Below are 72,089 nucleotides of genomic sequence, written 5' to 3'. Positions count from 1 at the left end.
TAGATGCAGGATTCTACAGTAAGCTTCCTTGGAAGAACATGGAATGCAAGCAAGGAAACAGGGAGGAAGGCAAGGGGTTGGACTGAGGTGATTCAGTGATTTAGAAATAGTGATTGAAGACAGCATGAAGCCCATAGCATGGTGGAATCCCAAGGTCATAGGTTGGGGCTGTCATCCTCAGCTCAAAGTAAAATTTGTGAGAAGCTTTTAGTTTGGACAATTTTCCAAACAAAGGAAACTCCATTGGTGACAGGCTTTAAAGGTGGAAAAGGTATAGTTTGTAGTAGTGGAGGTTGGGTTGTAGGAAACAGCTATATGAAATATATGAAAGATACCAGTTGCTGTGCTTGAACTTGCCCTCCATGTAAGAGGTCAGATATGAGTATGAGTCACTCTTAGACTTGTTTCTGAAGAAGTTTATGATGTATCAGTGGCATGGTCAAATGGAAGAGGATGCTACTCCTGGCTCATAACTGAAGATAGACAAAAAGGGTCCTATGTCAGAATTCCTTAGGAGAAACTCATCCCCAAAAGCTTTGATATCTTTATCTTTGGTTATTTATGCCACAACATCTACCAGATTGGGGTGTCAGAAGTTCTAAGAAAACAAAAATCGATGAAGACATGCTTGAGATCCTTTAGAAGAATGGCTAATAACAATTCCTGAAACTTTGAAAACTCAATTAAAGAAGGCAAGGATGAAACAAGGTGCAAAATCAGCGTGAAGCAGAGTTATTCTTCTCTGGTCCTTATGGTTAAGAGTTTGGCATAGTTGTGATGAATTCTTCAATGAAGTCTGAACTTGGGAAAATCCCACCTTCTCTTCCAATGTAAAAATTCCCTTTTTAATACTACTTCTCCAAATTGTGTGAGCATTTCCAGTATTTTGAGTTCATTATTTAGACATGTTCTGTTGGTAAGAAGATAATAGGTTACAAGGCCACCTCTTCTTCTTAACAGGTTCTGAATTTACTGTCACCCAGTACCCTACAGTCAATTTCCCTAAACTCCAAAGCTTGTTTTTTTCTAAAGATGTCTGCCTTATATGGAGATTTTACTTAATAGTCCTATTTCAATCCTGCAGAGATATTCCTTTAAGAAAGAAAGGTCTCTATTCTTTTCCAGTTCTATAGTTTTCCCGTTTTTTTTTTCACATCACATGTAGCTTCCAGTTTTTCAAATACCTTGAAATTGGGTATCTGAACCTAGAACTAGATACAGTTGTCCAAATGTGGGTTGGTGGCATTCAGTGGAACCATTGCCCACTTTGAACCAAACACAATGGTACTACCAACAGAGTTGTTTTTTTTTTTTTTGTAAGCCTAGAAAGGTGGTCACATAGCTCTCTAATGTAACAGTCTTTGATCTTTGAGAGTTTATATTTTCACACGTATGGCTAGGAAGTGGGGATTCCCTATTTTATGCTTTAAAATAAATTACCATTCAAACATAAATGCAGATTAAAATTTTACCTTGCTGTACTAGGCCCTTCATTCGATCCCGGTGAGAGCTCTCTGGATCTTGATCACATTGAGCAATACATCTGTCTTTTCAACTTTGTGTCATGTGCAAAAAGACTACTCCAGTTCTTGACAAATACATTAAATAAAGAAGAATAAAGGAAGGGCCCAGAAAAATGCCAACAGAGAACTTTCTTCTTGCTCACAAGTTTATGTATTGACATTTTATGGGACAATTTTCCAAACAGTGATAAATCTCTTACTTCCTTGGTACTCAGTTCCTCATTGTATTCATGATAATATTATGAGAAAAACTGCCAAATCCCTTGGTGAAACTGGTGTGCATTCTCTGGCTTACAATCCTTCAAAGTTTCCCTATTGCTCTCACAAGAAAGTCCGAACTCCTTACCATGGCTTTCAAAGCTGACCTTTGCCTGTTCTTCCACTTTTCTCCCCTCATTCCTCCACCCCTGCTTTGAAGTCTATGCTCCGGTCTTCCTGAATCACCTGAAGCTCCTGGCATCCCTTTGCTCTTGTCAACCAGGAGACCTTCACCTCTCTTCTTCTCTGTCTGTCATGTTCCCCGAACCCAGACACTCACTCTTTTGGCCCAGCTTATTTCTCTTTGCCCTCCAGGCACTCACTGAGATGCCAGTCTCCTAGAATATTTGCCCTCATTGAAGAGCTTCCTTTCATTCCTCTGTATTATACTGACATTTAATCCCACGAGCACTGACCTTGTGTTCTTTTCTCTCTCCCACTAGACTTAAATCCCCTTGAAGGCAATCATCACCTTGGTGGGCATTTTATCCCCAAGGCCTCTTATGGTACACATGGCAAGGGCACAACACGTTGTTTAATTTTCAATTTTTTGGAAGTTAATCCTGACTGGTATTTGAATGAAATAAATCTACCAGTGATATTATTTCTGTTTACTCTCCTTCTAATATAATCACTATATAAAACAGTTTGTCATTATTTTTGGAGACCTCATGTTAGCCTCTGGTAAGCTCCTCTTTCCCTTCTGAGTGCCTTCAAATAATCAAGTTAAAGATACATTTTAGAATGTTGTTAGGTATGAAAGGCAAACTCATTTGGCTTTAAATTACAAAATCCCCCTTTCTACTATCTGAGGCATTTGCTTAGCTCTGATCTTCTGGCAATTTTCCCATTCCCTCTGATTTTTTTTTCCCAGGACATGAGCAGCTGCAATAACAGCTGCAAATTGTTTTAATTGTCTTAGATGTAATGCATCTGGACTTGAACACATTTTAAAGCTGCTAGACACTCTCTCACTATCTCCTCTACTAAGATTTGTGTTCTACCTTTTGCAGACTTAATACCGTCCCCCTTCAAGGAGGAGATATGGAAACAAACCAGAAAGTGAATTGTTCTTTTTTTTTTTTCCTTTCTTTTACCATCATTGTCAAGGAGTTAACTCTTCTACTCCTTTGTCTTATTACTAAAAGCACAGCTTCAAAACACAATGGCATTGTTAATTTGGTTTCATATCATCTGAGGTCTGGAAGTTTTACTAGCAAAGTTGGTGGAGTAGAAAGAATCTAACTGAATAGACATGAAACAACCACCACCATAGTTATTCCAGACCTGCTTGGTTTCAGGTACTGTAATAGATAGGGATGTTGTTATATATATGATTTATTTCTAAACTCATGGTCAAATAGAGAGTGTTAAAAGCTATAGTAGTAGATTTCAGTTAGCTGAGTTTACCTTGGCTTAAACAACTTAATAAAGCGGTATTGATAAAAACAACTGTTTATTTTGTATGATTTAGTTTTATTTTCCTCCCTCTATCCATCCTTGCATAAATATTTGAAGTCATGATTCTTAACCACAATTATATATTGAAATTACCCAGAGATTCTGAACTGGTAGCAATGAGGTAATTACTTTTATATTTATTTTTTCCCCTGGCATTAAGTCAAGTTCTTTACTTCCCAGAAGTGATGGCTAAGGGGAGGGAGAGGAAGGTTAGAAGAGGAAGAGAGACAGCCAGAGAGAGCAAGGAGGCAGGAAGAAAGGGGACAGAGGTAGTTACTTTTATGACACAATATAGTGAGAACCAAACTCAACCAGAATCTCTGCGAGGTGAGACATGGGTGGCAATATTTGCTAAAAGATCCTCTATATTCAGAGATTTGAGCACCACTGTCTTTAGCAACTACTATGTGTCTGAGGAAGATATGTACTATCTTCTGCAAGAAAGTCTTTTGCTCTCCAAGAGGTTCCTATCCTTGAATAGACAAGCATGCACATAGAGAGAGCAAAGCAAAATTTATAGGGTAGCATATTGTATGACTCAGAGCCAAAGTGAGAGGTGGAAGCAATCTATACCCTGGAAGTTAGAGTTGGACTTTGAAGAACATATAGGGTTAGGTAGATGGGATAGGAACACACAGTGCTAACAGGGAGACCATAAGGAAGCAAAATCCTCATGTCAGAAATGAGTTTGGAATACTCTGGGCATTTTATTCGACTCGATCAGCCAAAATTGATTAGAAATTTTATTTTGGAGGGAAGATTAAAATTATAAGAGTCAAATATGGGAAATTTGTATGTTACTTTGAAATATGTTTTACTTGAACGTATAGGTAATGATTTTGCTTTAAACATAACGGCAATCCTTAAACATTCTCAAACCCTTTACAAATGAGTAAATACTTGAGGTCATTGAGAAACTTCAGCTTTGCTGATAGGAATGCAGGATCTGGAATATAAACTTGGAAAAGGCAAGAGGAAGCTAACCTCATGGTCAAATGGAGACACTCACCAGTGCTCAGTTTCACTCATGTCACCCGTGTGCTGTAAATGTATAAGAATAAGCTCTCTAGGAGGAGAATGAAGCTGATTTATAGTGTTTGTCCATTTCCATGGTGTAAATACTACCACCATGACTAATTCCAAACCCACCAAGGGTTTAGAAATCATTTTGCAAAAGTTCTGAAAATTTGACACTGACTCTTGCAAACCACACCACTCCTTTCTTCTGCCATAATAATGGTTTGTTCGGAGAAGACTGGCATTAGGTATGGAAGATGTGTCTTTGAAGATGAATATTCACTTTCATCTAAAATGATGCAATTCATAAAATAATCGAGGCCAAGAAAATCCTAATACTTTCCTGTAGAAAAACTGAAAGAACATTTAGACATCCATGTCTTAGCAATGGCTGTTCCAGAAGTGTCGTCCTCTGAGACAGGTCCCTGGAGAGCTCTGTGGCTGCCTTCCTTTGATGATGGTGTTTCCAGCCGGGCTGTCAAGGGTTTTAAAAGGGGAAGCTGTAAGAGGAGGAGTAGAATAAATCAGATTTCCATTCAAGGGTGCTCCGTACAACCTGAAGAACTCTTAGGCAACCTTATTCCCAAAGCTCAGCTCCTGCAGTCCTGGACCCTCTGGCTTTGGCGGCTGAGCCCAAGCCCTTGGGTTCCCTGATACAGCCGCACCTGCTTTGCTGTGCAAACTCTCTCCAAGCCTTTAAACTCCATCAGACCTGTTCTGATTGCTGTTGCCTCTCCACAGCCCCCAATCCCTCACACTGCCAATTAGCTCGGGCCTCCAGCTCGCGGTCCGCGCTGCGCAGGAGCGCATGAGGCCATTTCAGCGCCCAGACGCCACCTGAGTCCCTCCTGGCTAATGCAGCTTCCAAGGGCGACGCCACCACGGAAGCCTTCCGCTCCGTCCGCATTTCCCTTTTCTTTCCCCCAGCTTCAAGAACAACTGATGTGAGGGTAGGAAGGCCATTTAGTCTAAAATAAAGACTAAAATGTTTTTTCCTTCTGATAATGTGCCGGTTCCGTCCCTCGGTATTATGCTCCATAATGTGCCGCGTGCAGCCATTTTGTCATCGCTTTGGGTCATCCTTGCTCACAATTGGTTATTTACTCAGGGGCTTTTGAAATTATTGAGTTGACACATCTGTCAGACGGCAAAAGCAGAAATGCTAAAAGGTCACTTGGAGAGAAAGCAGCTGCTCCAGACAAACCTTTCTGCCTCCAAATAGCACAATCATTACAGCCTGACAGATGGGGCCTGCGCTTTCGTTTCAGGCGCTCCCCTAGCCTTCAGGTATTTAGCTACACTACCTCATTGCCAGGTCAGCCAGGCCTCCTTGTAATTACCCACACAATAGGCATCTCTCTGCTTAAGAATAACAGCTCCATTTTCTCTAAATAGGAAACCAGTTTCCTCGCAGATATGAGCTCTGGAACGCAGGCCACAAACTTTCCTGTTAACAGATTAGTGTTGACAGTGGTAAGTACGTTTCTATTACTTCTGCAGCCTTCATTACGCCCTGCAACGCGAGGCTCTGTCTGAGTCACGGTTTGGAGGGCTTTCAAGGGGTTTCTGAGGGTGTCTGAGTAGATGGCCTGAGGGCAGTAGGGCTGCCATTCCCTTTCCCCTCCTCCTAAGACTTCCTCCTCCCCTGGCAAACCTCTCTCTGTGCCTGAGGATGTGTTGGGAGGGACAGGACCTGTTTGTGCTGCTCTGTGGGAGGGTCTCATTCAGATGGCTATTCAGTTAGCCCGGCTTTCACCGGTGCAGGTGCATAGGACAGTGGAAATAAAAAATGAACACTCAAAACAAGCTGAGGTTGAGCCTCAACCATATAGGGAGCTAAGGGAGAGTCCTCTCTCAATGGATCCTGCCAGTCTGCTATAGGGAACAATTAATATAGCAGCAGCTGTAATGGCAGCTGCTTTTAAAAAATTTGTTCTTTTTAGTTACACATGACAGTAAAATGCATTTTGACATATCATATACACATGGAGTATAACTTCCCATTCTTGTAGTAGTACATGATGTGGAGTTACAATGGTCGTGTATTCATATATGAACATAGAAAGTTTTGTCTTATTCATTCTACTGTCTTTCCCATTCCCATCCTCCCTCCCTTCCCCCCATTCCCCCCTGTTCAATTTGGTGAACATCCCCACCCCCCCCTCCATTGTGAGTTAGCATCCTCATATCAGAGAGGATGCTAACTCACATTCAGCCTTTCGTGTTTGGGGATTGGCTAATTTCAGGTAGCATGATAGTCTCTAGTTTCATTCATTTACTGGCATAATTTCCTTCTTCTTTTCCTTCTTCTGGCTGAGTAGTATTCTGTTGTACATATGTACCACATTTTCTTTATTTATTCAGCTGTTGAAGGAAACCTAGATTGGTTCCATAGCTTAGCTATTGTGAATTGAGCTGCTATGAACATTGATGTGGCCGCATCTTTATAGTATGCTGACTTTAAGTCCTTTGGATATATGCCAAGGAGTGGGATAACTGGGTCAAATGGTGGTTCCATTCCAAGTTTTCTGAGAAATCTCCATACTGCTTTCCAGAGTGGTTGCACCAATTTGTAGTGCCACCAGCAAAGTATGAGTGTACCTTTCCCCCCACATCCTTGCCAACATTTATTGTTACTTGTATTCTTGATAATTGCCATTCTGACTGGAGTGAGATAAAATCTCAGTGTAGTTTTGATTTGCATTTCTCTAATTGCTAGAGATGTTAAACATTTTTTCATATATTTGTTGACCATTCATATTTTTTTATTCCATGAAGTGTCTGTTCAGTTCCTTTGCCCATTTATTTATTGGGTTATTTGTTTTTTGCTATTAATTTTTTTGAGTTCTATATATATTTTGGAGATTAATGCACTATCTGAGGTACACATGGCAAAGATTTTCTCCCATTCTGTAGGCTCTGTCTTCATGTCCTTGATTGTTTCCTTTGCTGTGAAGCTTTTTAGTTTGATAAAATCCCATTTATTTCTTGTGCTTTAGGAGTCTTGTTGAGGAATTTGGTTCCTAAGCCAATGTGATAGAGATTTGGGTCTACTTTTCCTTCTAGGAGGTGCAGGGTCTCTGGTCTAATGCCTAGGTCCTTTGAGTTTTGTGCAAGGTGAGAGACAGAGGTCTAATTTCATATGAATTTCCAGTTTTCCCAGCACCATTTGTTGAAAAGGCTATCTTTTCTCCAATGTATGTTCATGACACCTTTGTCTAGGAAGAGATGTGGATTTGTCTCCGTGTCTTCTATTTTGTGCCATTGGTCCTCATGTCTGATTTTGTGCTAATACCATGCCATTTTGTTACTGTTGCTCTGTAGTATAGGTTAAGTTCTGATATTGTGAGGCCTCCTGCTTCACTTTGCTTCATGAGGATTACTTTGGCTATTCTGGGCCTCTTATTTTTCCAAATGAATTTCATGACTTGATAGGAGCTTCTTAATCTTTCAGAGTAATAACAAATAAACTGATTCTCATAAAACTGTGTCTCTCAAACTTGAGTGACAGTGTGGGTGGTTTTCAGAAACCTGAGTTAAAATGTGGCTCTTTTCTCTGAAGGAGTAACATTACCAGTAGTAAAGGGAAAGTTTGCTCTCTGTTAATAGGGATGCTTCAGTGTGGAAATTTAAAAAGCATTACATTGACTACATGCAGGAGGCTCAGAATGCAAGGAGGTGTGGAATGACCTGATAATTACAGTTCTAAAATTTTCACACGTGCAATAAGTGAGACAATCTTAATATCCCCTTTCAGGTTGTTAGTACTTTACATATAAATGAATGGGAACCTTGAGACTTCACTACACTAGCAAAGAACTTCAAACACCAAAGCCATAACAAAACCCTGAACAATCCAAAACTATGATGGCCATGGAACTGAGATCTCTTTTTAGATCCTCCTTGATCTACTCCCTTGCCCCTTGGTATTCAGTTCTTTCCCTTGCATTCTCTTCATTCTTTTATTCTGGGGGTTCAGAAGTGATTTGCAGTTGGTCCAGAACTCCAAGTGTAACTGCTATTACCAGCAAAAAAAAAAAAAGACTCTGCATTGTATCTCCATTACCCTATAGTAATTAATAAGGTCTTCTTATTCACCATAACTTGAGCTTAACTGTGAATCAGGAAGTTGTCAGAAATTGAGAACTGAGACAACCTAAACAACTGTGTCAACATGACGTGTTATTTCTAAGAAATTCCTGAATAAAACTATGAACCAGTAAATAACTTTATTGTTTGCTTCAGGAAATTCTTCCAAATTAATTTTTTTGGGGTTTGATCAATGGGTAAACAGTTATATCAGGAAGTTAGATTCTCATTTAGGCAGTACTTTACTTATCAGACAATAGTTTACTTACTTCGCTCCAAGACATGAGTGTTGCTGTATTCACCAACCCGTAAACTATTCCATGGCAAGCTTTGTCTACTCTCAGTTGGTTATCTACCTTGAAAGATGCCCCATGAAGCCAGAGCCTAGAAACCTCTAACCTTGTCGTCTGCCTCCTCTGAGACATTACTATACCTCTGTCATGGTGATATTCTTTTCTGCAATAAGTCTAACAAAGTTAGTCCCCCCCCCCAATCAATGGGCTTTTCTAGTGGTGTTTTTTTTTTTTGGGGGGGGGGGGAGGTTGAGAATCAACAAAATGCACTGGTGTCTAGTAGGTACAGGAAGAGAGAACACCTTGAAGAGACTAAAGGAATGTTCTGATGTCACAGATTTCAGAACATGGGTTGATGAGGGGGAAGTTGCAGGATATATTTTGAAGCATGAGAGTATTCCACAGGGGTTTACAGAAATTATGTATAGAGGAAACCTGATAGAAAAATAGAGTTCTGGTGATCCAAGAGATCCAAGAGTTCAGTCATTATAATTTCAAGATTAAAGAATAAATTGTCTTTAATAATAATTAAAGATTATTAGTGGAAATTCATATATAATTAAATGAAATTAGACCTATATCTCTCACCTTGCACAAAACTCAAAGGACCTAGGCATTAGACCAGAGACCCTGCACCTCCTAGAAGGAAAAGTAGACCCAAATCTCTATCACATTGGCTTAGGAACCAAATTCCTCAAGCTGTTGAAACCTGGGGCATATTCTGGAACTTTGAAGGAGAGGGAGGACTTTGCAAGAAGTGGAATGGGTCAGGAAAGCATTTATGCAGGAGGTAGGGAGCATTTGGGGTGGGCCTTGAAGAATGGATTGAGCTTCTATGTGTGTGTGTGTGTGTGTGTGTGTGTGTGTGTTTATGTAATTAAGGGAATGACATATGACTCAGAGGCCTGGATTTGAAGCCTAATCCTACTACCACTTAATGTAGTATAGGTAACCACAGCCTAGAAGCTTAGCTTCTCTAAATCTCATTTATAAAAAGGGGATATGGCACCTACCTTATTGTTATTAGGGTAAAATGAGACAACGTATGTAAAGTGACTAGAAAATTATGTGGATATAGTGAACTCATACATAGTGGTTATTATTATCATAGGCTAACACAAAAGAGAATGAAAAGAATGCTCATGGCATATTCTGAAAAAGTCTGATACGTGAGCTATGTATAAAAGTATGTTACTGGAGTCATAGGCCAGAGGTCCAACTCTGGGGGTCCAAACAAATCAGGTCCAGCCATTTGGCCTAAAATACAAGTGGGAAAGTAATGGTGAAAGGCGGGAAAGGAACTTTAATCCATATGAGCATACTGGGAAGGCAAGTGAGATCAAGCATCTCGGCTCTGTCTTTGGGATACTGACAGGAGCTTTGATTTTAAATAGAGGAAGGATTGAGGAAGGGGTGAAAAGCAAGCATAAATAAGCACAGGACAATGGAATCTGCCAACAATGGACTAAATATCTGAAATCTTGAGCCAAAACAAACATTTCCTTCTCTAAGTTGTTTTGGTCAGGTATTTTGGTCACTGCAATGAAAAGTTGACTAACACAACATCTGTAGGCCCAAATGAAGAGGCAGCCCTTTCTAAGTTCCTATTATGAGAAGATAACTTGTGGAGAAGTTGAGGCCAATTGTAAAGAACCTTAAATTTACTTCAAGACATTATTCAGTAGGCAGTAGGGAGCCCACACAGATTTTTGGAGCATGGGCATGATATGATCCTCTGATCCTGTGCTGATGATATATAGGATGCATAAGATGGAAGAAAAGACCAAGTTAGACCATTGAAACAGGAGGCTATAGAAAAATCAAGAGAATAAATAAATCAGGATGGCATTTCTAATATTAGGAAGAAAAATCCAAGGAAAACATGAATGTTAGGTTAAAATTTCCTTTTGTCTGTTCAAGTCAGACTAATCTAAAAATATATCAAATGAATTGTAATCAAAACTTTGAATCAAGTGCCTCATTTTTTTTTTTTAAGTTTATGCTTGAACCTTCTCTGCTATCTATCCCCTCAACACTGGAAGTGTGAAATGGGATTGAATTGAAAAAGCAACAACCTAAATATCTGAACTCTTTCTGATTTATAATAAATTGACATTGCCTAAGAAATGACCATGGGTAGTAGCTCCTTTGGGTAGTAGAGTGGGATGCTCAGTTTTACCGTAGTTCCTCAGATTCCAACCCAGTACGACTTTGTATCATGTGGGTAGCTATGTTCAATGTCCTCCCCATCCTTTTGGTTCATAACAATTTGGAAAAGGCACATTAATAAATCCACTAAATGTAGAGTTTTTTTGAATCAATTCTTGCCATGTGTTATCTATTGGCATTCAAATTTATTTAATTAGTAGGCTTTAATTTGCTCTAAATAGAAAAGCCAGGATTCAGAGCAAGCATCAGGTGACACTAATGTTAGTCTAATTGGTCAGATCTGTGTTAATTATCAGGTAACTTGGCTAAATAATACAGCCATTCATAGACAAGGACAAAGTGACTGTGAAAGTCTCTCTTAACAAGGCCTCACTTCTCTAGAGGCACTAAGCAACCCTTAGAGCCACAACGTGTTATTTACTGCCTCTTGTTAGAGATTCTATTTTTAGATGGAGGGTGAGAATTGAAGATCCGGATTTAAGGTTAGAAGACACCAGTCAGCAAGATGCATAAGAGAGGGAGATCAGCTTCAAGGGTTTGGATGATATTTAGGAAGGAAATAACGAACATGATGTACTTTATTCTTGAATAATAAATTAATCTTGTGAAAGGCTGAGAACAATCTAGTTAAAATCCAAATCACTTTCAAGGACAATACCTCTCTTCTCACCACTGTTCTTATTGTGCATAGCTCTTCTGATTTTTTTACCTAACAAACTATATGTGTTTTTTTTCCCCTATGGTATTTATAGTAAAATGTTATTAATCATTCCTCCAAAACTACTTGTCTAACCTTACAATTAAACCCACTAAATCATAGATCACATTTTAACTTTCTTATGTGAGGAGGGAGATGATGATTAGATTGATATTGAGAAGTATCTGCAGGGTCTAAGTGGCTGTGTCAAAGTGCCCCATATAGGATGGAAGGAGGGGCCTCTTTCATAGAAATACACACTGGGAGGGCATGGTATGCATCCATACCAGCATAGCCTCACCGAATTTCTTACTCCAGAGCGGAACTCATTCCGTAACCTAACTTTAGGTTTTTAGGATCATTAAAAGGAAAATATGGCCAGGAGAGTCAATTTGACTCCCTGCTTGCTTTTGTGTAATCTACAAGCTAAGAATGATTAACTTTCAAATGATCAAAAAATATCAAAAAGGGTCTGGGGATAAAGCTCACATGGTAGAGTGTTTGCCTTGCATGCATAAGGCCCCGGGTTTGATACCCAGCACCACAAAAAACCAAACCAAACCAAAACAAAACAAAACAAAAAATATCATCAAAAGAAAAATAATACTTTGTAACACATTAAGATGACATGGAATTCAAATTTCAGTGTTTGTAAATAAAGTTTTATGGGAACCACATACCCATCCACTGACATCTTGTCTATGGCTGCTTTTGTAGTGCGATGGCAGAGGTGACAGTCATTGGGATTGAGACTGTATGGTCTGCAAAGTCTAAATATTTGCTCTCCTGCCCTTCACAGTGAAAGTTTTTCCACGCTTGCTCTAGAGGCGAATTTTCATTCTCATATCCACTTGTCTTCCTGGAATTTTCAAAGGAATTCCAGGCCCTTGGTAACAATTTTCTGACAATACTTCTTTGACTAACAATTGAGTATCTACTTGTTATTGAGCCTGCTGGTTTCAAATAATTAGTCATGACTAATGAATTAACTTTACAAGGCACTTTAAAGCCTTCTGCCTCACTTCTAACTTGTCAGGGGTACATCTTACTTCACAACTAGAATCACTCATTTTATTAGATATTTTACTAAACTCAGAAAGAATTTCATAATATTATGTTATCACAAAATGATATAATTTTAATGACTTTGAAAAGCACCTTGAGAGATCTTGGAGAATGATGAGAACTGAGTTTGTAGTGGGCGAATCTACATTTAAGTCATTTATTTTTTTAAAACATGGACTGAACGATAAATTACCTGGGGATTGTGCTACACCATTGACCTCTGTCTTTCTTTCTTCTTTCTCTGTCTCTTTTCCTGCCTCTCTCTGTGTTTCTCTCTCTCTCTTTTCTCTCTCTCTCTCTCTCTCTCTCTCTCACACACACACACACACACACACACACATATCACACTCAACAGCTAAAATCCAAGCTGGCTAATCTATAGACATTAATAACTGTTATTCATGCAATACAGAATGTTTTTTCATAATATAAATCAGTTGAATTTTTACTCATATGCCAACTCTTGCTTATCTTGATTATTAGTCATTCATTAAATGTGGGGAGAGCAACAATCTCATGTTTAGCATGAAATTAATAACAGCTATCTGTTATCATCATCATCATCATCATCATCATCATCATCCAACTACTAGAACACTGTTTCCTACTCAATGACACAACTGGAGAATCTTTTGGAGATTAGATTTCCAACTGGTATAATGCATTTCTCATAAAATCTTGGTCTCTACAAAACCAAAAAAAAAATGTAAGATGTTTTTCATGGTGCATTTAGAGAAACTGAACTAATAGAGAAATAAAATGTGTTGACATTGAAGTTTTGAGAGAGCATCATTGCAGAGGACATAGATTGATGCTCTGTAGTTGGATTTGGCCAACAGATATTGTTAAGAAATAAATTGGGATGTTTTAGGTAGGGCATGTACTCTCAGGTTTTCTATGGTCTTTACTATGCTCTATTGCTTTAACATTTTTTTCTTATCCTTAAGGCATTTGAATTTGTAAATTTTGTAAATTTTGCTTAGAAAACTCATTTGATAAATCCATTAGAATGGTGTTTGAAGAAGTTTGGTTATGTTTGTGTTTGGGTGTATGTTTGTCCATATACATGAAAATAATAAGCTTTTGATTTGATGCTTGGTTCTAAGTTTCAAAATAGTATTTTTCAAAGACAGCTCAACTAGAAAGAATTTAAAACAATTTCTGTAGTATATTTCTCTGACTAGTAGTTAAAAAAACCCTCTCCCTCCTCCCACCTTTTTTTTTTTTTTTTACTATTTACTATGCTCAAAAATAAAATTTGGGCATTGGCTAACAGAAAGCTGGTATTCTTTTGGAAATGTGTGCCTTCTTAGTCTATTTGGGTTTCTGTAAAAATACTACAGTGTTTACTTTGATGAGGGAGAAACTGGGTAGCTGATAAATAAAAGAAATGTATTTGTCACAATTTGGAGGCTGGGAAATCCAACAGCAGGGTCATAGTTTCTCCTTACTGTGTCCTGAGGGTAGAAGGATTAAGAGATCACTCTCAGCCCTTTCTTCTAAAGACACCCATCCCATTCATGATCACTCCACCCCCATAACCTGATCAACCTCCCAAATGCCCCACCTTGTAATACATCCCATTGGAGGGTAGAATTGCAACATATGAATTTGGGGGAATAGAAGCCTTCAGTCCATAGCATTTGGGTTACATGAATTCACTCTCCTGATCTGAGGGTTTCATAATGCCCTTTAGGAAAGGAGCAGAAAATTTTCCTGTCTAGAGAATTTTGAACACTAGCCAGAGTAAGTGAATGTTTTCTGGGAGAACAATGAGGCTCAGACTTATTATGTAGACATCCCCCTAAATCCCTGTGAGACATAGTCATTTTGTTCCAGAGGCCATGGATAAGTCTGATTTCTTTTCCAATCATCTTTTGTGGGATAGTCTGAGAAAGTGGAAAATCTTTGAGTTTTTAATGATAAAAGAAGAAATGGTTGGATAGTGCCAGATACAGTATTAAGACTGGTAAGAAAAAGTTTAAGAGATTACATAATGGTTTCTGTAGCCAGGAATGATACAATGTAGTATTCAAGAGGGGAAAGAAACTATAAATATAGACCAAGATCATCTTAGGGCAATTCAGCAATACACTTGTCCTCTGTAGGACATGGCCACAAAATCAGATCCAACAATGACAAAGGTATCCCTTAAACAAAGGTCAGTTAGTGCCACTTCCCTCTGAGTAGGGAGCTTGAACTTTTACTTCTAACCTTGACCTCCATGTCTTTGGGTCTCTAGCTTCAGTCTGGGCCTGCTGGGCTCTGGTCTTCTTGATCTTTGGATTACCCAGTCTGGCCCTCTTTCTCCCCATGTGGCATTACAGAGAGCTAACTTTGATCACACACTAGGCAAAGTTCTAAGGTAGATGAAAAGATAGAAACTCCTACTTTTTTGATGTTTACAGCAAAAGAGAGAAAGCTACCTATAAGTACTAAAATAGAGACAAATGCAAGGTATTAGCAGAAAATGAAGGCGAATTCTGTTTTTGATATTTTCACAGCCAAAAGTATTCACAAACATCTCACTTGAATCTTCCCATTTTCCGGAGAAGCAGGCTGTATTTGTTCTTATTGAAAGGTGAAGATATGGAGGCTTACAGGTGAAAGAAGAAACAATGTGTGGAAGAGTAAAAGCGTTAAGTGTAGTGAGATTGGAAGAGAGTGCTAAAGAAAACAGGAAAGATTTCTTTCTATGTTTGGATCAAAAGGCCCACTCTTGCAGGATTTAATGTGAAAATGACAGAAAATAGAAATTACTAAAGCCCTATGTGGCTTCTATATCTTCTTTTAAAAAGAAATAAAAATTCCTTAACTTTCAATTTCCTGAAGACACCAAAAAACATCTCTGACAATGAAAAACAGTAAGGAAGACAATTCTTTCATAAGTAGGAAGATGAAAGTGGTATATTTTTTATTAGGTGTTCTGGTTTGGATCTGGGGTGTCCTCCCAAAGCTCCTGTGTTAATGCAGGAATGTTCAGAGGTGAAATGAGTAGATTATGACAGCCATTACCTAATCAGAACATCCTGATTTGAATGGACTAAGTGGGTGGTAACTATTGGCAAGTGGGAATATGGTAGGAGGAGGTAGGTCACTGGGGGTGCACTTTGGGGGTTTATATTTTGTTTGTGATTCTTCAATTCATTCTCTCTCCTTCCTCACTACCATGAATGAATAGCTTTCTTCCACTATACCCTTCTGCCATGCTGTTGTTTCTCACTTCAGAACAATGAAGCCAGCCTACCCTGGTCTGGACCTCTGAAATTGTGAGTCAAAATAAACTTTTCTTCCTCTTATTGTTCTTTTGGGAATTTTGGTCACAGTGATGAGAAGCTGACTAACACATTAGGTTTTTAGGGGTCTATTCTAAGGCAGGTCTTTAAATATGAATGCCTTACTAGGATTGAACAAAATTTATGACATCATTGTCTGGGATTGATGGCAAGGTGGTTTTGAAAGATAAACAATCATATGATGAGTCTAGTTGGGACATCTATTATAAGAAGGAGGGCTACAGTGTTTACTTTGATGAGGGAGAAATGGATTTTCTCATTGTTAGGAGAAATGGATTTTCAGAAACTTGCTGAAGCAAACAAAAGAAAACACGCAAGTTCATATTCCTGGAAAACTTGTTGGCAGAACTTTCATGGAATAGTCAAATGATATTAGTGCAGACAGGCAAATAGTTAAGTTGTGTTAATATAGATGGTGTTGCAGATGGTTTCCATTCTGAATTCAAGCAGGGAAAGTAAATAATCTCATTAAGAGTAAATATAAATTCAAGATAAATAAGGAAAATAAAATGAAATTACCCACATTTAAAAGGAATTCAATTCTTGACAACCCAAAGAAATTTTAAATGTTTTCTTGTAGACATATAAACTTGAACATGTTTATATCTTGGGATCCAAGATAAATAAAACATGGAGGAAAGCACAAAGTGCTAGAAATGAAAGTTGCCTGTGTTTTCAGAATAATAATCATGTTGCTTCCAAAGGTGCTTTCTCAGAGCAAGAGCCAAAGTCCTGACATTGACCTGAAAGGTTCTAAGTAGAGATCTGAATTGCTGATACCCCATGGATCTCATTTTCTGAAATCTTCTGTTCCATTCCTCCCCTCAGCCCCACTGTTATCCCTTTCCTTCTGTGAATGTCAAACAAGATCCTGCCTCCCTGTGCCTAGAGCATGTTTTCCTCACCCAATGAAGGTGTTTGTTCAAATATTACTTTATAAATGAGTCCTTCTCTAATACTGTAATATACAAGGTGATTTTTATCCTTCTTGTCCTGTGTGTCATGTTATGAAAAGTCTTGTTAATATTTTACTTTGACTTTTCCTCTGAGTTAAATATGGAGCCTTGAAAGATTTTGAGCAGAGGAGTGATGTAATGAACAGATGTTTCAACAGAATTCCTCTGAACTGTAAGGGGTGGAATAAATATAGAAATGGGGGGGGGGGTCCATTGAAAAGACTATTGTAATGATCCATGCCATAGGTAATGGTGACTCAGATCAGGTTGATAGTAGTTAAAAGTTATTGGATTTTAGATATATTTTAAGGAGGAGCCAATAAGATTCTCTGATGGATTAGAAATAGGATATGAGAGAAAGGGGGGAGATAATTTCAAGAATTTTGTCCCCAGTAACTGTAGAAATATGGTATGTACTGAGATGAGGAAGCCTGTGAGTAGAGAAAGTTTTAGGGGGAAGATCAGTTCAGTTTGGACATATTGAGTTTGAGATGTCTATTAGGCTTCCAAATGTCAATGTTGAGTATCAGTTGGATATACAAATCTGGAGTTCTGAAGAGAGGTCTGGATTTTCAACATAAATTTGAATGTCATTGGCATATAGATGGTGTCTTAGCCTGAGTTTCCCAGAGAGCAGAGCTTGATGATAGTAGGAGGTACCAGTACAGAGAGTGGAAATGAGGGCCAAGGGGAGTCGGGTGGGGAGGGAGAGAGAGCCAAAATGAAACGTGTTACCAATCTGCATTGCCTCTAGATGAGACTGACTGCTAGATCCTGGGAGCTGTCTTACAAGAAATTATTGGAAGTACATTTTAGAATAATTTTCTGGGGGCCATGTTAGTTATCTTGAGTTTCCTTAACAAAATACCATGGATTGAGTGGCTTACACAACAGCAATTTATTTTCTCTTAATTCTGGAAGCTGGAGGTCCACCATCAGGGTGGCAGTGTGATCAGGGTTCTGATAAGGATGCTTCCTGGTTTGTAGATGGCAGCCTCCTGGCTGTGTGTTCACATGGTAGAGAGAGCTCTGGTGTCCTTCTCTTTTCTTATGAAAGCACCAACACTACTGGAATATGGCCCCACTCTTATGACCTGATATAATATTCATCACCTCCTCACAGGCTTTGTCTCCAAATACAGTCACACTGGGGGGTTAGGGCAATTAGTCCACAGCATTCCTTCATGGGTCCTTCAATTCATGCCCTTCACACATGCAAAATATGTTTGTTTCATCCCAATAATCCCTAAAGTCTTAACTCACAATCGACTCTAAAGTCTAAGGTCTCATCTAAATATCATCTAAAGCAGAAATGAATAGAAATCAAGGTATGATCCACGCTAAAGCAGAATTCCGTAGCAGGGGGAAATGGGAGGATTCATCCATAGGCTCCAGTCTTTTTTTGTGGAAAAGGTCACCCCCTACCCAGCAGATAAATTCTTTTGAACTTCCAGGTTGTGAGTCCCTGGATTTCCATTGGGGCCTGCTGCTTAGATGGAGATGGAAGTCCTTAGTGTGAGGTTAAGAACCCTATGGGGGGGCTGGGGATGTGGCTCAAGCGGTAGCGCACTCGCCTGGCATGCGTGCGGCCCGGGTTCGATCCTTATGGGACATGGAAGGCTCTGTCACATAGTGCCTGGGGGAATTTTTTTGGAGCCCATGTAGAGCTGGTTGCTGGAACAAGGAACTGTGAGGCCAAAGGGATCTGAAATAGTATGTCATTTGGCAGGAGTAGTTAGGAAAGAGACTTCCCTACTGGCTCCCATTCCTTAGTCAACCTAAAATGCCTATGTTTCAAAATATTTCTTGTATTAGCTTATGATGCTGGAATTGATTTTAATATGGAACAAAACCTTATATTCCACAATAAGGAACATAAGTTTCAATGACACATTGATATATAAAGACATATATGGACCCAAATTCATTCACGGAAGAGAACTCAAAATCAATTAAGGCACAATGACCTAAGGGCAGATCCTTTGCTGATCTGATGGAAAGAAGGGGAAGTTAAAAGGCATGGACACTGGACAGGGTCAGGATCCCTACTAAAGGTAGAGGAAAGAGATGAAATTCAATCAGCAAACATGGAGCTCTCCAGGATTCTTTGTTAGGCAGTTGCTTGCCTGGGTCCTGGAATATAGCAGGCTGCCAAACCAACCAGCTTCCTGTGTACTGGGGTCAGGACTGGAGGAGGCAACAGACATTCAGCAAATACTCAAATGGAAACTGAAAGGCGAGTGACTCACCCGAGATGGAGATTCAACCAAGAGATTTTAGTGGGGGGCTGCCTGAAGGGGAAGAAAAGGAGAAGCAGAGAGAGGAGGAGGGCAGAGAGAAAGAGAAAGAGAGTAGAGAAAGAAGAGGAAGAGGGCAGAGAGGAAGAGGAAGAGGGCAGAGAGCAGAGCTTGCAAGCTTGGGTTTAAGAAGAGTCGCATAGGTGATGTGGCAGGTGCTGATTGGCAGGGAACTGCGAGGGGACACTGTGTCCTGTGGGGATTGGTTGAGAAAACCTTTGAATTTGGCGCTCTTCTGCTTGGTGCCCTTCGGAGAGGATGAGGAGGGGTAAGGGATTCCATGATGTTCTCACGAGATCGAAACTTAACTTCAGCGGGGAGTCTCCCACACACCCAACAGGAACTATGTCAATGAGGTAAGTCTTATGTAGAAATGTCAAACAGGAGTAGAAAAGAGTGATGGAAGGGTATTTATTTAAAGTAATTGAATGGTGAGATAGGTGGAAAATGGAGGCAATGAATTAGAAGGTGGTTATATGATGAAGGAAAACAGGAGTCTTTTTTTTTTTTTTTTGATAGGTTGATCGATTTAGCAAGCACTATTTATTTCACAGCAATACTTAGAAGGTGCAAGGAGGTTTTTTTTTTTTAAAGTTTATTTGGTTTTATCTTTTGAGACAGGGTCTTCCTCTGTTGCATAGGCTGGTCTGGAACTCAGGAGCTCAAATGATCCTCGTGTCTCAGCCTCCCAGGTACCTGGGACTACAGGCATGTGCCACTATCCATGGCTTTCACAAGGTTTTGTACAGTCCCAGTTTAAATGGGCCTTGCCCTAAGGCAGTATGTGTTCCTTTGCTCATAATATTTCCTGAAGCCTTGGCACTGTTCCAAGTTTTCAATCTCTGTAGGTGAAAAGAGTCACTCATGCTGACACTAGCACCCAGGACTTAACTGTGTCTGCTTTAATGAATCCTCCTTCCTTTATACCTCAGGGCAAGGTTTGTTCTTCTTGTCAGTTTGAGTCCCATTATCTGAGTGTCCTTGTTCATAAATGATCCACCTCTCCTGTTTTGTAAACATCTCCTTTTCCATTGAGTCTTTCTCTTTGCTTTTAGAAAGGTCTGAGTCTTTCTCATCTTAAAACAACTCCTCCTAAACCTGATGACAGGCTACAGCCATTACCAATGACTGTCTTTTTGGTTACAACCCAGCCTAGAACTGTGTATATTCATGCTCTGTATCATTCCTATCACTTTTATCCCCCATAAAATCTGGATTCCATACTACCTCTCTACACAATTCTTCTTCCAGTTCAATGATGAATTGTTCTTTGCCCAAACTGGCTCATACCTTTTGTACTTCATTGTATGCAAACTCTGAAGTATCTTAATAATTCTTTCTTTTTCTGACCTTGCAAAGACAATTTTCCTGGTGTCCTTTCTTTGGAGTTGCTCTTCAGTTTTCTTTGTGATTTTCCATCTGTCTAAATGTAGATGTTCTGTAGGATTGAATTTCCCAGCCAGCATGAAGAAATGAGCCCCTCAGTCCTTGCCTGTGTTTGTTGCCTGCAGATTTGAGCTGCTTTGTTTATCTGTTTATTCCAGTAGGATGCACACATACCATCAATGTCTATGTACCTTGTCATGGAAAAAGCTGGAAGGCAGTGTCCTGGGATTCCATCTTCAGCCCTCCCCATTTTATTTTCTAGATATTCTATAGTGATATCATTCACTCAAGCACTCCCCGTAGGGAGATGAATTCTAAATTGCTATCTCCAGTTTTCATTTCTCTGTTGAGCTCTAGATCAATATGACCTCACCAAACACCTCTCCTTGGATGATTCTCAAACTTAACATGTCCAATATGAAACCTTTTATCTCTAATCTTGTTCCTGTCAGTGAATGATATCACTAACCACATCTGAATGTGGAAGCGATCCTTCTTATAACTCTATTACTTTCATATCTAATCAACCATCAAATCTTTGTGGCTTTGGTTGTGTTCCATCATGTCTATCTTGCTTGCCATCATTCTGAAGCTACTGTAGTCTAAGTCTTTTGAATTCTTTACCTGAACTACTATGGTAGATCTTATTGTTGGTCAAACATGTGCAGCTCTTCCTTGCAGTTCACTTTCTTGTGATGAGCCCCACCGCCTTGTGAGAAGATTAGACATTCTGGCTTCAATGAATTCAGAGAAGGTGGTCTAGGATTTGCTTTGGCTAGAAGAAGTACAAATGAAAGTTACCTAGAACAAGCCAAATTGTAAAGTTTGAGGCATGGTCTTTGAGTCCGCCAATTGTCCCAAGACTTCCGACACCAACTCTGAGGAGTTAGGGTCCAACTATAGTGTTAGAAGGAAGGGTCCACATGAAGCCACGCTACCTTCTCTCATCGACTACATTGTTAGGAAGATTCTTGAAACTCACTGAAAACTATTGGACTCATGATTGTGGCTTATTACAGGAGAAATACAGGTAAGAAATCAACCAAAGGAAGAGGTACATAGAGCAGAGATTGGGGTGTGGATGTTTCCAAATGCAAAGCTCCTGTCATCTTCATGATGTATTACTCTGGAGCATGGATGTGTGATGATATACCTGGACTACTGCTTACTAGGAAACTTTGCCTAGTTTTCATTAGTGCTCCATTCCATGTGCATGATTGACTGACTGCCCATGTGATTGACGCAAAGCACCTGCCCCAAGTCACATGGTTGTTCTTTCTGGTGTGTTCATCCTTTACCCTAAGACTATCACATGTGTCTGGCCCCATCCTAAAGTTTATGTGGCCAGCCCCAGCCCTAAACAAAGACATTTCTATGAAGTAAGATATGGATTTACTTCCTAGAAGCTAAGGGCAAAAGCCGGACCTCAATTTGGGCGAAGCCAAATTCTTTACTACATAGAAGTGAAGTACCTTATTTCCAAGAAGAAGCTTTAAATATCATGATGGGATTTGGACCATCTCTCCCCCTGTTCTGCCACATGGCCAGCAATAATCCAGATAAATCAACCTGGTTCTGGAGCGAACATGGTGTGAAACTGAGTTCCAGCTAGCCTACTATAACATAAATAAGGAATAAACATGGTGTTTTTGAGCCTCTGAGATTTTGGAGCTGTTACCATGGCATAATTTCTAGGTGAAATCAGCTAATGAAGCATTTAGCACCTGCCTCTCTCTTTTTCTGATGGACAGGCATTGCAGAAGTTTAAGCTTCAAGTCTTTAGTGGTGAGTAGGTCAAACAATATATATTTCTTTGAGGCCTTTCCAGACCTCTGACCATGTGATTCTAGCTTATCCACTGGTAATAGGGGTGGTTAGTACTTCAAGGAGGAAGGACGGAAGCCTTGCCATATTCTCCACTCCAGCTTTCAAAATAATAAATGTCATCAGGTATTTTGATCCTTCACCTACCTCCTTCCCTGGGCTCCTGGTACCTACCTTTCTTTAAATTCTGAAGAACCAAGAAAGGGAAAGAGGATGCTTAACAATTCCAATTGCTGCTGTCAGTACTTGCTGGTGGGCAGAACTGGGGAAGGTAGCTATTGATAGTTCAAATAGAGCTCACTGTTAGTCCATTTTTAATATATACTACTGTTCTGAGATCACAAAATGCACAATAATCTGCTTGCCATTGAAGCAGACATGAAGGAGCTAGTGGGGAAAGAATAAACATTTTGCTTTAATCAATTGGGTCATTTTCTAGAATGGATTTAGTTAATAGACGAGGCAGTTGGTGTTTTCAATGAATCTGAGGCTATCGGGTGCACAGGCAGGAAAGCCAGGAAGCAGCTGATGGACTGGCCTAGTGTAGCTGTCAAGAGGGCAAAAGAGGCCCTGAGAGAGGAGATGGAGTGGTGGGTGGTTCTGAAGAGGAGGCCAAGAGTCTATATTTGATCTAGGAGGTAAAAGGACAAAGTGGTTGAAGCAGTTCACATAAGAATTAATTTCCAGGGAAACAGGATACTTACCAAATTGTCTCTTTTCCTGAATTGACAGATATGATAGGAACGAAAGTAATACATCTCAAAGGATGAGCAGTTTATTCCCAGGGGTACTTTATTTACTGAAAAGTAAATCTCACTGAGAACCCAGTTGGAAATATCTTTTCATTTACTATGCTCTCTGCCTGCCTTGCCTTTAATAGAAAACAAGCCAGGAATGTCCTCAAATAAAACTAAAGACCATACAGGCACTAGTGGGTTCTACAAGAACATTTATAACAATAATCGCAGACAGAGGATCATTCTTTCAGGGATTGTGGTTCCCAGGCCTTCTTGTTCAAGGAGAACAGAGTAATACTGTGTAGCACCAAGTCAGATACCTCCTATAAAATTCATATGGCCAACTGGGGCTTGAAGGAAAGGAAATATGGACATCAAGAAAATATTCAAGGGCAGAATTTGTTTCTAAGGGGTAAGAAGATTTTACAGGAAATACTTTGGACAATTTATTTAACTACCAAATATCTTCAATTTACTTCTTTATTTTATTTTTTACTTTTTGGTACCAGAGATTTAACCCAGGGATGCTTAACCAATGAGCCATATCCCCAGCCTTTCTATATTTTTTATTTTGAGACATAATCTTGTTAAATTACTGAGGGCCTCACTAAGTTGCTGTGGCTGGCTTTGAACTTGAGATCCTCCAGCCTTAGCCTCCCAAACTGCTGGGCTTACAGGTGTGCACCACCATTCCTGACTCAATTTAATTCTTCACTTTTCCTCTTTCTATAGCACCAAACCCTCTTCAGAAACCCCAGTCACTTTCCTTGAGCAAATATTGAACTGCTTCTAGGAGCATGTGATGACCTTTCTTGAAACTAGCCGAGGAATGACAATGTCAAAGGCAGAAGGTCTATTATCTCAGTCTTTTTTCTTCTGCTAGAACAAAATATCTGAAGCTGAATTATTGTAAGTAAAAGAGGTTTATTTATTGCAATTCTGGAGATCCAAGAACATGCTGTTGATATCAGCTCAGCTCTGGTGAGGGCATTTTGGTTGCACTTCAAAATGGTGGATGGTTTCATGACTAGAGTGCACGAGAGAGGAAGGGATCACATGGTGAGACAGGAAGCAAGAGATGGAGCCACAAAAAATGAGCTTGCTTTATAGCAAACCACTCTCACAGGAACTAATTCACTTCTATGAGACCTGACCTAAGACCTGACTTGTTCCTGTGAGAGCATTAATCCATTCATGAGAAGGGAGCCCCCATAACCTGATTAACTTTCACTAGGTCCTACCTGTCCAAAGTTCTGTTATCTCTCAATATTGCCATACTGGGCCAGGCGCAATGGCGTACACCTGTAATCCCAGCGGCTCAGGAGGCTAAGGCAGGAGGATTGTGAGTTCAAAGCCAGCCTCAGCAAAAGTGAGGTGCTAAGCAACTCAGCAAGACCCTACCTCTAAATAGAATATAAAAAATAGGACTGGGGATGTGGATCAGTGGTTGAGTGTCCCTGAGTTCAATCTCCAGCACCAAAAAAAAAAAAAAAAAAAAATTGCCAAACTGGGGAACAAATTTATAGTATGTGAAACTTTGATGGGACATATCCAAATGATATCCAAATGTGTTAGCTTTCCATTGCTATGACAAAATACTTGAGAAAATCAACTTAGAAGAGGAAGATTTATTCTGCTTCATGCTTTCAGTCAATGGTTGGCTGGCTTCATTGCTCTGGGCCTGTGTTATAGCAGAACATCATGGTAGAGGGGAATGTTGGAGGAAAGCTGCTCACACCACAGCTGCAGGGGGGATGGAGAGTGGGGGAGGGAGATAAGATACCATTCACAAGGGCACATCCTTTCGACTAGGTCCTACTAGATCACTGGTGGGAGTGAATGCTTGTGTTACATACTTCCCTTTCTTCTTTAGCATCATCTCTGTGAGGAGAGAGGCCCTGGAGAAGTGGAACAGCGGATGGGATGGCTTTGATGTGTAAGATAAGATCTGAAATGTGGATAAATTACAGTTGGAGCCCAGTGGGGATGATGGAAGACCCTGGTCAAGCACAGGGTGGTGTGAAGACAGGTATGTGTGTGAATCTTTGTGGGGAATATGGAAGGAGGAGGAAGGGTGATAAATGAAAAGAACAGTGCTGTGAGATTTGAAGACCTGTTTTCTATTTCACAATTTTTAAATTTCTCATCTGGCAGTACCACTTATCTTTGGCCATACCATCTTAATATTTGAGTTTTACCTGTAGTGGTTCCTTCAGGATTTATATATTTTATATATACATAATTTTATAAACTTTGTTTTTAGGGCAATTTTAGATTCATAGAAAAGTTGAGCCACTGGTAGAAATTCCAATATCTACCCCCCCGATTTCACTTTCCCCTGTTAGTTATTGCATTAAAATGGTGAAGTGTTTTTTTTTTTTAATCAGTGAAACAATATTGATATAGTGTGAGCTGACAGTCATAGTTCATATTAAGTTTCACTCTGTTGTATACTTCTGTGAGTGTTGGCAAATGTACAATGTCATTTATCTAGTGTTATAGTAGCATCCAAAGCAGTTTCACTGCCTCAACAATCTCTGTGTCCTCCCCCAGGATTCAATTTTATTTTAATTTAGTAGCTAATGGAAGCGTCAATTAAGTGTACATCTGTACATGTGAGACATGAATATGTACATCTATAATTTTACATGTGCCCCCCCCCATCTTTATTTAAGTGACACCAGTTTCTTCTGGTTGCTTTTAAACTATTTCCAATAAAATAAGAGGCTGCATGTATGTAAAACCTTTACACTTTTACCTTGTGTCTGAGGTGTTTTCTTTAACAAGACAATGCAACAGTATTATCATCTATCATTAAACCCATACAGTGTCAAACTTATCACCTTGGCACTTTTATGATCCTTAAGATGTCCTTGTAAAGGCTGGATGTCATGGTAACCAGTGTTATAGATCAGGATCTAACACTGCTGAACATCTCTTAATAAATCAGGCATAATTGGCATATATGCATTAGAATGAATTAAGAGTTATTCAACTGGAATGATTTTATATTGGGCAACATTAAGTCATTAAATTTGCTTGTCCTGATCTTCCTTCGCTGAGTCTTGGTATACTTATTTGACTTAGAATAAAACCTTACCTTTTAATATCCTGCTTTTAAGAAGCAGATATTTGTGCATAGTGTGTTATAAAACAACTCATTGCATTGTTTACATTTTTGCTTTTGACTGTTAAATTCAAATTCTGGTGGGTTCAGGTCAGAGAGGAAATGAATTACAAGACTTTCTTTCTATACTTCAGTGGACTAAAGATGCTTGTCTGGTACATCAACATACCTAGCTACTCTGGAGTCATAAGGAAGGTAACTGCATGGGCTAGAGTATATGTGCTGGAAATAGTTAATCCACTCACCATGCTCTCGTATTATCTATTTGGTCATCTCCAAATCTTGGATGGAGCCAGAAAGAACTAATTATTAGGAAAGCCAGCAAAAAAGAAATGTAGGAAGGGGCAGATAGCAGAGTGAGTTGTTACTTAGGGTAATTAGCAGAGTAGCAGATCCATCTTCTAGGAGCTTGTTAGAAATTCAAATCTCAGGCTTCTCACCCAAATGAACAGATCAGGACGTTTAAAAACCATGATACCCAAGTGAACAGTGTGTATGGTGAAGATTGGAAAGCACTGGCTTGGTGGTTAAGTGTGTACACATTGGAGAAAGAAGGATATGGGTTTAAATTATGACTTCATTGATTTCTGATGGAATTGGGAAAGTTACTTAGTTTCAGTTTCTTGATCTTGTAACATGGCAATCATAATGTACTTACTTCTTAGGAGCATAATGTCACAATGTATATAGAGTGTCTAGCACAGTGCCTCATACATAGAAGGGCTCTTGTGAGCTGTAACTAAAACTGGTAGGAGAATGAGTATATTCGGGCAATGTAAATGAGAGAATAAACCCCAGCTGGAAAATGTGGAGTGGTATCTGAGTCAAATTCAGTAAGAAATTTTATTACTGTATTTTGTGTGGCTATAATAAAATACCTGAGGCTGGGTAACTTCTAAACAAAAAAAGTTTAGTTAGCGGCTGAACCTACAATATTGGGTGACCCCATCTGTTTGGCCTGTGGTGAAGGCCTTCTGTTTGCATCACAACATGACAGATGGCATCATGGTTGGGTGCCTGTGCAAGAGTCATGCATGTGAAAGAGGAATTCGAGGGGAGGTGCCAGGCTCCCTTCTAAAAACCCATTCTCGCAGGGTGTTGTGGCGCACGCCTGTAATCTTAGCAGCTTGGGAAGCTGAGGCAGAGGATTGAGAGTTCAAAGCCGGCCTTAGCAAAAGCAAGGCTCTAAGCAATTCAGTGAGACTCTGTCTCTAAATAAACTACAAAATAGGGCTGGGGATGTGGCTCAGTGGTTGAGTGCCCCTGAGTTCAATTCCTGATACTCTAAAACAAAACAAAACAAAACAAACGAACAAAAAAACCCCCAAACCAAACCAAAACCATTGTCATGGGAACTAATCTAGTCCCGTAAATATACATAAAATCCCTTCTAGGATAGAGCCATTGTGACCTAATTACCTTATTACCTTGCCCTAGACCCCACATCTTCAAGGTCCCACCACCTCAACACTGCCACACTGTGGACCCAGTTTCCAGCACATGTAACTGAGGGATGTACTCAAAACATATCCAAACCATACAGAAATGGTGAACACCCTTAGAACTTAGGAAGTTCCCAGAGATTCCAGACAGTACAACCAAACTTCCCAGGGGGTTTATGCAGCGAGGATCCACCCCACCAATACAGTTCAGCTTTAGTAGTTACATATTTTAAAACATTCTAGGTATTCAGGAATTGAGTACCATTGTCTCAGCAGGTTTCACAAAGGAAGAATCAGGTAAATGAGGAGGTGAGAAAGGAACCATCCCACACAAGACTCACAGGAGGTCATGCTGGAGAGGAACCTTGGAGGCTTTCTACTTCAAATATTCATTTGATGTCTCAGTTCCCACCAAATTGTTGTTCAGCCTATGGCTGAATTCCATCTGTAGTCACTGAGCGCTTCTCCTGAGTTAACTGAGAGGTAGCTGCTGTGTGTGGGCTTAGAAGTGTTTTGGAGGCCAGATGACTCAGAAGTTTGGTGTCGGGCACACAGACAAAAACAATTGGAAAATTTCAAACAGATTCTCCATGTTTGTAACAATATTTATTGAAGTTCCAATGAACAGTATTGACTATTTTACAGGCATCAGGTTAACTGCTGGGGATAAAAAAATATACCTAAGACATAGAACTCACACTTTGGTTGAGTTTATAATCTAGATAAATGGCAGGCATATACATAATCATTGTAATATCATGTATTAATGGCAATAATAGAAGACTGAAAAAATAGGTTCAGAGAAGCAGAGACATAGACCATTAATTCTGTTGGAGCATGTTGGACATTTGTTAAGAAATGTTTGTTTTTAAGAAATGTTTTCATTAGTGCATTATGGTTACTCATAATAGTGGGGTTCGTTTTTACATAATCAAACATGCATGGAATATATTTTGTTCCATTTCAGTCGCCATTACTTCCTCTTTCCCTCTCTATGGTCCTCTTCCTCTACTTTACTGGTCTTCCTTCTTTTTGTTTTTATTGTTTTTTAAATTGGTGCTTTATAGATGTACATAAATGTGATATTTACATAGCACAATTTGGTCAACTTCATTCTGCATTTACTCACTTTTCCCATTCACTCACTCTATCCCCTTCCTCAACTTCACTGATCTCCCTTCCATTGTTTTTTCTTTTCTTTTCTTTTTTTGTTTTTGTTTTGTTTTGTTTTTGTTTTGTTTTGTTTTGGTCCTGGGGATTGAACTCAGGGGCACTCAACCACTGAGCCACATCCCCAGCCCTATTTTGTCTCACTGAGGTGCTTAATGCCTCACTTTTCCTGAGGCAGGTTTTGAACTTGCAATCCTCCTGCCTCAGCCTCCTGAGCTGCTGGGATTACAGGCATGTGCTACAATATCTGGCCCTTCCATTTTCATGGCACCTACCTCACCCCTCCTTTGTTTTTGCTCTGGCTTCTGCATATCAGAGAAAACATTTGATCCTTGATTTTCTGAGTCTGGCTTACTTCATTTAGCATGATGTTCTCTAGTTCCATCTATTTACCAGCAAATGCTGAAGTTTCATTCTTCTTTATGACTGAATAAAACTCTATTGTATCTGTATAAGTACACATATACATATACACCACATTTTATTTATCCATTCATCTGTTGATGGGCACTGGGGCTGGCTTCATAACTTGGTTATTGTGAATTGTGTTGCTAAAAACATAGATATGGCTGTATCACAATGGTATGAGGACTTTAGTTCTTTTGGGCAAATACCAAGGAGTAGGGTGGTTGGATCATATGGTGGTTCCATTCTTAGTCTTTTGAGGACTGCTTTCTAAAGTGGTTGTGCTGATTTGTAGTCCCACCAACAATGTATGACTGTAGTTTTTCCCACATCTTCACCAGCATTTATTATTATTTATATTCTTGATGATTGCCATTCTAACTGCAGTGAAATGAAATCTCAATGTAGTTTTGATTTTCATTTCCCTGATTGCTAGAGATATTGAACAATTTTTTCATATATTTGTTGGGCATTTGTATTTCTTCTTTCAAGAAATGTCTGTTTAGTTCTTTTGCCCTTTTATTGATTGGACTACTTGGGGTTCTTTTGTGTGTTGTTTTTATTTCTTTTTATATTCTGGATATTGGTTCCTTGTTGGAGAAATAGCTGGCAAAATTTTTCTCCCATTCTATAGGCCCTCTCTTTGTACCCTTAATTGTTTCTTTTGCTGTGCAAAAGCTTTTTAATTTAATTCCAACCCACTTATTAATTCTTGGTTTTATTTCTTGAGCTTTAGGGGTCTTGTGGAGGAAATTAGTTTCTACACAAATATGGTAGAGTGTTGACCCTATATTTTCTTCTAGCAGCTACAAAGTTTCTGATCCAATTCTTATCTTTGAACCACTTTGGTTTGACTTTTATGCAGTATTTGAGAGATACAAATCTAGTTTCATTCTTCTACATATGAATATTGACTGTATCTATGTGAGTTTGTTCCTGTGTCTTCTTTTCTAATCCGTTGACCGTCTTCTGCTGTTTTTGTTACTATAGCTCTGTACAATTTGAGCTTAGGAACTGTGATGCTTCCATTATTGCTCTTCTTGTTTGGTGTTGCTTTGGCTATTCTTCTATTCTTCTTAATACATTTTTAGGACTGTTTTTATTTTTCCTAGATCTGGAAGAGTGTCCTTGGCATTTTGATGGGAGTTGTATCAAATCTATATAATGCTTTTGGTAGTATGGCCATTTTGACAATATTACTTCTGCCTATCCAAGAACATGGGAGGTCTTTCCATCTTCTAAGGTAAGAAAATGGTTTTTAAACCTGATTGTAAGATATTAGTATTTGCTGAATAAATGTGTGGGCACACGAATTGTGTGCGTGTGCTCCTAAGGGATCGTAGCTGATGTCCAGTATATTTCAGTTCTGAGGTGGGCTACTTCTCTATCCCTCTTCCTTTGTTAGGTGAAGTTGGAAATATTACTTCTCATTTATGAACCTCAAATTGAAACAAGGGCACTTTTAGTGTTTTCCAATAAATAATACTGCTTTGCAAATTCTGCTTTAATAAATTCAATGTGTGATGATAGAAATTTATGAACACAAATAAGGTTGATATACACATAAAATCATTCTTTACTTCATGGAATTTATTTTCGGAATGTTTACAGCTTCTCTTTAGAGCATTTCAAATGTAATTTGACATGAAATTTTTTCTTTTATCTTGCTTTTACATATACATCAATTTAAATGATAAGGATCATAAAAATAAATGTTAGAAGTAATTTCCTTATTATTCCTGTTTTTCCTTAAATAATTTGTGTTGGGAATGTATAGATCATAGAAGCAATGAGATATATATTATATTTTTTAAATCTTAAGGTATTCCTCAGGTATTCCTTCTTTGGAACATCCATCCATCCTCCCAAGTCACTAATGAATCTATCTACTCTAAGCCAAGAGTTATTAATTTTCTTCCTATAGATGTAGTGACATTGAGCACAACTAAATAAAAAAAATCAATCTCAAGAATTGAACAGTCTAAAGTATTTTCTAGTTTTTAAATTATTTTTAAAAATAAAATTTGGATATAACTCTCTCTCTCTCTCTCTCTCTCTCTCTTTCTCTCTCTCTCTCTCTCTCTCTCTCTCTCTCTATATATATATATATATATATATATATAAAATACACTATCCATGTGTATATAAAATACATCATATATATATATGAATACACCGTAGTGAATCTTTACATCATGTACAGCCACAAGACTGGGATCCTATTTAGAATAAATTATACTCCATGTAGGTATAATATGTCAAAATACACTCTACTGTCATGTTATCTAAAAAGAACAAATACAAAATTAATTTAAAAAATAAAATTTGAATTTTATACCTTTAGTGAATCATCAGGTAACTCAAGAGATTATTTCTTTGCAATAATTTTTAGAAAGAAATTTGAATTTCACTGTTTTCCTAAAATGAAATGAATGTTACCCTCCAATATTTCAAATATCCATGAATTATCATTCAATACACTTGATACTTGGACTTTTAAATATTTTGTAATTTATTTGATACATTTCACCATGCTTACCTAAGACAAACTTCTAAATATCTGAACACTTTTAAGAATGTCTTTAGCTTCTTGGACATCAACCTGGTATGAAACAGCAGTTTGTTGCAAATGGTGTAGATGAATTAGAAACAGATGGATTCTATTTCTATGAATAAATATAATTAAAGAGTTAAAATCTTGGAGAAAAAACTATACGTGCTAAAACCAAATGGTTGAATACATAGTTGGGAGTTTGACTAACATTAGCTAGGTTGGGATTCCTTTCCCCACCCATATCAAAGTGTCTTTTGGGTTACTCTTCACTGTGTATCTTTGTCTGGAAGGTATTTATGACTAAGTTGGACTGATCAATCAGAGTTAGACTACCTGCTGTGCACAGGAAAGGATCCCTGCTGTCATTCCATCAAAGCTTAGACCTACAGGTATGGCAGCTAGTAATCATGTTACCATCCCTAGTTCCTGTTCCTGCTCTAAGTGTCCACTTGTTATAGCCAATAGTTGCTTCCACTGTACCCCAGGAGCTGACATTATTGAGCCACACTAAGGGTTTGCTCATTTAGATGGGACCAATAAGCAGGATTCACAAATAGATCTGATATTTGATATCCAGAAGAGGGCAGTAGGACACAGAGATTAAAATCCGTGCAACTAGACACTGTGACTAACAAAGGTTGCTAACAGCTATTCAGTGTTAGATCAAACCCATCCCTTCCCTTTGGCATACCACGGGCATTCTGGAGTAGTGAAGGAAAAAAAAAAGAAAGAAAGAAAAGAAACTAATACATGCTGAGCACCTATGATGTGTGAAGCACTAACCAGGTGTTTCTCACATGTGTAAATCATGGCAGTCCTGAGTTGTAGGTATTATATTATTCCCATTCACATTGATGAGAAAAATCAATGTTCAGAGGGTGGAAGCAACTTGCCTGAAATCACACAGCAAGTTGTGGAACCAAAATTAAAATCCAAATTTGATCCCAAAAGCTCTGCTCAACCATATCAGAATCAGAGTTTGATGACTGGTCCTCTCCCTTCTACACTTGTTGACCTTGGGGAAGTAACTTAACCATTCAGTACTTCAGTTTCTGAATCAGTAAAGAAAAACTAACAATATTCTCTGATTCTTTAGGAGTTAGTCTCTGGATCAATTTCTCCATGATCAGCTCTGGCCAAGAGGATAGACTTTCTCTTTGGGTAATATTCTAAATCAGAATAAAAATCAGAGAAAATTAATTCTAGAAGGAACACAAGAGAGAGGTTGCCCAATACTTTCTTCTGAAATACACAATGCCTAGAGTGTTCAAATAATTTAAAACTTGAGAGGGACAGACACTAGAACTCAGGATTGACATTTTTTTTATCCGATTTACTTTTATTTGCCTCTCTGCATCATTTGCTGGGGATACAGATGTGCAGATGTTGATGATGCTATTGATGAGGGTGAGATTGACAATCAACGTGCCTGAGGAAATCATAGAGGGATTACTTCATTTTAGAAGGAATTCATTTTATTAGGAAGCCCTTTTTCCTTTGCTCTGTTCAACACAGAGACCAGAAAAGAAAAACATGATTTGTCTACCAAGTCCGACGGTTGACACGAAGGCAGGAAAGGTCAGGGTATGCACATTTAAGATATTGTTCAAGAGAGAAATGCTAAAATGCAGACTTCAATCAGTGCTAATCTTAGATTTATATGATTCTGTCCTTATCAGTCAATATAACTGACTTTCTCAAGGATCTGTAATGGAGAGGCTGCCTCCTTCAAAGCAATGCAAGATACTTATTTAATGTAGCGGTGCCTCCTTGGAGAGATTTTTAGGTAACCAGCCATAGTTCATTCCATTTATTCTAACTTCTTCCTTCATGAATTTGGCATAATTTTTCTAGTCCTCAAAGTCTTACATTCACGAGGAATTGTATGAAAGAAAGAGAATAGAGTGAAATAAAGAAGGACAGGGAGGGAGGGAGAAATGCCTTAGTCTTCAGCTCCAAGGGACTGAGATGCCAAGGCACCTTGTTTCTGTGTTTGAAGAATCCCCCAGGTTCCACTGGCCTGTGGATTCATGGACCACAGTTAGGAAAGCTGATAATCAGGTGCATGATTATAAGTAGCTTTTTACTTTTAAATGGTAATACTTTTAAAAGTATTTGCAATAAATAAAACTGGTTTTACTAATTCAGCCAAAGGTGTCTTTCTGTGTTAAAAATTGTCTGAAAATGAAGATTTCTAATACTTTAAGTGATCTATCCCTTTGCTCACCTTGGGGCTTTCCCACATCCCATGCTTTCCTCTTATTCTGCAAGTCCTCTTGGATCTTCCTTTCCCTGAAAGTGCCAGAACTTCTCGGGGGTCTGGAGAAGGTGGCTCACGTGGTGATCCATGGATATGTGTTCTGTGTGTGTACTCGCAGGGCCATTCTGGAGACTGAGGGAAAGGACAGATGTCCTTGCTTCTGGACTCATTTCCTGAACATCTGCCTCATTCGTTCACAATTAGTCACAAGTCAAAGCCTGTTCCAGCTTTTTGTTATCACTGGCCAAATTTTGTGTTTTATTTGTGTCTTGTGGTTCAATGCCTGTCTCCGTTCCAAGTATACCCAACCTGAACTCACACCCAGCACCCAGAACGGCACCCAGAACACAGGGTTGTGATAGCACTTGTTAATCATCTCAAATGGTGCTCTGTACAGGACAAAACTTCAGATTTTGCTCTATCTATATGGACTGATTAGGAAAATAGATTTTGAGATGTGAAATATAAAGAAATAAGGAACAAAAAGTGGGTGGGATGGTAATGGCACCTGATCTCTCAGAGTGCAGAGTTTAGCATCTTAACAAACCTGACAGTACTTCCCGAGGGCTGAAATTGCCTCTGGATGGGGGCACAGGGTAGCTAAGGCTGAGGGGTCTGGGAGGTGATTGGCTCTGGAGACTAGAGCCTTCCCATTCTCCATCATCTATAGAACCTGTTGTCTTGGAATACTATTATTTCAGCATGATAGGTGTTTCATGCAAGTTGTAGTAATTTGGTCTCCTATAGCATTCCTGGAAGGAATGATAGGCTATACACACACACACACACACACACAATTTTTTACTAAAAATACTGTGACCAATAGAGATATTATAATTTTGGGTGTTAGAATAGCCAGGGAAAATAACAGATAATATAATTTGAGAGTGAAATGGTCTCAACAAACATTAAATGCTTGCATTTAATGATGAATGCTATGATAACAAATTAGGGCTGTTGCTTCTTAAAGCATGGTCAGTCATATAAAAGGTTAACATGGCCAGTAGCGTTTAATACAGATTATTGGTGTGTTGAGTTATGAGAAGAACAAAGGTCTGACTTTGCCATTTGTACAATAGGTCCAATGATGGATACTCAGAATATCTTGTATCTCATCACATCACTCTGTAACACCACTATCACTTTTATCATAAAAGAATTATGTTACTCCATATATGAAAAATGCATTCTTGAACCGCCGTGAATTAGTTTTTAATGTACTGTGACCTTGGATTGCCCTGGGATATTAATGCTAAATGATTACTTCTGAATGCTTTTTGAATAGCTGCATAGTGCAATTAAATGTGCCATCCATCATGGATGACAGAGCCAGACGTCTCTTCTGGTCAAGGAACCCAAAGAGGTCTTGAGAAGGATGGTGATTCTGCACTGCTGAGGAGGGCAGAGAAAGGAATCTCCTGTTAGTGGTAAAATAAGTACAGACTAAAGTATGTGATAACCTTTTCCTGGGGTTATTCAATAGGAAATAAAATTTTGATTAATAACCATAAAGGAAGATGATTTTTTGATGACTGCCATTGGCAATGTCCCATTTTGTCTGCCAAATGCCCAAATGACTAATTGTCATTTCTGAGTGACAAGTTGCCAAATACCATGTATGGGGTGTGTGTGTGTGTGTGTGTGTGTGTGTGTGTGTGTGTAGAGGGGTACATAAGAAAGAAAAGAATTTGGTTCATATTCTAGCCTCTTTTCTAGAAGAGGCTTATGTTGAATTATGACTTGTCTCTGTGTGGGACCTTGTAAATCTTGCACTTAATCAAATATTTTTCATCAAATTGTTTGGAGTTGGAAAATTGTGACAGATGAGAGGGTGGCATGAAAAGCCAAGATGAAGTAGAGGGTCTTTTACCTATTGGCCAATGGTTTAAACTCAGCCTTCTTGGCTGGTAGCTGAAAGTGATTACTGACCTGCTGGTTGTGGACAGGTGGATAGAACCTAATTGTCTGCTGACTTCACAGTCTGCAGAAAAGCCCCCATTTCAGCAGAATTCATTGGAACTGTGCTTAGCTATCTTACAGACCAGTGACAAGAGCCACTCAGTGGAAAAGCTACTTCAAAATGGCCGGATGCTAGAGCTGGTGTGTGAGTGACCTGAGGATTTTAATCTCCAAGTTATCCACTGGGAGAAATCTTAACTAAAACAGAACCATCTTAATATTTCTTCCACTGGTGACATTTGGGGGTGTGTGTGTGCAGGTACCAGGGATTGAACGCAGGGCACACTTGACCACTGAGCTGCATCCCCAGTCCTATTTTGTATTTTATTTAGAGATAGGGTCTTACTTAATTACTCAGTGCCTTGCTTTTGCTGAGGTGGACTTTGAATTCTCGATCCTGACTCAGTCCCCTGAGCCACTGGGATTACAGGTGGGCACCACAGCATTCGGCCAACTGGTGATATTTCTAAAAGAATCATTAAGAATTTTGTCTTGGTATTATGGAAAGGAACCATGGTTGTGCAAGTCAATACAACTTCAGAACTCAGCCTTAAGTGTACCAACTCAACTAGGTCCAGTCTACTTGTAACCTCAAGCCAGATCTACTTGGGGGGCTAAATCAAAACTGAAGGCTCCAATGAGCCTCTCCCAGAGACCTCCTGGGGCTTTCCTGGGTCTTACTAAGCCCCAGATGGAAAACAGATTTATCTATATATAGGTCAAGGTCCCCATTCCCAACCTCCCCTGACCCCTGCAGTTGTAAGCCTCTCTTGCTGTTTAAAGAATATAACCTTGCATTTAAATGCTAATGTTTGAGGATAATGGCATAGCCTAGATATATCAATACTTCTCCTCTCAAATGATACTGATAAAAGCTACTTGCAAATATGTTTATACTCTCGTCTCAGTGGACTGACTTCCTGGATGAGCCTTCTAGAGCATTTCTTGTGCTGCTATTCTAGAGCTCGGCATTCAGTGCTTTTTGTTTCTAGAGACTTGCATTTTGTAATTATTTATTATGTGTTATCATGTGTCTCTCCATTACACTGCCAGTTCCATGAAGGAGGGTCATTATTTTATTTGATGTATCAAACGCCTCGCATGGTGTGTACACGTAATGGGTCCACAAGCAACATTTGTAGAATGACTGCATGAATAAACAAGCACTTGTGAGAAACACACTTACATGCCTGTGTGAATGGAGAAAGTGGCCTTGGAAGGAGAAATGAGTGAATGTTTTTATTTATTTATTTATTTATTTATTTATTTATTTATTTATTGAATTTTTTTTTATTGGTTGTTCAAAACATTACAAAGCTCATGACATATCATCTTTCATACATTTGATTCAAGTGAGTTATGAACTCCCATTTTTACCCCAAATACAAATTGCAGAATCACATCAGTTGAGTGAATGTTTTTAAAAGTTATCAAATTATGAGTTTGAAACTTAGTTACAAAAAAATACAATATGAGTAAAAAAATTCAAAAGTTCTTTAATAAGGCAGAGCAGAATCAGGAAAGCTTCCAATACTTCCTTGCTGGCTTTGTAGCTCACTAACTCTGAGCCAATTCTCTTCCTAAATGCCTTGAGAAGCGCCATTTGCTCCAGATTACAGAGCAGTAAACATACCCTCTCAGTTCAAACCCCACGATTTCCCATTGGAATTATGGCAAGTGTTTTTTAACCAAATTCACTGATTCAAGAGTGGCCAGCCTCTGTCAGACCCTTCCTTTATGGCATGCCAGATAAATCTTTCCCTAATGCCAATCTCATCATGCTGTTCCACACTTCAAAAGCTTTCAGTAACAGCCAATGGCTGGTAGAATAAAATCTAAATTTCTTGCCATGGTTTTTGGCTTTGTTCTTGACCTTGCTCTTCTCTGTGGCTGCACCTCCTGTCTCACTCTGTCTAAATCCTTGCAGATGTCCCACTCTATGTTTCTGCAAGACCTGCGTGGTCTTCTTCTTTCAGCATCAAATTCAGATTTCACCTCATCCTGACCCCTCATCTCCACCTTTCCATCACCAGCCTCCTGCTGACCTCTCTCTTACCTGCTCCCTATACACTGTGGTAGCCCCTGTACCTCTGTGGTTGTGTGGCTTTGATCTGTGCTTTCACCAGACACCAAACTCCTGAGGGCAGGACTCTTCTTCAGTGTCTGAGTTTCTGGTGGTGCTGTCACAGTGAGTGTGTGGATGCTCAGCAAGGTGGCTGACTCACTATATTAGCCTGTCAGCACTTCACCTGGTACTTGACAATCAATCTTTGGAATTCATAGGACTGAGGATTTCACTCAGGGGCAAGGGAGAGCATGAGGTCAGCTGATTAGTTAATTGTCAGGTCTTTGTTGTACTCCATGCTATATCAAAACAAGACAAAAAAGCTGTTGAATCCCAGTGGTTCAGGAGACTGAGATAGGATGATCACAAGTTCAAAGCCAGCCTCAGCTACTTAGCAAGGCCTTGTCTCAATATTAAATATCAAAAAGGCTGGGGATGTGTCTCTGTGATTAAACACTCCTGAGTTCAATCCCAGGTAAAAACAAACAAACAAATAAATAAATTTAAATAAAGAATATGTATTTTGACTGGTGTGATTAAGTCAAAAGATTTCCTTCTCTTTCGAAATCCATTTCTGTATAAACCTGACCTTATCTTACTGTCATGCACACTCTCATCTTAGCTTGCTGTATCAGTCAGCTTGTTACCCTGTAGTAACAAGCACCCTTACTCCCTTAGTGGCTCACAAGAACAAAGGTTTACTTCTTGCTCCTGTTGCATGTGTGTCCTAAGTTGGCCATGCTTCTGATCCTTTTCAGAGGGTGGACGGCATCCCCCCTTTCTCTCTGGGATCTTGCTGGGCTCACAGCAGAGGAAAAAGAGAAATCACAGCAAAACACACATCTGGCTTTAATGCTTCTGCCTACAAGCATTGTTTCTGCCTATGTTTCATCAGCAAAACAAGACTCAAGGGTAGCTGTGGTATACTCCCATGGGAGGAAGGAAAGCCGATAGTGTGAACAATCATATAGTTTATCACACTCCCCTACTGGATTATCAACTCCTGGAGGGCAGGAGGTTTTGTGTCCTCTGACTCAAAAGCCTGGGCCCTTGCCAAAGAACACTGTTTACTTTTGAAATAAATAACAGAGGTGATATACTTCAGAAATAACAGATGTTTTTAGAATACTACTCTGTTTACTTGTTTCTTATGTTTCAGATGTTTGACACTCATTATTTAAAAGGGCTTATTTTTTCCAATAGGATATTTAATGCTTGATGTTAATTTGAATAGATTAATTGATTGCTTATAAGAATTCTACTTCATCTGTATTCATATGTCCTATTTTTTCCCAACTAGTCTGCAACCAGAGGGGTTTCCTCCAGGAGGAAATGAATGTTCAGGAAGTGTTGTTGACTATATTGTTTGGCCAGTGGTTGGCCTATGATTTCCCCTATAACAAATCCCAAAGCCTAGGTTCGGTATATGACTTGTCAACAAACCACCTTTCTACCATTACCTTCAGTTACTTGAGCTGACCTCACTCCAGCCGTGTGGATGGCTTTCTCTGTGATGTATGTTCCATGCTTTCCAACCTGCCTTGGTCTGTTTGAGCTGCTATCATAAAAATACCATAGACTGAGTGGCTTAAACAACAAATGTATTTATCTCATAGTTCTGGAGATTGAGAAGTCCAAAACCAAGGGACCAGCAGATTGAGTGACTGGTAAGGACCCATTTCTTGGTTCAGAGGATATCTTCTTGCTGAGTTCTTACATGGGGATAAAGAGTGACAGAGCTTTCTAGTGTCCCTTTTATAGGGCACTAATGTTATTTGCGAGGGCTCCATCCTTATGACCTTATCACTTCCCAAAGGCTTCATGTCCAACTATCATCACGTTGAGGGATAGAATTCATTATATGAACTTTAGTGGGGGCAGGGGGAACATACATTTCCATGGTACCACCTTTGTGTCTTTCTTCTGGTTGTGCCCCTCCCTGCAATGATCCATTGCCCATACCCATATGTTCTGCTCCTTCCCAGTCCTTAGAACGTGTCTCACAAAGTCCCTGGCATATCACCTAGGGATATAACCCACATTAAATTTCATACCCTTTACATTCTTCTTCTTTTTTTATTAGTTACACATGACAGTACAATGATCTTGACATATCATACATTTGAATCAAATGGGGTGTAATTTCTCATTTTTCTGAGTGTACAGGTTGCAGAATCACATTGGTTATACAGTCACATATATACATACAGCGATACTAGTGTCTATTTTATTCTGCTGCCCTTCCTATCCCTCCTTTCCTTCCCCTCCCCTCCCATTAGATAATCTTCTGTCTCAAAACAGAGGAAATGTATATTTTATCACATCTGTAAAGTCCCTTTGCCATGTAATGTGATTTTAACATATTCCTGAGATTAGGATGTGGACATTAGTGGATGTCCTGATTCAGCCTCCCATTTCATGTCTTTCAAAAGCTATTCACTAGCCAGACTATAATATTGACTTTTTAATAAAGAAAGAAAAAATGACTGACTTTTCCAGAAAATAAAAATAAGATATTTCAAAAGGCTTATATACTGAGGATTGGGGAATGAGGTAGTAACTTTCTCTTTACAGAAGTTCATTTGTTTTATTTTGTTGAGCAGGTGAAGATCACAGGCTTTATAGAGTTAGAAATGAATTTAAATTAAGGGTCCACCATGAAATTACTACTCAAGTTGGGTGAATTTCTTATCTTCTGAATCTCAACTGTCTCAAGTTTGAAGAGAGGGTAATAATGATTGTCTTATAGGATATATCTGATAAGTTAAGCAAATTGATTTATCCCCTTGGTAATCATTACCTAATATAGCTATGTATTTTCACTAAATATATTACTAGATAGGATTTACTAGATATATTATTAGATAAGATTTCTCTTTTTCACCTTTCTATTCCACCTGGTGACATCACACAGAGTAGGCTCCACATAGACACCTGCTACCTGAGTGAATGAATGTGTGGAATGAGGCTGGAAAGATAAGGTCCACCTTGCACAGTGAAATCAGTGGTACTAGACTGAGATTTGCTTCTTTTCCTGAGGCTGATTGCCAAGATGTTTAAGAACTAAAGTCTAGTGGTGGCTGTCCCAGATCCAGCAGTAGAAGTGGGAGAAAGATGGAAATAGTTACAAAAACTCTTGAATAATCCTCTTGTTGGAGGATCAAAACATATTTGCAATAGGAAAGTACCATCCAGTGACCCCAAATAAGATGGTTGTATGTATCATACCAATATTTTATTGAAAGTGTCTTATTCTTTTCTTTCTTAGATTATTGCAGGCTGGATAAAAAAATTTATTTCAAAAACTGGGTCCAAAATTTGCATTGTAAATCCTTGACTTCCTGCAAACATTAATTGAATGCCAAGTAGTAACTCTGGAGCACTCATTTACCAGGTCAAGAGAATGCCATTTGGAAAAATTACTGAACTCTGGTAATATGTTAATGTTTTCAAATAAATGCAATCTCTCTTTTTATAAGCCATAAATAAAATACCAGTTCATTTTCAAGCATTACATTCATTTAATAATCCAAATGTGATGCTTTAAAATTAACATAAATGTTACTCCTTTCTTAAATTGTCAATGCTGTCAAATTCTAGGATTACTGTCCCCCAACAGCATGGGAACATGGGAACATGGGACAGCATGGGAAGTGCCTGAGCCCTGAGAAAAGTGGAACCCAGATCCTGATTAGGGTAGAAGCCTCAACCCAAAGTCTAAAGCCAAAGCAAACTTGGCCCCTTAGTTGGGTCTCCTAATGGAGATAAATTTATGTCATGTCAAGAATTTTATTGAATCAGATTATTTCCCTATACCCTGTGTATTAGTCTCTTGTTGCCCCTCTATCATATTGCCACAGATTTAGTGGCTTAAATTAACACAACTCTATTCCATACAGTTTGGGAGAGAGAGGTATGAAGTAAGTATTCTGGGGTTAAATTAAAATGCTATCAGGGCTGGGTTCCTCCTGGAAGCTCTAGAGGAGAACCTCTTCCACTTCTAGAGGCTCCTGAAAAAATTTTCTGGTTCCTGGATACATCACTCCAATCTATGCTTCTGTGGTCACATGGCTTTCTCCGCCACTTACCAGTCAAAATCCTTTCTACCTCCTTCTCATATGACATTTGTGATAATATTTGGGCTTTGCCTGGATGATCCAGAATAATCTCCTTTTCTCAAAACCTGTACATTTTACCACTTCTGCAAATTCCCTTCGCTGTCTAATGTGACATTCACTGAATCCAGGGTTTGGGACATGGGTACTACTGGGTGCCATTATTCAGCTCACCACATCTTGTCTTTCCAAAGCTCTTCTTTATTCAGACTATCATATTGATTTTTTAAAAGCAAATAATAAATGAGTTTCCCAGAAAGAAATTTTCAAAAGACTGGGGAATGGAAGACAAAGTGGGAAGTTTCTGATTTTACCTCTAAATTGTAGCCTATGTAGTTTATTTACCACCAGTGCCTATTGTCCCTGCCATTGTGTATGCTTGTGTTTGCTTCTTCTGTATCTAAATCCAAATGGCATATGTCTACCAATATAATTTTGGGGTAGGTGAACTGTCACAGGACTCACTTCATCTTTTAAAAAAATGGATCCATTGGCACCTAATGGATTAATCAAGTATGATTCTTCCACCATAATATCCATCATCACAATGTGATCTCATGGCATCAGGGTCACACTGTAAACCTAGTAAATTAGTGTTCAAAGTAGAATTGATTCTCAGTGTGCTTGAAATTAGAAATGGAAAAATTCATCTCCACCTTCCCCAATTACTGTATCTTTTCTTATGACTCTGGATAGAGAATGGTTTAAAACTTAATTCTGATGGTCCTTAATTTTATGAGTTACACTAAAGCCCCTGAGAGTCATTGAATTTTATGGAGTTCAATGCTAATATCCAAATGCATTCCCTCTGAAATATATTTTTGCCTTCTATTATAGTGCTCGCACTTCCATTTTAACACATATTTTCTTAGTGCTTATGGTAATTTCAGTGCTTATCTTGAAAATTGGCGTATCATTGTTATTGTTATTATTATTGTTATTATTATTATTTTGAATTGACCAAGTTGAATGCCTCATTCTCCAGGGATTGATGTCAGAATTATATAATACAAGAACAATGGGTGAATGTTGTTCATTTTAAATGTGAAATTATAAATCAATTACAGTGGTGGCTAAAACCCGTTCATGACATGCCACAATTTACTTCCAATGACATTTAAACCTATCTCACATGCTGAACAATCTGTAATAAATTATGATTTTTTTTTTTTTTGCTTCTGAAATGAAGCTATAATTATGACAGTTGAATTCTTGTTCTGGGAAATAAGGTGGCATTTAATTCCTTGAGAACAAATGACACTCACAAAAGAACAGTTAATTATTCTCAGCTGCAAAGGAAGGGAGGAGGGGAGAGAAAAATTATGAAAAAGAACATGGTAGCACTTTATGTGAAGTATCTATTAACTAATCCTTAACTAAGGCTGAACTACAATTGAACTTCTGGGGTTGTCCTGAGCCCCGGGTAACACCTTTTATAATTTCAGTTCTCAATAAAATCCAAACTAGGAGGAATTAGTAACCGGAAACATTCTCTATTCTTCGCATCTGATAACACAAATGTTCTCACAACCAGCTTTTGGTTCCAAGAAAACAGATTGACACTCTAACCCAGTTGAATCAGACCCAGGAGGGTATCACAGTGTTAGTTTTCCATGACTGCCGTCCTAATTCGGGTCTCTAACTCCCACAGTCATCGGATCCATATTGCAAATAAAGGCAAGGAAAACAGTGTGCCCCCGGAATTTGTTGTTGTTGTTTGTTTCTGCTTTAAACAGCAGCGATGCTTCCATTGGCTTTTCTGTGATAGCCCTTTCCTGTTCATTCTGGCAAGAAGCCCTGATGCAATAGAATATGCCAGCAAACAGTAGGCCACTCCTCAGAGCCAGCCCTGACACCATCAGCTGCATGTTAGCAGCCTGCTATTAGAGACGCCTCTTTCTTTGACTTCCCTTTCTTCCTTGGGAGGAACAGATACTCTAGAGAAGGGCCCTGCTGGGTGGAATTCCCCATTTTGACTGCAATTAGGGATTGTGACTTGATTGATTTGGGGGCTCTCTGAAATGTAGCAGGATCAACACAGTTGCGCACAAAACAAGGCATAATCCACTGGGTTAAATTAACGTTAAATCAGAGATGATTGGATTAATTGCTATTACATTTTATCTTCTGTGCACATGTGCTGTTGGCAGGCTTTCAGAGCCTTTTTAAAATTAGCTTAGAACTGGATGGAAATGGTACAGGTGCAAATGATTTGTGCACTGGGTCTTTCGAGTACGCAGAGGGCTCATAAGAAGGTGCATTTTTTTGGTCCAAATCGTATTTTGGATGTGATTTACAAAAAAACTGCACCGAGAATAAACTTGGCATCAAACTGTATAGAAGCTTTCGATGTGTTAAATGGCAAAAGGACTCTGTTGGCTAGAAGATGATTTGGAAAATGGATCTCCTTTAAATTGGTGGCCTTGGCACTGTCCCCCTGTTCAGTTTGCTTCCCTGACATGATTTTCTGCCCCAGTGGGAGTCTTTAGGGTCCTGGACACGGATGCAGCAGAACGCTTAGCGTGGCATCGAATCCCCAAGCATATCCTTCCAAAGCTGCACCCCTTCCACCATTCTAAAGGTAAACTCTTCATATGATCATCGTTAACAGGATCAATCTGTTTAAAGGAAATCATGTGAATTATGGGATTGAATCCTCCGTGGAGTGATCCGATCAGGGACACAAAGCAAAGATAATCAAAGGCTGATTTTTTTTTTTTTTTTATGTTCTCATTTCCTCATCAGCCAGGGGCTCAGGCCCTCTGTGGGGCTGGCTGTGCACAAACCTCTCAAGGCTCCGGGACACCTGGCGATGTTTCTGTGCTTTAGGAAGCTGGGAATCAGCAACACCTTTTGAAGACAAGTGTGCACACACTATAAATAGGTGTCATGGAGGAGACAAAGACTTCATTCTGGTGATGATCATTGGATCAATACACATAAACTGGTAAAAATATAGTGATTTCTTCTCTGTGGCCCTTTAAACTCTGCCTTCAATATCAGGCTCAGGAGAGCAGGCCCTGAATATCATTAGCAATGTAAGAGTGTGCCTTTTTCTCTACATCCTTCACAACACTTATTGTTGCTTATATTCTTAATAACTGCCATTGTGACTGGGGTGAGATGAAATCTTAGAGTAGTTTTTCTACTTATTTTTAAACACAAATGAAATGATCACATTCTCTGCGCACTATTCTACAACTCATCTGATTGTATGTATATCACACACATATATTGGTGATTCTCTAATATTGGGGAGCATAAAGATTCCTTGTTTTAAGTTTCCATAGAATTTTTGGGTGTTCAATAATTCATGTTGCTATCTCAAATAATGCTCAAACCTGATTTTCAATAAGCTTGAATCTAATTTTTAATAAGCTTGAACCTATTTTTTAATAAGCTTGAAGCTAGTTTTTAATATATTTACACATTAATTATATACAAAGAATGAAATCCCTAGAAATAAAGTTTCTGGTTTAAGGATGCTATTTAAAAATTTTAGCTTCTTTTTATATCAAGTAAACACATGTAAGAAAGAGACACAAAGCATACTGTGTTTTAATGAATCATCACAAAGGGACACCTGTGTCACCATGGCTCGGTGGAGAGACTGTTGCCAACAACATCTCACAGGGCCCTTTCCTGAGCTTTTCCAAATTTCACCTGCTTCTCTCCTTTACTCCTTAACTTTGATATCATCATTTTATTTTTCTTGATTTTGAACTTTTATAATTGGTTTACATGGTGCATGATTTTTGTGTTTGGCTTCTTTTTTAAAATTTTACTCTAATGAGTTATACAAGACAGTAGAATGTACTTTGACACATCATACATAAATGGACTATAAGTTCTTATTCTTCTGGTTGTAAGTGATGGAGAACCACACTGGTAGTATAGTCATATATGTACATAGGATAATATCTGATTCATTCCACTATCCTTCATACCCCCACACCTCCACACCTCCCCTCACTCCCCTCTGTCTAATCCAAAGTACTTCTATTCTTCCCTAGCCCCCACCCCATACTGTGAATTACCACTCACATATCAGAGAGAACATTCAGTCTTTGGTTTCATGGGATTGGCCTTTTTCACTTGCCATGATATTCTCCAGCTGTATCCCCAAATGCCATGATTTCATTCTTCCTTAAGGCTGAATAATATTCCATTGTGTATATATACCACATTTTATTTATCCATTTACCTAGACTGGTTCCATAGTTTAGCTATTATGAAATGAGCTGCTATAAACACTGATGTGGCTGTAGTATGATGATTTTAAGTCCTTTGGGTATAACCCAAGGAGTGGAATAACTGGGTAAAATGGTGGTTCCATTTCAAGTTTTCTGAGGAATCCCCATACTGCTTTCCAGAGTGGTTGCACCAATTTACAGTCCCCCACATCCTCATCAACATTTATTGTTGCTTGTATTCTTGATAATTGCCATTCTGACTAGAGTGAGAAGAAATCTCAGGGTAGTTTTAATTTGCATTTCTCTAATTGCTAGTGATGTTGAACATTTTTTCATATATTTGTTGATCGATTGTATTTCTTTTTTTGTGAAGTGTCTATTTAGTTCCTTAGCTCATTTATTGATAGGGTTATTGGTTTTTTGGGCATTAAGTTTTTTGTATTCTTTGTATATATGTTTGGCTTCTTCTTCTCTGTTGTGTTTGTAGGGTTGAAAATACTGTTCCATGAAACTGTAGTTGGGCCATTTTCAGTGGTGTATATTATTACATTGAATAAAAGTACCACAATTCATTCATCCAATGCTGCTGAGCATTTGAGTTATTCACAAATATTTTGAATAATGTTGCTATGCACACACTCCTATTGGGTATATACCCAAGGAGTGAAATTATTGGGTCGTAGTTCTATGCATGTTCAATTTTAATATGTAATTTATATTTTTACCATGTATAAGAATTCCTATTGCTTTGCATTCACATGAATAGTTGGTAATATCACTCTTTTTTTGGTCTCATTTAGGTATTATGGCAATTGCTTATTAGCATATCATTGCAGTTTTAATTCAGATTTTCCTGGTTACTGAAGAAGTTGAATGTATCTCTTTATTTAGATATCCTCCTTGTGAGGTGCCTGTTGAGGTCTTTTGCCCATTTTTGTAAGAACTGTAAGAACTATAAGTGTTTTATGTATCCTGAACAGAATCCCTTTGTTGGTTTTATAGGTATCACAACAATTTTAATTCCAATATATCATTTGCACTTTCATGTTATTAATTATTATTATTATTATTTTTTTTTTTTTAGTGAGGCAGGATCTTCCTACATACCCCAGACTGGTCTCAAACTCATGGGCTCCAGTGATCTTCCCTCCTTAGCCTCCTGAGTGCTGGCATTGCAGGCAGGTACCATACCTCTTAGCTCCTCTCACATTCTTAATCTTAACTTTAGGAAAAAGTTGAGATTTAAGGTAATACAATTTACATACTTTATTTTTATGGTTTTTATGTTTTTCTCATGGCATGTGTGTTGCTTAAGTAATGTTTCCTTATCTCAGTGTAATGGAGATATTATCCTATATTCTATTCTAAAATGTCGTCATTTGCCTTGTGTACATGGAATTTAACATTGTGTGTGGTGTGAGGTAGGAGTCCAGTTTTCTTTTATTTTCTAGGGACATCCAACTGATTTAGCACCATTTATTGAAAGATTAAAAAAAAAATCCTTTTACTTTTGAATTGCAATCTTATACTGTCCTAAGTCAAGTGTGACTATATTTTTGGTTCTGCCTTTGGATTTTCTATTTTATTCCATTGGTCTAGCTGTCCAATCTTGCAATGGTATTCCAATTTATTAGAGCAGCTTTATAAGATGTTTTTCTATATAGTGGAACAAATTATCTCAACTTATTCTTCAAGAAGCTTGCTTATTCTTTGCCACCTTGCATTTCCATATAAGTTTAGAGTAGGCTTTGTCGATTTCTTCATCAATAAATGTTGGGGGCTTTTATTATGGTTTCTGTGAATCTTTAGAAAGTCTGAGGGAGAACTGACAATTGTAATCCTGAGTTTTGCAATTTATGTGTTTGTTGGAATCCTGTTTATTAGTGAGATTGATTCATAATTTTTCTTTCTTAGAATGATTTTGTCAGGTTTTGGCCTCAAGATTACATAGTCTCATAAAAAATGTACATACACACACACACACACACATACACACACATTCTCTGAAGAGTTTGTGTAGAATTGTATCTACTATTTCACCAGTAACTGGATTTGAAGTTTTCTTGGTAGAAAGTTTTTTATTTACAAATTTTATTATAGGACTATTCTAGTTTTTCTATTTCTACTTAGTATTTTTTTTAAGGATTTGTGCCTTTTGTTACATTTTCAACAATATCTTAATATCTTTTTTCACAACATCTTCTTATAATCTTTTTAGTGTGTTGTGATATTCCCCATTTCATACCTAATATTAGTTAATTATGCTTTGTCTTTTGATCCATCTCACGGGAGGATTATCAAATTTATTGATTTTTGCAAAGAAGCACATTTTGGGCTTGTCAGACTCTCCATGGCTTCTATTTTATTAATTTCTATTCTTTTCTTTCTATTTCCTTCTTTTTACTTCACTTAGGTCTATTTTGCTGCTGTATTTCCAACTTTGTGAGGTGGGCACTTAGCTAATCGATTTTCCATGTTTCTTCTTTTATAATGGATACTGTACGTTTCCCCTCTCAGAAAAGGACTAGAGTATTTTGACTATGGTCAGTCAATCAAAATAAGAAGTGTATATATTAAGTTGTACAGATAGGAAGACTTTCTAGTTATCTCTTTTGTTAGTGACTTTACGCTTAATATGACCATGGTCAGAGAGCGTATTTTGATGACTTAAATCCTTTGAAATCTGTTGAGCTTTCCTTGATGGCTCAGTATATGGTTGATTTTTGTCGATACTCAGTGTCTGCTTGAAAGGAATGTGCCTTCTGTAGTTGTTGGGTACTGTTTGCCACAAGTCAATTAGCTTAAGTCTATTAATCATGTTGTTCAACTCTTCCAACTGTTTACTGATCTTTTCTGTACTTCCGTCATATATGAGGAGAGCTTGTTTATGTCTTTCACTATTATTGGTTTTTCTATTTCTCCTTGCAGTTCTGCCAGTGTTTGCTCTCTGTATTTTAGGGACATGGTATTGAGTAAGTGCACATTAAAAATGAATTACAGTAGACTGACCCTTCTAATGAAATGTCTTGTCTCTGGTTTGGCTCTTTGTCTGGCTATCTGGTTAATAATGTGTTTTGTCTCTGATTATGCTTTGTGTCCACCTTGCCTGATATTGGTATAGTTAAGCAGCATGTGGGGTCGTTAATGTTGGTTTGCTGTACCTTTTTCCATCCTTTTATTTTCAACTTTTTGTTTCCTTATTTTGAGATGTGTTATTTATAACCACCAAGTGGTATGTTTGGAGAGTTGAATCTATCATCTTTGTCTTTTAATAGGAGCATATCATATATATCCTGGGAATTGTTATGGGTTGAAATCTCCCATTTTATATTTGTCTTCAGTTTACCTAATCTGCTTTATGTTCCTCTATTTTTTCTTTCTTATCCACTTCTTTGGTTGATTATTTCTTAATACCTTGTTTCCTTGTCCTCCCTCAATGTCAGTTTTGTGTAATGACTGACATGTTCCCAGGCCAGGCAGGAGGCCCATGTGGTTTGAGTTAGGTGAGTTTGGGAGACTAGTAGTCGATGATGTCAGAAGGACCGCAAGGTTTTACAATGCAGTGGCAAGGTGTGAGCACGGTAATGTCGCCAGGACCTTGTAAAAGTATTTGGCATATTATTATAGCATAAAACCCAATTTAAGAGAAGCTATGGTAGTTGAATGTAAAATGCAACTTTTTTCCTTTTTGCTTACATTTTTAGAGGGTTTAAGAAAGGCCAAGCACTGTATTAAGCATCTTACGTGCAAGATTTTATCTGTTAGTCAATACTTAAGAATATGGTAAGTTTTACACAGGTGAATTAATTTACCCAAATCCACAGCTTGTAAGTAACAAAGCTATCTGTCAGGTCCAATATGGTTTCATAACCACAATTCTGTATTTCTCTGACTGTCCTTATTATCTAATGACAGAAAATTTACCAGTTCATCTGGAGAGATCTAGCTCCGAACTCTGTGGATTGGCTAGTTTAATTCCTCTTTTTTCATTAACATACGGTGCCAGAAAAAGATTTCAAGACACCTTGTTTGTTTACCCTGTGAATCACTAATTGTTCTGTTTTACTTCAAAATTACATGCCTAATTCCGAGCCATTGGTTTAGAAATATCTATGGCAAGACCACAAGCTGTTGAAGGACATCGTGGGTGGGCTGATACAAATTACTGAAAAAAAAAAAGAAAAAAGAAAACGCATATGAATTATTTTAATCTAATACAAAATCTTTTGTCTATATCAGAGTAACTATTATGCTGCTTTTTCATTTATATAAGATAAAAGAATTAAATGGGTAGACTCTGCAAGAAAAACTTATATTTAAAGTAATCCAATGTTACACTTGTAATGTCACAAGTAAATAGCATCCATTTTCTTTAGTTTATCACCTTTATATTCATGCTGATTAATCCTTTGCAGAAGGAGGGATGTTAGCTAACCCAATTCCCGTAGAACAATCAGGAGGTTAGGTAATTCATTTTATTTTGTACACAATTTGGCTAGAAAGCTGAAGATTTATTGATGCAATGTAAAATATTAGCTGGCAGGTAAAAATAAGCCTGTTAATGAATGTGATTAGAACAGCAGCTGGAATGAATTGCAGTGTTTGCAACATCAATGGAATTAATAGACCTTAAAATATTCAGGGAATCAATTAAAAGACTTCTTCAGTATTCAAAAAAATGTGTGTTCATGTGCTTAATTTTAAAATGAGCACCGGGAGAAGAAATGGCCAAACCTTCTGTTGGAAAAGCATTTAAAGATTCCAAGGGCGTCTGGCTGTTCCTGGGCCCAGCCAACTACAGCAGGAAACCCTGGTGCGCAGAACGGCAGGCAGGCATCTTGGATCACAGGCTGCAGACGGCTTCCAGGAATTAAACAAGAGGAACACGTGAGAGCAATTGCAATGGGTGTCCTGGCCACACGTCCCCAAGGATCACAACCTCGTTAACCTTAAGGGAGATCACAGCTACCCACCAGGATGAAAGAATTAAAAAAAGGTGATCATTTCCAAAGTGTGCTCTTCTCTAATGGTCACCCCAAAGACCTTGAAAAGTTTCAAGCCTGAAGTTTTGAGCTGAATCGTCTAGTATAAAAAGTCCTTGGGAGGAATTAATTGGACAGCATAATGTATAAGCTACAGAACATAGATGTTATCTGGCAGTCCCAAAACTAGATTAATTAACCTCCACTCCCCCCACTAACAAACAAATTAAACAGTCTTTATAAAGCCAGGCCTTTGTGCTTTCACCTCTAGAAAAGAGCCCAGAGAAGCATCTATTGTCTTCATAATTGTTCTCTATGCAAAAATTGAAGTTTTCTCTTCTAATCAATTGAAAATAGAAGCATGAAATAATAAAGCTGCAGAGATTATTTAGTGGATGCTGTGCTTCTCTAGAACACTTGTTTTGTTTTATTTTATTTTATTTTTGGGTACCAGGGATTGAAATCAGGGGTAGTTGACCAATGAGCCACATCTGCAGCACTATTATGTATTTTATTTAGAGATAGGGTCTCACTGAGTTGCTTAGGGCCTCGCTTTGTCTGAGGCTGGCTTTGAACATACGATCTTCCTGCCTCTGTCTCCCAAGCCACTGGGATTACAGGCATGCACCACCACATCCGGCTTAAACACCTGTTTTAATTTGGGGAATAGGTTTATGTCCTATTTCATGTCTAAGTCCAAAGGAGCATGCTTGTTCCCAGGTTAACTGTATCCTATACAATCTTGTCACTTTCTTCTCATCCTATCAATAGGAAGCCGGGCAGGGTCAGAGATCCTGCCGTCAAAACTACAGGTTTTTGTGAGGAAGATTTCTGAACCTGTAAGACTTCCTACAGGTTTTGTATTGTCCATAGAGCTCCAAACTTCAGTGTCACTCCTAGATCCAAACAGCCAGGTCCTGCCTTGGTTCCATACCATTCATGGACATGTTCTGGCTGCTCTTCCTGAGAACATGAGCCGGTGGGATTGGCCCAGGGATGTGACTACCCAGTATCTGGACTCCTCTTCTAGACCATCATCTGGGGACCTTGGACCTTCAAATTACTGCTTACAAGCTGGTTTTCAAAGACCTAGTTTGTCCTTGTGAGAGTGGATTGTGGTGCCATGATTTGCATAGCCATAGATCTAAGGGGTGGCTATTTATGGAGAAAGTGAGCTTGGGCATGAATAGAAGCTTAGACATGTGGGATGGGTTCCTATGAACCAATACCCAGCCCCTCAGGGGGCCAAATGATGGGGTAGGTGACCTGGAGGTGGGGAACACAAGCTGGCCAAACAGTTCAGGAGATTTCTGTTTGTACTCTGGCCCCAGGGCTTTACTGGTCCTGCATCCTGCCACAGCCAACCCTCGCCACGGCTATACCATGTGTGCAGTCTTGGCTTCCTAGCAGGGCACACTAAAGACACACTTTTCCTGCTTGCTAATTTTCTCTGTTCAGGAATTAAAATATCCACGTAATGTTTTATTGCCAAGATTATCAGAAGCAATAAGAGGAAATACTACCATTTATCCTACCTTAGTTCTAGACTCAGAAACTTGTTTTCTGTTTTAGCATCTCCCACTGCTCCTCCTCTTTGGATATTTCTTCTCTGGCAGTGTCGTCTCACCAGGCTACAGGCACCTTACTGACTTCCATCCTTCCAATGGCTCTTGTTGTTTTACTTGGTGTAATCCACTAGTGCATGCAGTGATGAACAGTTCAGGTGGGAGGAGAGTGTGGTGGCATCCTACTGGGCATTTGTGTGTTTGCAGGTAGCAGAGGGAAGGGGAGGGGAGGGAAAGGCATAGTACAAACTCTGCTCTGGATGCCTTAAAACCACAGAACCTAGAGGTTGATCTTCTGGGGTTTATGATATTGGTCATTTAGTCACTTGAAGACCCATAAAAAGAAAAGGGCAAATTATTGTCATTAAAAAGAGCCAGTTTTTTTTTTTCAGACAAAAGCTGAAGAGTAGACATCATAGTCAACAGCCCAGATCTTCATCTGGAAGAAGGAAGGATGGACAGGTAGAAGGAATATTCTACCCACATATTCAGGAAATAAGTTCAAGACCTAGAAAGTATATATGCATTTAAATGGTGAAAACAGTACATTAAACTGTCTTGGCTAGGAAAACTAATTTCTGTCTCTCATCACCAACTACTTGTATAACCTTGAGCAGTTTACCTAACTATTCTCACCTTCAGGTCCCTTGTTTGTAAACTCAGGATAATATCTTCCCTGAAACCTTATAGGGTGGAAAAGGCTAGGTATACAACACATCTGAGTCTCAAGTTCTCTCTCAAGTTCAATTTGTGCCTAAAAATCAAACTTGGCCAGGGTTAGAAAGCACATTGGTAATTGTGCTCTTTGTTCTGCTTTCCCACAAGCTCTTGTCCCCAAGATGTTAAAGTTTGTTGTCTAACTAAAAATAATGTAGGATAATATTCTGCTTTTGCCATGTGCTTCATCTCATTTTGTTCTCATTTTGAGTTCTACATATATTCTGTTGAGGCAACAAGATTATCCCAAGTGTCCCTTCTGTGGGCAGGGTAAACTCTGCCTCCTTTAAGGAGAATTGATTCTAGGAGACCCAAGTGGTTTGAGGCTTAGGACAAGAGTTCAGCCATTGCTCAGCTTGGCATCATATTACTTAACCTATTAGTTATAAAATTGATATTTTGAACCAGGATCCCTTCAAACTCTAATTTATAAGATTCTGGACCTACTATACATACATCTTTACCTTTTTTCTTTCTTATGTGATGAATGATCAATGGCAAAACCAACCAGAACCTAAATAATTAAATTGATTAAATAAACAATTACTTGATTAATTCTTTTAATCATTCAGCAATTGTTTTTATCCATAATAACTTTATGCCAATTCTAGATACTGGCAACACTGGGTAAAACAAGACAGACAAGATCTCTGGAGCTCACTGCTCAGTAAGAAAATAAATTAATAAGAAAAATATTGAATAAAGACAAGTCCTATAAAGTGAAAAACTTTAGGTTCACAAATTTAACCATGTTTCCCCTACCATTTCCAAATTCCAAGATTTCTGATTAAGTGTCAGATATTAAGTATCTTTTAAGTATATTTAGGTCATCTGTTTTGCTTGCATAGGAATGAGAAATAGAAAACAAATTGGGAGAGTCTTTGTAATTCTTTAAGTATTTTCAGCAGAAAAACCAGTTACAAAAATGAACAGATCCTGCTCTTCTTAGATGCAGCAGTGAATATATGAGGTTTGTTTCAGGCAGAAATCTTCAAGTAGTATAGTTGTCAACTTACCATGGGTCACAATTTAGGCATGCATTTACATATTGATCAAGTACATTGACAAGAGAATGATTACAAATGAGATTAAACTATTGAGATGAGTCTTCTCTTTAAGTCTGTTGATGTGATGAATTGCATTTATTGATTTCCTTGTGTTGAACCAGCCTTGCATCCCTGGGATGAACCCCACTTGATCGTAGTGCACTATCTTTTTGAAATGTTTTTGTATTTGATTTGCCAGAATTTTATTGAGAATTTTTGCATCTATATTCATTAGAGATATTGGTCTGAAGTTTTCTTTCTTTGATGCATCTTTGCCTGGTTTTGGAATCAGGGTTATATTGGCCTCATAGAGTGAGTTTGGAAGTGCTCCCTCTTTTTCTATTTCATGAAATAATTGAAGAGTATGGGTATTAGTTCTTCTTTATAGGTCTTGTAGAACTCAGCTGTGTATCCATCTAGTCCTGGGCTTCTCCTGGTTGGTAGACTTCTGGTGGCATCTTCTATTTCATTGCTTGAAATTGATCTGTTTAAATTGTGTATATCATCCTGGTTCAATTTGGGCAAGTAATATGATTCTAGAAATTTGTTGATGCCTTCAAAATTTTCTGTTTTATTAGAGTACAAGTTTTCAAAATAATTTCTAATTATCTTCTGTATCTGTTGTGTGTGTTGTGATATTTCCTTTTTCATCACGTATGTTAGTAATTTGAGTTTTCTTTCCCCTTCTCTTTGTTAGCATGGCTAAGAGTTTGTCAATTTTATTTATTTTTTTCGAAGAACCAACTTTTTCTGTCAATTTTTTTTTCATTTGTTTCTTTTGTTTCAATTCCATTAATTTCAGCTCTGATTTTGATTATTCCCTGTCTAAACTAATTGGAAGGCTCATAAAGCCTTGTTAGCAGTGAAACTAGTTACTACCTATTTGAACTTTTTTAAAAATAGAAAACAATACTTGTTTAGTGCTGATAAATAAACAAAACAGAAAATTTAAAAATAGATTAGTAGTTTTTAATTTTTAATTGAATGTTGGTACTGGAAGCAAATCAGTCAAACCAGAGTAACACCTGACTCTCGGACAGAGGCAGAAGCCTTGTGGAATTCTGAAGATCAGCAATGGTTGAGGTGCTGGCTCCTTATTATGCTCTGTTTCACTGGTAAATATATGGCATTCTTTTCCATTGATTTAGGGGGGTCAGAAATGTTATGCTTATGTGTCTCACTTATGATTATAATCATCTTATTTGACTCAAAAAAATGGAGCAATGTAAAGAGGAGGAAAAGGAACCAGATACGTTCTACAGTGAGGCCCAGAGTTGAAGAAGGGTTGGGAAGAAGGAAGGGTGGAAGGAGAAAACTGTACGAAAACTCAGGAAAGATGACCTAAGTTTCCCCAAGTAGTGAGGGGTGAATGGCTTGAGTAGCAGAAGAGGTTGGGGAGTAAAGGAGTTTGGCTCATGGGAGGAAGGAAGTACTAGAAGACTGTGGCTAGACAAGGGGAAAACTATGTTGAGTAGCTTCATAGTTCTTGATGCTGATGACAGATTGCAACCTCCTCTTTATATTTAGGAATCTTTGTAACTTGAATACTGGTATGATGAAGTGTGCCTATTATTTGAACATTTGCCTTGGATCTACTAGTATTTTTGGCCATGCTGCATTTTCTTTTAAGACAAGCTTAATGCTATCCTTTGTCATTCAGCAAGTCTACTGTCAGATGTGGATGATTCACTGACATTTTAGCACCAACTACAATCTATTTTCCTCACTAAATGCTGAATTAGAGACTTTATGCACATAATATGGATTTAAGAAATCTCCCTGCAGAGGTTAATGTGCTTAAAGGTCAATGGAGTGGGGTGTGTTTTGGAAGAATATAGCATAAAGCATTTAAAAAATATAGATTTGACAGGTCTCTTTGCAAGCTTCATTGTCTAAAATGTAATGCTTGGTTTCTATGAGATTAATATGCCCACGAAAGAAATCATTACTGTTACTTTGACGGGCTGAATTGTTTCTGAAGCTATTGTAACACCAAATCCATATAGAGCATGATGTTCACAGGGCAGCAGTGAAGGTATAACTTAGCCCTGTGTGATTATGATGTTTAAGTAGAAAGCAAGATTCAGGCAAAGTGTTTTGCAACAATGTCTTCTCCAAATAACAGAGTATTTACTGATTTACCAAGAAAACGCCAGTGTTCAGAAGGACTGCGGGTGTCACAGGCAATTAGTGTGTCTACAAAGGATCTTCTGCAATTCCTGGAGAAGACAGGAAAATGTTATATAGAATGTGAAATGTAGGGGTCATTTCCAAAGTAATGGATACAGACACGGAGCTACAAACAATTTTAAGGTTTACACATCACTCAAAGAAATTGGATTAGAGCCAGAGAAAAGGATGTCTTATAGTCCGCCCTCCCCACCACCATAAAAAAATCTTAGGGGCATCAAGAACTATGTAATGTTTTGAACAGCCAACAATAAAAAATTAAAAAAAAAATCTTAGGGGCACTTGGTACAAGACAGCATAATATCTACCTTCTTTTGAAATGTAATGCATATAAAGGCAAAGGGTTCTATGTCATTTCTGAGGCAAAATGTTATCATTTTGACTATTTTATTCCAAAAGATTTCACCTCAACAATATCTGGGGCATATTAAAATAGCTGACAAATGGTATGTAAATAAAGAATCTAAATTCTAGAGTTCCAAAGTGAACTGAACCCCTGCATCAGATGTTTCCTGGCCTTTGTCTAAATTCTCAAGTAGAAGCAGACTGCCATTTTTTTTTTGAAACACACTTAACCAGTTTAGTACTGGTGCAGACTTGGACTAATACTATAGGCATCGTTGAGAAGGGAGAAGGGCTGACTCTTGGAGACTGGATTCTGGTGGCCATCAAGAATGTCATCTCTAGGTGAGTAGTCATTGTAGTGCTTCAATTGGTGGTTCCCTTAAAAGACATGTTCACGTCCTAATTCCTGGAATCTGTGGCTATTCTCTTATTTGGGGAGGAAAAGGTCTTGGCAGCCATAAATTTCAGGATCTTGCATTGAAGAGCTCCTCTAGGATCATTTGGTTGGGCCTCAAATCCAGTAACAAGGATCTTGTAAGAGAAAGAGACAGACAGACAGACAAAAAGAAACAGAGGTTAAGGCCATGCAAAGCTACAGAAGAAACTGGAATAATGCAGTTAAGAAAGCCAAGAAACGCTGATAGCCATGAGACTGGGAAGAGGCTTGGGGAGAGTCTCCCACAGATCTTTCTGAGGAAAAGACTGGGCTGGCCAACACATAGATTCTGGATTTCTAGTCTCCAGAAAGATGAGGGAGTAAGTTTTGTTTGTTTTAGCAACAGTTTATGGTACTTTGTTATAGAATCCAAAGGAAATTAATACGGGAACCTTTAACTCTCATGGTTCCTACGTCCTTAAAAGCAAATCCAAGTGCTACACGGAACATGGTGCAAGGACTATTCTCCCACCATGTTCCATTCTTGCTCATGTGGGGTGATAGAATCACACTTAGAGATGACGACAAACATGGAGACCACAGTTATAATTTCCAAATGCCAGATTTTTAAGGCTTCTTTTGTTTTGGGCTGAGGGAAAAACAGGAGCTATTCAATCTGTATGTTCACCACAATATCTCCACTTACCTCCTGACTACCATTTTGGAATTGGGAGGGAAGGACAGGTGAGACCTGAAAAGGGAGGTGGATTAAAATAAAGCAAGAGTTAAGGAGGAAGTAGTAACAACTGTGTGAAATATTGTGAAGAAGTCAAGTTAAACATACATTGAGAGATATTAATTGTATCTTTTCCTAAATTGCATTTAAGAACTTACTGGTGGCCTTTGTAATAGATTGGAGATCTTTTTCAAGGATCTAATATCCACTAAACATTCTCTGTACTGAGGTATGCACATGTGCATGTGCAGACACACACACACACACCCCCATACACAGACACACACGTATATGTAGATATATGTATACCACCAGGTGTTAATGATGGGGATGTGTTCTGACAAATGCACCATTAGGTTATCGCATCGTGGTGTGGACATCACAGAACACATGTCACTAAGATGGCTATATGTCATTAGGCGATATAAATCTTAAGGGATCATCATCTGGGCTATGGATGTGTTTTGAATCCTAATGCCTGCTGTATTATCTAATCTTATACACCTCATCAGAAGACTTTACCTGCTTTCCAGGACCTCTACTGCCACTGAGACTGCTTGGTCCCCCCATGGGTCCATGAATTGTATCACATGAGCATGACCAGCTACACTCCTGGGGTCTTTAGCTTCTCTAGCCACTTTCAGACTGCCCACTGCAGTAATAGAATGGGCTTCTTAGCAGCCATTTAGAGTGTTGGGGGACCTGCCTTGGGTTTGGGGGGAAACTTCCTTCCTATGTGCTAAACCCAAGAGACAGAAGATGAGAAGAAGCCACGCAGAGAAATCCTCTTTTCTTCCTCCAAGAAACTGCAAGCTGTTTCTTGGAACAGCCTGTCTAGAGACATCCCAGGTGCCGAGTGGCCACACCTGCTGAGCATCAGCTGTGCCTTTGAGGCTTGTTGTAATGCAGGGGCCAGGGCAGAGACGCTGTGGCTTTCCAACTTCCTAGTCCAGCTTATCTTTTCACGAACTCTCACTGCCTTGGGTCTCCAACCTGTCAAATAAAGCCTCCAGTCAGTACTTTGTTTTCAAGGGAATCCTGTATGAGGCATTTCTTTTTCTTTTTTTTTCTCTCTCACATTCACTTAGGATGCTGGTGACTGTGGCAATACTCACAGCAAAGCTCCCACTTTCCCAGGCAATAGCAGAAATACCTCCCCTTCCTGACTGTGGCAATTGACAGAACAAGGATGTTATGTGTTCTGAATGACAGGAATAATTGATTAAGATTCCTTTTTACTGACGTCCTGCTTGTTATGGTAAAAGTCAGAAAATGGACTGAAAAACAGACATAGTTATTTATTTTGGAACAAGAACCCAAGATCCACATATCACCTCCCTGCCAAGGCTCCAGAATCTGATTTTCTTTCCTCTTCTGCCTATGGCTGAGGAATGAGTCTGTTCCAACATAAGGACAAAGAAAGAAGATGATTTTGTCAAGGCTCTACCAATCTGCTGGTCCCATAAGTGCCAATGAGAAATTATATTTCTGTTTAAACAAGCATCCCTAAGGTCAAGAGTAATCGATTTCATCACAGCTGGGCATGGTAGTGCATGCCTGTAATCCCAGCAGCTTGGGAGGCTGAGGCAGGAGGATTGCAAGTTTAAAGCCAGCCTCAGCAATTTTAGCAAGGTGCTAAGCATCTCAGTGAGACCCTATCTCTAAATATTACAATATTACAACTCTGTGGTTGAGTGCCCCTGAGTTCAATCCCCAGTAATTGATCTTCTCTTGATTAATTGAGAAGTTGTTGGAAATGTTATTTAGGCTTTTGGCAAAGTTGCAATAGAAAAAATGAATCCATATAATATGGTATTCAACGATGGGTCCTGGAGCCAGGAGGGCAGGAGCTAGGGGAGAAGGGGAAGATTGAATAGGTATTCCTGTAGAGCTCCAGTTCCATGGGAGGAGATAAAACCAGCAAGTACCAACTTCTATTTCTAGAATTTTGTTTATAAAAGGAAGAATATATGGGGTGGTAGCTAGAGGCAGAAGCTAGGTCAGGGTTTCCAACGTTTTGTTTTGGTTTTGTCAATATTAGGTAGACTTGTGTTTATTTACATGCTGAGGGGTAGGAGCCATCTGTTGAGTTAGAGGATAGCTATGCAGAGAAAATGTTCCCTTGCTACCCAGATGACTCGGAATCTCATGAGTGTTCTGAAATTTTATGGTCATTTTGTCCTCCTGTCCTTGGTTTTCATTCTTTGTAAAATGAAGACATTGCACAAGGTGGTCTCCAAGGTGGTTGTGATGAATGGATGTTTTATGCCCATTTTTCTGTCCAAGGCTAGGTTAGAGACCCACATTCATGTATTCAGTGAGTGACACAGCCTCTGGCTACACTCTGCCCACTTGATGGATTTAAGCAAGCACGGGAAGTCTACACTCTTGTCATGTTTCAGCATTTCTAGGTGGACAAAGAAGAAAGCAGAATGATTAGGAGGACTGTAAGCTCTGGAGACAAAGGAAACAATATCCAAATCTGTTTTTTTCATTTGCCAACTGTGGGAGTTGTTTATTGTTTTAGTGGTTAGTTTTCTAATTGGAAAAATGAGAATCATAATAACCACTTTGCACCATATTGAATCAATAGAGATAATGTTTGTAAGGTGCCTGACACCTAGCAGGAACTCAATGACTGGTAGTTATTAAGATGGTTTGAAAATACCCTCCAGTCCCTTTAGTACAAAAGTTCATAAGCCTGGCACATTCTCATCCATTCTGTCTGTACTGAATATTCAATATGCCTTCCAACACATTTACTGTTTTGAGAATAAAAATAATATTCAAGCTGAGATGATTTTTTTCTCTCCCACATGTGGTTTCTCATAGTTCTACATGTGTGGCTTGGTTTTTGGATTCCACTCTGTCATTATGCAACATCCTGATGTTCCAAAGATGCTGTGTTGGAGAGAGTGGTACATTTAAAACAGACACAAGTAGTGTCGAGTCAGACCCGTGGTGATGGCAGGAGATGAACTTGACCAGATGTTCCCCAACCTCCCACAGGCTGTGACTCACAGGTGGCCCCTGGTGCTGTGCAGTGGCTCAGGGGATGACTGTTCTCCCAGCTGAGCTCTCCATCATGGTTAGGTCAGAGCCCTGGCGCTGCCCCAGATTTATGAGCTCCTGGCAAGGGTGAGTGCAGATGGGGAAATTTTCAACTTCAGTTTTTGTTGAGAGGATCAGGAATTTCTTTTAGGAATGTCACTGCCATGACTTATTAGAGAGTTCTATACTCCTGAACTGTTTCTCTGTGAATCTCCTCCAGGTGGCTGACTTCTTTCCCTCTGTCTTCTCCTTACTCTTCCCTAAAATCTCTAATTAGGCCTCAGGTGGGACTCTTTTTCTTCACATATTCTGCTTTTGGTATTTGTTAGAAGTTTCTTCTAATACCTGCCACTCTGGGTGGATCTGAAATTCCACGTGGTCACACATTACCTATTGAAAGTGGAGCTTGGAAAACTCACACACTGAAGTTGTCTTAAGGTTTTTCCTACCTCAGCGGTCAGTCTTGGCCATGGTCTTAGACCACGTAAATTGCATTTCTTGGCTGTGTCTTTCAAAACTGTTGAAATGTCTTGGTATCAACTAATGTGTCTTGCCACACATTTCATTATCCTTGATCAGAAGGGGAAAAAAAAGGAAGAAAAATAAAGAAAACTGCTTGAGGTGAGTTGCTCATTTTCAACATAAAATATCAAATATTCTTAATAACGAAATGAAAAAAGGCTCAGACTAAGTAAAATAAAACTTATTTTCCACAATATTCAGCACATCCTCTAGAGATGGTCCTGTTCCACTGCTGGCCTTTTTGGTGTATGACTCCCTAGCCTCTGTTCTAGCCAACAGCTGCTGGCAATTTTGCAATGATTTTCCCCTTTAATTAATCAATTGGAGTCCACATGGAGGAGGTCTATACTTACTATGTCAAAATTTTGACATAAGCATGCAAGAGAATCAGGCATGCACAGAAAATCCAATTTCTTTTTGATATTCAAATAGTATTCAGAACTCTGCATACCAGAAATAAGCAACTTTTCCTTTGCCTAGACAATGTATATACCCCCTATTTTTTTTAAAGGGAGGCATGCTATGGTTACTAAAACGTACCTAACACTATAATAACCATAAGAACAGAATAATATGTTTAGGGAAGAAAAAAGTTCATAAAACCAAGAATTGGATTAACCAAGAGTTTGTAGAGAATAAGCATCATGGAGGAGAGGGAGGTTTCTCATCCTACCCCAAAATAGGTGGAAAGAAACAGAACATGTATCTTGTTCTGGAAGTGTTATTAATGGGGGTGCTTTTGCTGAGAGAGGTTGAAGGGCAGGTGGGGAAAAGGGAGAATGCAAGCCCCACTTCCTGACTTGCTCTAAGGCAAGTGGAATGCAGGAGAATACAATCATCTGAAAAGGCTGCAGGAAGTGGGAGCTCTCACTCTGAATCAGACTTTCGGGAAGATGGGGAGTGAAAGCTCCAATGAGGAGCTCAGGATATAAGGAAGGGCTTCCAGAGGGAGTATATACACATGTGTATATGCCACACGCAGCCTGTATGTGTGTGTATGCAGACATCTATGTGTATACACACATAGACATACACATGTACCATGTATTTACTACTTTATCAATTTCATTTTTTAAAGGTTAAGTTCCCACATCCTCTAAACACTTGCAAAGCCTAGAAAATCCCTTCAACTGTGATTACTTCTTTAATGGTAAAATGGCTAAATTGAAACAAACTGAAAAGAAAAAAAACTAAACATGGGACAAAAAACACTCGGAATAAATGATGTATTTATATACTACATACATTCCTATGTATATTTATATGAATGATGAATCATAAAATCAAAGCAGGCAATCGGGAAGTAGGCAGAGTGGTGTAGCATCTCTAGATTGTCAGGGTTTAATGGTGACAGGGTTTTCACTTTTTCTAATCTTTGGCCACCTATGTCCAATAGTGCTAGTGTCAGGGTTCCTCTGAGACATTTTCTTTCATAAGGAGTCAGAACCTAAAAAAGGCTGAGGGTTCTTTCAGGATGTTTGGAGCACAGTTGGGTGAGGGGTTGGGGTAGTGGGGTGGGATTTTGACTTTTCTTCTGTTTCATTCATTGTTCCCTCATTAGAAATGCTGCTGCTGACTCTGTTCTTCCTTGCAGTTTACAGGCTACAGAATGTGCTGAAGTTGCCCGGTTGTTTCCATGATGAGGGTAATCAGCTTCGTCGACACAGCCCTGCGCACCTGCACCCTGCTCCAGTGCAGTCTAGTGGCAGATTGGTGGCTCTGTGTGACCCTCACCCTGGCAGACTCCCTCCTGGCCAGGGCTGGAATCGCAGTTCAGTGGCCACAGCTGCAGGCTTCCACAAAGGGGTGTGTGATGAGGGGCTTGGGCTGGAGGGAGCCAGACAGGCAGAGGCTTTGCTTACTGCAGTGATGTGGCCTCCTGAAGTGCTGGGCTCCTGGGAGTGTGTGAAGGCTTCTTATATGAAGAGTAATGGGGTTGTCTCCCACAGCAAGCTGAGAGAACTCGCAATACTTGACTCTCTAGGCAGGGCCAGAATTTGAGTCGACAGCATGAGAAAAGAAGCAACTCTGTGTGAGACTAACAGCTGTTTCTTTCTTTATTTTGAGGGAGTGGGGTGGGGTGGGGTAGGTATCAGTGATTGAACTCAGGAGCATTCAATCACTAAGCCACATCCCCAGCCCTATTTTGAATTTTATTTAGAGACAGGGTCTCACTGAGTTGCTTAGCACCTTGCAGTTGCTAAGGCTGGCTTTGAACTTGAGATCCTCCTGTCTCAGCCTTTGAGCTGTTGGGATTACAGGCATGTGCCACTGTGCTTGGCCTAACAGCTCTTTCTTTCTTTCTTTCTTTCTTTCTTTCTTTCTTTCTTTCTTTCTTTCTTTCTTTCTTTCTTTCTTTCTTTCTTTCTTTCTTTCTTGTTGTAGGTGGACAGAATGTCTTTATTTTATTTATTTTCATGTGGTGCTGAGGATTGAACCTAGGGCCTCACACATGGTAGGCAAGCGCTCTGCCACTGAGCTACAGCCCCAGCCCCTAACATCTATTTCTTAAGGAATGCTTTTAGAAAGATCACCAAATATTACATAAGAATATGGAGTTAAGTTGTCACCTAACATGTAGAGGTAGTCCACTATGGGTGACAAGTAATTATTACATGTATTGAGTGCTATGTGGCCCTAGATACTGCCACGGGAAGGGAAATCTAAAGAGGAGACCAGTGATTGCTCCCAGGAACTACCTGCAGATGCCCCAATACAAGCACTTAGCTTCTATCACTATAGAGAATACATGTTTTTAGAATTAGGAGGGTTTGTTGATTCAGCTGGGTCCTAGGAAAGGTTCCTGAATAGCATGGATTGGATGCTAGATATAAAAGGAAAGGCAGGGTTTATATAGGTAAAAAAGGAAATAATATGGGACAGTGCATAGACCTGAACTTCTTCCAGCCCATATTGGATTTTCTTGCAATTATGAACCAGTGGTGAGTTCTGGTTTTTAAGCCTTAAGGGTATCTTTCACCAAAATACAAAAGGAAGGGTGAAAACTAGGAACTGCTTGGGGACTGGGCCCTAAAGAATACATTTTCAGCTATGTAAAGGTAGTTCAGATGGTAGGAACAAATATGGAATGGGGTGGAAAGAGGAAGAGGAATGAGACAAGAAGTAGAGGGGGAGGGGAGAAAGAGGAGAAAGAAAAGGAGAAGGAAGGAGAGGAGAGGAGAGGAGAGGGAGAGGAGAGAGAGAGAGAGAGAGAGAGAGAGAGAGAGAGAGAGAGAGGGAGGACAGAGGAGGGGTAGGAGAGTTGGGGAGAAACCCAATTACTCCAAAATGGAGAAATGAAATCTTGAGATTTTAAGAGTAGAGGCACTGTTGTTTTTAGAAGACTTAGAAAAATGTCACACCAGTGCTTGGCATGTGTAATTCCACATGGTCAACAGCTGGAAAGAACCCTGAAGGAGGGGTGTGAGTCATATTTTTTGTCACTGTGACCAAAATCCTGACAATAACTTAGAGGAGGAGAAGTTTATTGGAGAAGTTTATTTTGGCTGAGAGTTTTGGAGATTCAGTCCATGATGGTCCAACTTCTTTGCTCTGGGTCCAAGATGAGGAGAAAACCACGGTGGAAAGGTGTGCTAGAGGAGTACTTCTCACCTCATAGTGGTCAGGAACCAGAGAGAGAGAGAAGGGAAGGGGCTTTCAGGGCACACCCACCAGTCACCCCCTCCTCCAGCCACACCCCACCTGCCTACAGTTACCACCCAGTTAGTCCAGTTGAACTAGGATGGACAGGTTAGGTTCCAGCTCTCACAATCCAATCATTTTACCTCCTAACATTCCTGCACTAACACAGGAGCTTTGGGGGTACACTTTATACCTAAACCTCAACAGAGGACCTGTACCAGGCTGCAGCTGGAGAAAGGTAAAGGAAAGAGGGATTGAGGACATTAGCCTTAGCATGAGTGGAATCTTTTTCCTCTGATTCTAGAACTTTATTTTTTTGCCCATATCTATATTATTATTTTGAATTTTAAAAAGTTAAGTTGAGCTATTTTTATTGTGCTGTTTCAGTAAGTAACACTTTTTTCCATTAAAAACATTGGTGAATAGGCTATATGGTATACGGCTACTTTGGTCTATTAAGGAAATTTAAATTTCCAGGGCTCTGTTAAACTAACAGCAGCTCCAATCATTTGTGGCAGATGGGAAGCCACTAGCTTCCATGTTTTACCTTTCCTCTCCCATCACCCTACATCTAATAAGCTACTCTACTGGAGATTCTTCTTCTATCCTATCTCATGCCTTTCTACTCCTCTCCATTCCCATGGCAACTATCCATGCTGGAAGCCCCTGTCTTTCACCTGAACATCACATGTCTTCGTTCATTGCAGACACCACTACTTGAGTGTTGAGGTAGGAGCTGGGACTGTAGCTGGGGATGAGATGCAGATCCTGCTTTATCAGTTGCTCACAGTCTAGTCAAGAAGCAGGACAGGCAAGTTGAGAGTAAGTACTATTTAGAGCAGAGAAGCCAACATGTTTTCCGTACGTTGGAGGGCCACCCATCCCTGGCAGATGGGCAAGGGTGATTTTCTGGAGAAAGAGATGCCAAGCTCATCAGAGAAAGCAGAGTAGGAGAGAGTGACCTGGGCAATGGTTTGGAAGTATGAGTGTGACACATTTAGGGCACTGTCAGGCATTCTGAATAGTGGTAAGACAGTAGCTGAGCAAGCACACACAGGCTGCAGGGGGTCTGTATTGCATTCATTCATCATTCAGCCATTCATCCCATTATAGTTTGGAGTATTTAGACAAAACAGGAGACCAGGTACCCACCGTATATTTAAAGAAACCAAGAAAAATTTCCTTAATGAACGAGATCATAGGTGAGGCATGACAAGAGCTGGATGCAGGGAGGAAAAAAAGGGTTGATACCTCACTAATGTTCTGACCCTGGTTGTCCCCAGGCCCTTGCAGTCTCCAGACCTCACTGCAGCACACAGCTGCAGGGACACTGGGCAACTGAATATCTAGTTAACTCAGCTCCTTCTTTGAGTGAAAACATAAATGTAGGGAGGATGATGGGGTATTCAGCAGTGAGGAGATGAGTCAGGGACTAAGTAGAAGCAAGCTGGATGGTTGAGCAATTTCCTTAAATGATATATGAAAGGAGGATCTTGAAAAGGAATGGGTTTTGATGCGACTTTATATTCAGAACTTATAAAAATGCCGGGCAACGTGCACTCAGCAGAGCATCAGTGCATTAGGAGCCATAATCTAGTTGAGTTTCTACAAAGTAACTCCAACCAAGAAATGAAAAATGAGGGTGTTCGATTTCTGCAAAATCAATTTTTTTTTTTAGGAAAAAAAGTGTAGTGAATAATGGATGCAATAGAATGGAATAAGTGAATAATACAATGAGAAGGAATTACGAGCAAAACCAGGAGTAGAGTGTGCTCAGAGATAATCTGATCCCCAGCAAAGGGATGTGAACTACTGTTTAGCAATAAAGGTACTTTTGGGCCTGGGAAAAGAATTTTTAAAAAGTAATTTAACATGGACAAAAAAAAGAGAAAGAAATGTGAAATATTAAACACTTAAGCCAAGCAATATTGAAAAGACAGAGCAAAATTAAAATAATATATAAACTGTGACAGTTTCCACATTTAAAAAAATAAAATGTTTCCTAAGCCCGACTCCCAAATTGCTCCATCTGGGTGGCTTTTGCTCAAAGTCCTTGGGGGAGGTGCATAGAACCACTCGCCTCTTGTGTACCTCTGTCTTCAGGCAGCCCAGAGCTGTCTTTCCCTTGCACCCAGTGCTCTAGCTACAGTTGGATGAATTGCTTTTGCTTTTTGGGAACTGCTCCAGGTTCTGCAGATTCTCAGGTAAGAGTGCCAGCTTTTAAAACAAGATGGCCAAGATTCTGGAGACAAAATGATAATGTGCATGGGAGGAAAATAAATTCTAAAAAGAGAAGTGAGCATCTGGAACTATGTTCTAGGGCCAATGAGACTTCCCATCCCTTTACCTTTTCTGCCCAGATTTCTCTATCTCAGCGGTGGTCAAAGTGTGGTTCCAGGACTGAAGCCTCAGCATCACTTCAGAACTTACTAGAAATACTGTTTTTTAAGCCCCATCTCAGACCTACTAAGTCAGAAATGAATTCTAGGGCAGGCCTAGGAATTTATATTGAGATGTGCTGTCCAGCAGATTTTGATGCATGTTCAAGTTTGAGAGCCACTGCCTTGTCTTTGGGCCTGATTTATCCTCAGAAGTCCTTCTTCATGGAAGCTGAGGAAGGGCTTTCACAAGTCATCTTCCTTAATGCTGGAGGCAACCTGGTGAAATAGTTCTTTGTCACTTCTACACAAGGCAGAATGGAAGCTCAGTTTAATTCAATTGCTTGCCCAAGGTCACACAGATAGTAAGTGTTGATGCTGAGATTTGAATCCAGGTCTGGTCTGATTCCAAAGCCCCAGCTCTTTTCATGATGTAATTTTCTCTGACATCACAACCTTTCCTAATTCATCTTTTCATACTTGCGGTCAGTATTTCCTCCCTCTTTTAAGTCCTCTGGATTCAGAATATGTCAGTTTTTGTCCATTCTTTGCTACTGATAAGAGAGAGAGGGAGAGGAGACAGAGAGAGGGAGGTAGGGAGAAGAAAGAGAAGACTCCTTTCAAGGCTAAGCCCTCCAATCAGCTTTTACTCACAACTCTGGGACTTTACTCTTTCACTCCTTTGTCTCTCTGCCATTATTTTTTAAATCCAGTCTCTCATTTATTTTCTGCTTTCAAGCCTTTCCTAAACTGTTTATTTCTTCCCCAAATTACTTAGTTGTCTCTTTCCTTCTTTCGTTTTAATTATGAGACCACCCTGTTTTGCTTTCTTGTTTCATGTTCGTTCATGGAATATTTTACCCACTCCCAGGATTTCTTTTTGTATAAATTCCAAATCCATGTCTGTAGTCCTGGCTATTATCCTGAGCCCCAGACCTCATGGCTCCTGCTTCTTGCTGGATATCTTATTCAACCTGTACTCAATATGCTTCAGACAGTTGACTGCCCTCTCCCCCTGCCTGACTGCTCACTATCTGGCCAATGATGTCATTCTCCATCCAGCCTGCTGGGTGAGGAAACCTGTCATCTTTTGTACTCTTCTCCCTCTTTCACACTCTATTCAGTTAATCCCTTTGACCTGATGATTCTTTTTTTTAATATATATCTACTTCTGGTTTTTGGTTATATTCCCAACTAGATATAAGAGATATACAGGATCTTATTCCCCTTATGTCTGTAAGGGGACCTGCTCTCTGTCTTACACATAATAAGTGCTCAAAAAATGTTAAGCAAATATACAGAGAAATTAAGGGGAATAAAAATGTAACAATCATTTTAGGGACAGGAGAGATGTAGCAGATATTCTAAAGGTAAGTTAAAATAATTTATTGACAGTCAAGGTGACTTAAAATGCTGGATGAATTATTAGCCCCAGAGGAGCAAGAGATAGGGACCTGAAAGACTTATAAAATAATGAATCAAAGGACGGTCCCTGTAGCCTCCTGTTAAGAGGCAGAGATATTTCAACATCTCAAGAATCAAGTACTACAATCTTTTATGAGACTAGAAAATCATTGTAGGTCTCATAAATTTCCCTCTTCTCATTGTTCCAAAGGCTTAATTTAGGATGAGTCACTCCATAAATCTAGGCAAAGATGACTAATGATTATAATAACAATATCATAAATTATATAGTGCTTTTCCTCCAAAGGAAAACTGTATCTAATTTATCCTCACAGTATTCCTCATTGGTTACTAGGTCCAGGGATCATTATCTCTATTTTTTGATGTCCAGACATGGGAATGTGCCTACTCATTTATTGTCCATGCCATCCCATGCCCTATGGCTGCAACCTGTTCAGAGAAGCATACCTCTGAGTGAATTCCTATTCCTGCCTCACTTTATTTAGTCTCCTGGCTTTGATTCAGTTTTTTTTTTCATTACATTTTTCATATCACATTCCCAATCTTATGTGGGAAAATTTTGTAACTTACTTATTGTCAAATTCATTGTTGGAGACAGTTGGAGAAAATTTAAAAAGGTAGAAAACCATAACAAATAATTTTTGATCTATTTCTTGATAATAATTATATTGATATTTAGCTTATATCTTTTTAACAGATATTTAAAGTCATAACTGTGCATATTCTTTTAGGTTTGTTATTTATTTCAGATTGTCCAGCTTATGGGCTGTTAACTGCAATGGAACAGGGTTGATGCACATTTTTTATATGGTTTCAGTCACTGTTTATTGATTTATACAAGATGAGTATTAAATGCATAGTTACTTATTAAATGACTTGGCTAAGTTTCCATCACACAATGATACTGTGATCATAGTGTTTGTGTTATTGAACACGTACCGGTATCTTTTAATAATAAGTTTATTATTTGGGTTTAAACCCAATGTGTGAAAGTTTAAAAAAAATAAACCTCATAATCTTTTCCTTAGAAAACCCTACCCACGAATTGACCTTTGAACAACTATTTTAAAGTATTTGTTGATTGCCAACAGTGTGCCAGGAACTCTCCTGGGTAGTGAATATATAGTAATGGACCAATTGACATAGCTCTGGTTCTTGTAGAGCTTAGAATATAAAAAGAGATAGAGACAAGAAGCAAAGAGACACATAAATGGACACATACCTGCAGATGATAAGAGGTGTTATGAAGTGAAAGAATGAAGAGGGACAAACTTTGCAATGAGGAGTTCAAGACAGTCTCATTGAGAAAGAAATCTTTGTTGTTGGGGCTGGAGTCGTAGCTTAGTGGTAGAGGGCTTGCCTCACATGTGTGAGGCACTGGGTTCGATTCTCAGCACAACATATAAATAAGTAAATAAAAATAAAGGTCCATCAACAACATCACAGTTCTTAGTTTTGGTTGATGTGGCATATTCTATAGAAGTTTATTTATTAAAATAAGTGATACTGTTTCATTATTTTCTTGAAATAATAATCATGATTTAGTAGTAGATAGCTAAGGCATGCAGAGCCATTTCCTATATGACAGTCATTGTACCATCAGACACCTAGTGGAGACAGAGCTGAAATTCCAACCCAAGTTGATCCCAGAGTTCATGTTCAAAGGCATTCTCCTGTGTGTTCATCCAGTTCATTCAGTAGATGTGAAGCAGTGTGTCAGGACTCTTCCAGGAACTGGGTGTACAGCAGGGAACAAAATGGACAAAAACTCCTGCCTTCATGAGCTTATGTTCTATTTTGGGGTGAGAAAGAATAAGATATCAAGGAATAATAAATCAGCCTATAGTTTCTAGAAAGTAATAAGTGCTGTGGAGGAAAAAAAAGTGAGTTAAAAGGAGTGTTGCATTTCTTACATAGAGGGTGAACATTGCTGGGAAGGTAACATGTGAGCAAAGATTTCGAGATGAGTGACTGAGATCTGTGGCTTTTGAGGGGAAACACATTCCAGGCAGAAGAAAAAACCATGCAAAGCTTCTCCTCAAGAGATGCCTAGCGTGTTTGAGGAGTCAGGAAGCCAGTGTGGTGGGAGCTGGGGAAAGGACGGGGTGGGATGCAATCTTCAAAAACTGCAGGTTGGATCATTCTATAGGGTCTTTCAAGTCATGGTGTGTGTGTGTGTGTGTGTGTGTATAATTTTTAAAAAATAAGTATGTAAGATGCAGCCATACTTTCACATAAGTAAGCGATTTATCACACTCTTATGCAGTAAGCCTTAGTTACCTTGTGTCCTGTGTCTCTGAGAACCAATAAGCGACAGCGTTGCTGCTTTCTGAGAATGTCTGACCCACTGGAGAAGCAGGAAGTCAGTCATGGAGCCAAAATGGTTAGCTCCATGGTTCAGGTTTTGTTCAGCTTTGCATCTACATCCATTTCCAGAGGGCTTGACCATGTATATCAATGACCTTGTAGATGGTTCAAATGTGGGTTTTGATTCAGCCAGTCTGGGGGCATGAACTCACATTTCTAACCAGCTTCCAGGTGACATCAGTGCTGCCACCCTGTGCTCCAAACCTTGGGAGAAAAAAGGACTGCAGAGTTAGTGGAAGACATTCCCACCTGCCATCTCATTTTAATTTGGAGCTTCATCAAAACCCTGAGTTAATTGGTTCAGTTATTATCATCTTCATTTACAAATGAAGAAATCGAACCTCAGAGGGGTGAGATGACCTGGTCATATGGCCAAATAACAGAGCTAT

The 72,089-nt window shown here is 39.0% G+C and overlaps 1 long non-coding RNA gene across 2 annotated transcripts; it reads left to right on the top strand.

Moving 5' to 3' along the window:
- The first annotated feature begins 15,751 nt into the window (after window positions 1-15,751).
- Window positions 15,752-52,101, top strand: LOC131424956 (uncharacterized). 2 transcript variants are annotated; one of them, XR_009228660.1, is made up of 7 exons: window positions 15,752-15,841; window positions 19,743-21,537; window positions 24,942-25,097; window positions 30,325-30,455; window positions 44,911-45,112; window positions 47,443-47,540; window positions 51,069-52,101. It is a non-coding gene; the product is annotated as an uncharacterized LOC131424956 (long non-coding RNA). The 2 variants fall into 2 exon arrangements; XR_009228661.1 differs by lacking the exon at window positions 19,743-21,537 and having other exon boundaries at window positions 15,753-15,841.
- Window positions 52,102-72,089: the final 19,988 nt, after the last annotated feature.

The sequence above is a fragment of the Marmota monax genome, unplaced genomic scaffold (assembly GCF_021218885.2).
Source record: "Marmota monax isolate L192 unplaced genomic scaffold, Marmota_monax_Labrador192_F-V1.1 WCK01_AAM20220418_F8-fsc00003, whole genome shotgun sequence".
Taxonomy (NCBI): Eukaryota; Metazoa; Chordata; class Mammalia; order Rodentia; family Sciuridae; genus Marmota; species Marmota monax.
The sequence above is the reverse complement of the archived record's forward strand: the minus strand, read 5'-3'. Positions and strand labels throughout refer to the sequence as shown.